This window comes from Brassica napus, chromosome C4 (genome assembly GCF_020379485.1).
Source record: "Brassica napus cultivar Da-Ae chromosome C4, Da-Ae, whole genome shotgun sequence".
NCBI classification, from domain to species: domain Eukaryota; kingdom Viridiplantae; phylum Streptophyta; class Magnoliopsida; order Brassicales; family Brassicaceae; genus Brassica; species Brassica napus.
Genome location: NC_063447.1, coordinates 43984258 through 44052085, shown reverse-complemented (window position 1 = coordinate 44052085; position 67828 = coordinate 43984258). Strand labels below are relative to the sequence as shown.

The following is a 67828-nucleotide window of genomic DNA, read 5'->3' as shown; positions in this document are numbered from 1 at the left end:
TGTATATTCCGATCGATCGATGGATATATGTCCAAAAACGTTCGATCGATGTATGAACTTCCGAGGGAATATCCCGACAAAAGTTCTCCCTCGGTATATCCGAGGGACATTTCCGACAAACGAGGGATTTGATCCTCGGAATTTCCGAGGGTAATCCTCGGTTAAATGTTTCGTCGGCATTCCGCGGAAAATTCCGAGGGGATTTCCGACAAAAGACGAAGGGAAAAGAAGAAGGAAATTCCGAGGAGAGAGAATTTCCGAGGAATTATTTTCGAGGACTTGTTTCGTCGGTATGTCGTCGGAATATCAATATTCCGACGAAATTCCGACGATTTTTTCCCTCAGTATCCTTACTGTTTTCTTGTAGTGTCAGATTTTACGCTAACCATTTCGAGTTTTCCAAATAACGTCGGCCAGTATGGCTTCTCATTGAGATTTGCCTTCATCTTCAATTTCGATTTCTTAGGATACTTACCACATGGAAGCCCTGTAACTATTGCAAACTCTCGCAACGAGAATCTTATGGGACTATCAGCAAACCGGAACCACACTTCATGCTTCTTATTAACTTTCAATTGTCGAGATAGTAAACCTTGTAAATCTGCCCGAGAACGCAGGTTTTTCAGCTATTTCCACAAGCTTCCCAAACGCCGAAGCCCGAATAGCCTCAACCTCATCTTCATGAAGAGCATTCAGAATGAAGTTTATGGCTCTAGAAGATTGGTAAGTTAGAACCCTAACCCCGAGGGGTTCTTCTCCCTGCGCGAACATCATGTCAGGAATCGCCAAATCATCGCCGGTTTCAGATGAATCACGTAAGTCGAAGATCTTGGAAGCCACCATTTTCTGAAAACAATCAGATCTGAAATTTCTGATCTGAAAATTCTTTGGAGTTTTAGTCTTTTCCTGTTCACGGAAGAGAGAAGGTTTTACTGGAAACTTTGGTTTCTTGCAATCTTCCAGGGTATTAAAACAATTTTTATTCTTACATGCAAACCTTTAATTATTGGCTTTGGCGCGTATACGTGATACATTCATATATCTGTCAGTCGTAATCTTTTCATATTTTAAGGAGCATCGGTGGAATTAAGGAATTTGTAACAGTAGTTTTCCATATACCTAATAGTATATGTTTCTATAGTCATCTGATGCAAATTTCCAGTTTTTATTCAATTCTTTTTCTATAAGTTTGTAAATCAAGTTGAATAATAAAATTGAGTTTAAGTTTTGGACCTACTGGTTTACCATATCCAAAATATAAATTTACTGAAGCGGTGATTAAATAAGAAAACGTCATATAAAGCGGTTTATATCATTTAATGATTCTGTGGTCCTCTCTAATTGATTTTCAACTAAGGATGTTATCAAGATAGCGTTCACATGTTCTCTTTATTTTAGCTTCTTTTGTTTTCATCTCACGCGAAAATGTGTTTTTTATGCAAAGGTAGTGGGCAAAAGATTCACGAAATTTCGGCTTTGATTCGAAAATCTCAGCTTTCTTTAAATAAGCATATACATATCTTCCAGCTTATGCCATTCAACGTCATGCATAACCATATTCCAAAAAAACAAAAACTAAAATATAGGGATTTAGTTTGTTTGTTTCTTTCCTTTTTACCAAGTGACTATTGCTTTAGCCTTTATTCGATTTGTGATAGATTCCTCAGCCTATACTACCAAAGAAAAATAAATTGATTCTGAGTTAGATGTTAGAACTTAGACCTAGCACGGAAAGTGTATGGCGCTGTTGGAGCAATATCAAAATTAGGTTTAGGTCAGAAAATATTTTAATGGAAAAACCTAACGTATTTTGTGCTAAACTTTTTTTTTTTTTGTAAAAAGGCTATTTTGTGCTAAACTTGAATAGAAACTATGGAATTTTATTTTACCACTCATGTCTCTATCGCAGTGGCGGAGCAACCTTAGAGGGAGGGGGGTCACCTGACCCCTATTAAATCTATAAAACTTAAATTTAAAACTTATATCTCAAGTTATATTATTGTGGTGTGTTGGTTAAAGATTCATTTTTCGACGTCTATGTCTTGTGTTCAATACTCATATATGCATTTTATCTATAATAAATTAGTTTATAGTTTATGACCTCTATAAAATCAAAGGCTAACTCCGCCACTGTCTATCGTTCAAAGTATTTTTCACCAAGATTTTTACTATTGAGGTTATTTCAAAAGAAATCTATTCATTCTCATAAGTCATAATCTATCTTATTAATTTAAAGTCCTAATTTTATCTACCGATAAAAAGTTGTCATTTAAATTTGAAATAAACCAATCTATTATAGGATATATATTTAAAATGCTGAATCATTGTATTTCAAACATGTAATCTAATAAATAATTGAATACTAGCAAAACACTTAAATCATTTATTTTTCGATTCTAACCAAATGGTCACCTGGGCCATTCTTTTTAGAAGTTAATTAGATCACATTATTACATACAAGTCATTTTGCTTTGTTAAACTACCACATTATTCGATTCACTATTTTTACCTGATCAAATAAATAACAATATATACTTGGTCATCCATTTTAACTATATTAGACATTATATATATATATATATATCATTTTTTTGGACGTCATATATATTTCATTTTATAAGAATAAAATTTGTTGTTTGTATATTATATCTGATCATATCAAAATATGTAAATCAATTAAGATAACAAGAAATGGATGATATAATATATTTTACGAAAATTGCCTACCAATCACAATTGATTATAAAAATATATACAATATATCCTATTTATAATTTTTAATATTATTTACAATATAGTTAATGAATATCCTATGTTAAATAATATTCATCCTAGATTTGGGTAACAACCTATTTTATAATAAATCTAAGTAATGATTCAATAAACAACCACTTTTGTAAATATTAATAGAAACAGATAACAGTTTCTTAAAATATATACACACACACACATATATATATATATATATATATATATATCCAAGACCAAATTATTGTTTATCATAGAAGAATACTGAGAAAATCTCACAATTTATAGAATATACGTTGAAATATTCAAATATTTTTAGAGTATTATATATAGCTAACTGTAACGATAAATTCTTATATTAAATCTGAAAAGTAATTTACAGATCAAAAAGTTTGATAAATGTTTCGTAAATTACAAATTGAATATAATTTATGGTTACGTATAAAGAGAAGATTAATGACCTAGAAACATGAAAACAAACGGTAAGCAACCCAGAACTCAATATTTTAAGATATATCAATTTATAAAAATTTCATGCAAAAAAACCATCTAATTTATTATTTATTTATTTTAAAAAATTCAAATAAACAATACACAAAGTCCATTTACATATTAAAAGTTTTAGTCTCTTTCTCCTATTAAATGTTTATTTAGATAAACATATAAAAAATATTATCCGCGTTTTTATGCTGGTTTTATCCTAGTTTTCTTTATAACAGTTTAATTATTTTTAATCTATTGAGAACGGATAAAACTTTGTGTTGCATGGATTATTCAACATATTTGAATCATAATTTTGTTTCCTATATATAGACATTGCTTAGGGCTATGTATAACGTCCATATAAAACTAGTCACACATATACAAAAATAAATATATACTCGAACCTAGGTTAAAATCTTTTAATTCTTTCTTACATATTTTAGGTACGGTGAAACCACTAGTAAAAAATAGGGCAATGTCCACAAAATTGCCACACAAATTTTGTGGCTAAATCAAAGAAGCCATGAACTTGCCATGAAAAGTAAAACATGGCAAAACGTATCCATTTCATAGCAAATTTTCCAAAACGTACCCCAAAAATTTGCTATGAAAGTAAACGTGGAAAAAAAATAGCCACAAAATTTCTACGAAAAAATCGTGGTTAGCTTGCTTCAAAAAAATCATAGCAATTCGTGTTAACAACTAGCTACAATTTACTATGATTTAGCCGTGGCAAATGATATTTAAAATAAAATAATGTTATACAAACGAAAAAACAAGGTTGCCACGAAATATAATCGTAGCAACATTTAAGAACCCTAAAACCAAATTATCTATTTCAATGAGATCTTACCCAAACAAATCTTGATTATTTCAGAAAACACAGTGAGTTAGTATGAGATTTGTTTTTGGTTGGACATGTTGGTGTTGATGAAAAAAAAGAGAGGAAGATAATCACTAATGTAAAAGGTAATAGAGAAAATGACTAGGATACCACTAAAAAGGTTTTGTCACAAATATAGTCTTTAAAAATAAAAATGATCAAAATAGCAATTAATGTTTTATCAAAAGAGATGAATATACACTTATACCCCAATGGTAAATTAATTTAGACATTAGGGTTTAGAGTTAAGCGGTGGAGTTTATGATTTAGAGTTTAGGGTTTAGGGTTTAGGGTTTAGAGTTTAGGGGTGGGGTTTAGGGTTTAGGTTTAGAATTAATGGGTGGGGTTTAGAATTTTGGGTTTAGGGTTTAGGATTTAAGGTTTAGAGTTTAGAGTTTAGGTTTTATGGTTTAAAGTTGGAGAGTGGGGTTTTGGGATAAGATTTCAAATTTTGAAAAATAAAAAAAAAATTAAAATTTTCAAAAGATAAAATGCTATTTTGGTCATTTTAGTTTTTGAGGATTATTTTTGTAACATAAACTTAGAAATGTGCTATTTTGGAGATGTGCCCAATGTAATATTGTTTTCCTTTGCATACATAAGTAAAGTTATTATACTAGCACAAGTGGTTAATCATAGCACAAGTGGTTAATCATGTACTCCCTCCGTTTCATTTTACTTGTCGTTCTAGACTTCGACACACAGATTAATAAAACATTTAAGTTTATCTATTTACTAGATAAAAACATCATTACCAATACACCTAACCAGATTTCAATCAATAGAAAAAATAGATTAGAATAAAAAGTCAATAAATTTTGCATTGAAATCATAAAACGACACTTATTTTGAAACGAAAATTTTGCTCTAAAACGACATCTAATTCGAAACGGAGGGAGTATTAGTTACTCTCGAGCGATTCGGGTTTGATACTAGACAAGCGCATTTTATTCACTGATTAAAACGAAGTCGTTTATTCCACATCAGCAATCAGCATATCACAGATAAAGATTACCGTTTATTTGACACCGTTGTCGGTCGTAGGCACTTAAAAGCCTTTTATTTCTAATTTAGGTACTAAATTCAAATTTCCTATTAGTTTACGTATCAGATTGCACATGCAAATAGTTTATGTATCGATTAGACGATATGACCTTAGTTCAAGCACTAATCTGCCGTTTTCCCCTTCTTGGTAAGTAATCTCTTTAAACAAATCTTTAATGTCACCCATTTAGTTGGTGTAAAACTTTATTAATAACATATTTATGTGTGTTTACTAATCATCAGTGTTGTTTATTATCACCTAAATTTGGCAAGAATCTCAAAATAAAAAAAACTTAAAAATAGTTTGATGTATGAGGTAATTAGGTAATTTCCAGTTAGGTGCACAAGAAAGATAAATCACAACCTTACTATATATGTAAATCACAACCATTTAATAATAGAAAACCATTGTACATAATCGCGCGTATATAGTTTTCTTATAAGTAACTTCCATGAAATTGAAAAAAACAACAACTTCCACGAAACCGGAGCACTATATATAATCATGATGAGTAATAGTTATGTACGAGCCACATTTAAATTTGAAGATCTAAACATTTATGATAAAACATGGTGGGCCATTTCTTTTCAAGTCTACTTATATGAGTTATATCCCTTATGATAAAACATAAAATAAAACAAAATTTACAACATTATATCTTGGTGTATGTATGTATTATAAATTTATAATCAAGACCGGTTTTGAACATTATTCCATAAAATATTAGTTTTAGTTTTCAAATTGTAAAAAAGTAATATGTATAGTTTCTATAGTTTTTCAAGTTTTTCAAAACAAATATTAAAATATATAGTAAAATGTTTATATCTTAAACTCTCAGAAACAGCCTTGATTATAAATCAGTACTATATAATTCTGTATGTTTTGTTATTTATTTTGTAGTTCAAAATATATTCTCATTTCTAAACATGATATTTTCCTTTGATAAAGAACAGAATAAAATGCTGAGAAGAAAAAAAGTGAAAAGGTTTTCCTTCTCATTTTTGTTTCACAAAAAGTGAAAAGGTTAGAATTATTATTTTTATGGATAATTATATCGTTTTGTTTTGATAATGTGTATTGATGGCTAAATTGTTACGTTACGAAAATAAAATATAATTAATAGGCGGTGCACATGGTATATGGCAGTTAGGGCCATAACCTCAGCTTCTGTAAAGTTTTGACCCTACAAACAATACGGAAAGATATATGTGACTTGACAAAAAATATTAAAATATTAACATAATAAATACTATAAATATTAGTTTAATTGCTTAAATTAATCTCAATTATAGTGTTTTTTTAATCGTGAAAGCCGACATTTCAATACTAATCCCTACGTTTCCTCAAATGGAAAGTTATTCTTAAACTATTCAATCTACTCAATGATTAGTGTGAGTGCCACGCCTTAGACCCTATTTAGATATTGTAAAGTTATAAGCATATATTTTACTTATTAAGTAGTTGGTGAGAGCCACACTAACCTAATTATAGAATATTACACGCTACGATGTGATAAAATAATAGTCGTCTAATTTTAGTATAAATTGTATTAAACTCTAAGAAAAAGTTATGTCAAACCTAAAGCATAATTAAAACTAAAGCATATACTAAAAAAGGGTTATCAGGAAGAATCCATGAGAAGGACATAATTAAAGAGGAAACTGATGGTAACAAAAAAAAAATGTTAATCAAAATGATGGATATTCATTTGAATCGAATAATAAATGGCGTATCATATAACCTTATAATATAAAAATAAATTGGACCTAAGATTAGAAAGAAATAGTACACATACATTGTAGTTAGGTTACAAATAAAATTTAGAAAATTCTCTTGAAGTTAAAGATAAGAAACCAAATGAATATTAGTAATTAAATTATCGATCTGACTATCTATGTGTTTCTTCATTAGAAACAAGATAATTTATTGGAACTTAAATCACATTTAATGGTTCGTTTATTGAAAGCAAGATTTAGTTAGAATTAATTCGCAATGCTATTATTCCTCATCAAGCGAGACAACGTCGTGGTAAAGTAAATTTAATTAAAACTAAAAATTAAACTACAAACCAAACACAGCTTAAGGTTTTTAATTAAAATTAATAGAAGTTATTAAGGATGATAATACGAGTGGCTTAGTCTAAAGCTACAAAGCTTAAGCTTCTTTATTGAATCTGACTCTGATCTTTACTTCACGACGACGACGACCCGTTTACGTTACCGCCGTGAGCTCCTCCACCGCCACCACTATCACTATCAAACCCTCCTCCGCCGTTACTAACACTGTGGTGAAGCTCGTTGCCTCCGTTATTGTTAGTTTCACCGGCGGGAATCGGAGCGAGGATTCCTCCACCGCCGTTATCTGTTTTGTGGATCTCGGTGGCTCCGGCGGCGACGGAGAATTGGATATCGCGGCGGTTGAAGTTGTTTTTGTTGTTGTGCATCCAGACTTTGAGAACGCTTTTGTCAACTCCGATCTGACGGCAGAATTCTCGGACATCGTCTTCGTCGCGTTTCTGCATCTTCCACCCGACTCGGTCGGCGAACTCGTGCATCTTCTCTTTCTGAAACTGGCTGAACTTCGTTCGGAACCGCTTACGAGATCCGGTTTGGTGGTGGTGGTTGTTTCCGGAGAAAGCTAAGTTGTTGTTGTTAGTCCCGGAGAGAGATAAGAGCATGTAAGATGAGGAAATCGGCGGCGGAGAAGAGGAGTTAGGGCTGCGAGGAGGAGGATGAGGAGGTAATTGTGGTGGTGGTGGATGGTGACGGTGGTGAGGCTGATACTCAATTGTGGCGGCGACTGAGGAAGGAGGCGGAGGGATTGAGGAGTCGTTGCCTTGTTCACGGCGGTGGAAGTTACGGTGGCAACCACAAGCTGCGCATTTGAGAGAAGTTGGATCGGTGGAGACTAACGACGGAGACGGCATGAATTCGCCGCAACCGTCTAGCGCGTGGCTACCTAAAGCCGCGGCGTGGTTTTTGAGACATTCTTTGTAAGTAAAGAGGAGAGTAGGATGGTGGTGGCGTTTGATGATGCCGTTGCTGAAGGAAATGGGTTTGGCCGGTTGGATCCGGGTCGGAGTTTCGGGTTCTGGTTCAGGTGATTTAGGAGGAGATGTTATTGTTGTATGAGTCGTCATATCCATAACAGCTCAAAACATCAATAATGTTCCACGAAAATGAGAAAAAAAAGAAAGAAATTTAGATTTTAAGCTGGAGACCCTGAGAGTCTATGGAGTATGGAATATGAGTTCTAGAGAGAGTGGAGAAGAAAAGATGAGTAAAAAAAAAAAAAAAAGGCTCTTGAGCTTTTGGAGATTTATTATTATATTATAATTTTTACTCAGCTTTATTCGTTTTTTAATATAAAATCTTGCAGGAAAATAAGAAAATGACATGAAGAGAGTGACGAATGTTGCTGAAGCAAATAAAGAAATTAAAAAGGACAAATAATAAACTAATGAATTTTATTTTCTCTTACGACGTATCCCTTAAAGGCTCAATGGAAAGGCTGATGTTTTAACCATGGTTAGGTTAGCTGTGGACGTTTAAGAGGTGGTGGGGGACCACGAGGAGAGTGCGTGTTAGATTTTGCAGTGAAAAGCGTAATAAATGTATCTACTGAGTTGTCTTAAACCTAAAGACAGTCTCATGGAAAAAGTCAGAATCAAAAATATAACAGTCTTATGGTAAAATGGTAATGCTTGCTATATTTTCTCTCATACATTGCGAGATTTTTTTTTGTTTTAGAAAAAGCATTTGCGACATTAACTCCTTTCTTTTTATTTTACCTTTTCTATTTATATTTTATAAATATTTGATATTGTTATATAACGATGACTATATCATATTATATTCAGTTTAAAAGATGAATTGCCATTGTTTTATTTTATCAGAATATGTTGTGTTTGTGGATGACTTTTCATTTGACATCAGTTAGGAGGTTAATTTTTTTTAAAGGTTAGGAGGTTGTATTAAGCTATTGATGATGCAGATAAGTTGGACTGCAATTTCCTTTTTTTCATACTTGTAAAATATTTTGTGGACACTTCTTTAGTAAGTTACGACTTACACAACACATGCAAACAACATAAAATGTGGATGACGACTTTCGTGGTTGGCCAAAGTGAAGGTTGCCACTGAAAGTCTAAATAACTTCAGATTAACTGGATTTGAGGTCTTGGATCGGGTCAGTTTACAAAAGGGAGAAAGACATAGTTTGGATCGGGTCAGTTTCTAAGCCCACACAAAAGGATGTTTAAGAGAGAAGTGTAATACACTTCGATAAAAACGGCCCAATGATGTTGCATCACTATTAACATATGAAAAACCAGTGGACTGTTTACCATATTTATTTTCTCGTTCTGCCTTCCTTTTTCTTTTTTGGACAATTTCTCATTCTATCTTCTTATTCGCTATTTAATCGTGTATTGATAATATTTAGAGAGGATTCTCACCGTGTATTCAACCGAGAGTTTTAGACAATTTATATTAAAATAACAAATATACTGTTATTAAAATATAAAATTTTAAAATTTATTAATTTTTTATATTTATTTTAATATATCATAAATACTATGAAATCTACTATAATTGAAAATATTCTAAGTTATAAATTATAGAGATTTTCTAATGAATTTAAAATGTAAGGATAGAGTTCGTAGTTAGAAAAAATACACAAATCTTATGATTTCAAATGAGATTCTAAAATGGTTTAACAAAAATCATATGAATTTTAGCAATTCATCTAAAATCATCTAAAAACTCAATGAAAAACAATTTTTTAGATTTGTGTAAACTTTTTGCGAATTTACTATCGTCCTGTTTGAGAATCTTTGACCGCATGATACGACTTTTTTGTAGAGAATAACTTACTACATTGGTTGGTGTTCTTGACGGGAAATTGAGTTGATTCATCATTTCAGTTTCCTCTACATAAGCATCTTGAAATTCGGAGTTTCAGAGATTTACAATCTAACATGGAGTAGTTTTGCCGTGATTTATGAATGTTGTTATAAAGAAAAAGAGATTTAAAAAAGAGATTTACAATTAAAAACAAAAACCAAAATCAGTCTCACAGAAGAAATGATTACTTTGGCTTTATATAGTTTTTAACACTATTGACCAATGCAAACGAATTTTCTTTTGTTTAACTCAATAACCAATTAAACCGGTTAAATTATGTGAGTAATCATTTTCTGAGCCCACTACCAATGTTGACAGGGCTAAAACGATTAGGCGTGAGCCTCAGCCCTCAGGGTGAGGTAGTGTCTAATCATACATAACGAGCTTGAGTTTGAATACCAAAATTGTGAATACCATCCACACCCTGCATGGGATAAATATTATGTACATAAATTATTTTTATATATTTTTATTTATTTTAGTTTTGAATATATTATAAAGTAATTAAAAAAATATATATATACATATATTAAATAATTTAAAATTCATTAACTATTATATATATAATTAGGTTGGCGGGCATAAATCAAAATAGTCTCTCTTGCCTCTTTACAACAATTTTATGATAAATAAATCCAAATAATATTTTTATCTATTTTATGTAGTATAATAAATTTAAATAATATTAATATATATATATATATATATATCTATAATTTTTTAATATAGTTATCTATCAAATAATGCATCATATGATTTTATGATCATTTGTATCTTTTAAAAAACCATTGATAACAAAAATTTCAGTGTGTGACTTCTAACAGTTTTAGTAATTTAAAATCATTTTTAAAATTTAATTAAATTTTTGAAGTTAAAATTTGAAGTTTTCAATACTTTTTCATTGCAAATTTCGAAATTAAAATATTATATATTATATATGGTATATAATTTAATCAAACGATATTAAAATACATATATATATATATATATATATATGTTTAATCTGAAAATATATTAAATGAAATTTGATATCCATATGGTTTTATGATCATTTATATCTTGTAATAACAAAATATTTAAATCAATTATCATAATTTTTAATGTGAGATTTTTTAACAATTTTAGTAATTTATAGTTTTTTAAAAAATTCAAACTATAACATATACAAAAAGGATCAGTTAATTTATTTTAATAATATAAAATTAAATAAAAATGTTAGAGGATATATAAATTATTATCAAATTTTTATTATTCTAAATCATTATTGTCATATATATTTTGATCACGTTAGTTAATTTCATAGATTCTATTTAAGGAAGAATGAAGTTATTTTTGTACATTAATAATTAACTTTATGGTTAATTTCGTGAGAACTGTATTATATGTTTAGATGAACCAATCTATTTTTCCAAAGAATCTAAAAATCTGATGGCTCGTATCATAACTCAAACGTTATAATATTTCTCAAATAATATATAAGGGATATGCAAATGTTTGTTTATCGTTTTATGGATCAAATTTAAAATTTATTAATGGTGTTAATTTTTTATATCAATATTAAATATTCAAACAAACAAAATGATATGATATATAACATTATTATTTCATAATTTTCTTAAAATGATTATAAATTACACAAAAAATATACCACCACATAGTCGTATATCTAGATAAAACTAATGAATTAAACCGTTCTTCTTGTGTAAATGATTTTATGTATATATCATCTATAAGCATAAGAGTTGTATAGTTTGGGATATGTGATATCTCCTTAAATTTTAATGGTTAGCAACTATTTCCTCCGTTTGGTTTTATAAGTAAGGTTCTTTCCATACATATTAAGAAAAGTATTAAATTTTCTATTATATCCCTAATTATTATACTATTTTATTTGTTTTTATTAATTAATAAGCTGAAAGATAAGGATAAAAATGGAAAAAATATCATACATTTGCATCTAGCCTTAAGAATTCTAGGACCGGCTCTATAACCATCTAATCTTTAAAGTAATGAATGTATCAGGGTCTTGAGCAAAGTAAATTTAATTTCATTCATCCAATTAGAAAATAAAACTGATAAAGGTTCTTCAGTTGTATAATTGTATGTCCCGTAAATTTTTCGCAATTGGAAGAAAACACATCATACGACGCACCAGTATTTATACATATATTAACATAAATTGTGTGCACTGTAAGGTTGTCATGTGGCATTTTGTCAAAATTCACTTAAATCTTAATGACAAAAATATTTAAACACTATTAATGAAATACTAGGTGTTCTGTCCGCATATGCGTGCATAATATTTTTACGAATATTTATAAATTTATGTTTCATTAATTTAAAAATAAGCATGATAAGTTAATATTTATGTTTTCACAAAGTTTAATCAAACATCAAATTATTTATATATGAAAATTTATTAAAATATATAGGTTTATTATTGTGTTAAAATTTAAAAACACTTACAAATTAGAAATATTTAAGAAAATATATTTATACAAATTTATTACTTGATTAGTATTTAACTATAATTTTTTATATCTTAATTTTATAATAGAAAATATTATTTTAAGATAACACCATAATATTTAACAACTATTAATATTTAATTATAAATTGTTTAGATTTAATTTAAATTTTATATTAGAAACTATTATTTAAAGATAACAACATAATATGTAAGAATTTTTTTTTTAAACTTATATTATTAATATAAACTTGTTTTTAATTATATATAAAATTTCATTAAGGGTATCATCGACTTTGACCCCTCTAACTTTATCGTGTTCAAAAAATTTACTTTACAAATAATAGTATAGATAGATTCCAGTTTTTATGATAGATTTAAATTCAGCGATTTGTACTTCTCTTGTGATAAATTAGAATTAGATATACATGATTTAAAATACTATCCTTTTTTTGTCGACTGTATTATTAATCCTTTTAGGCAAATAATTCTAAACAATGAGAATTAGCAAAAAAAATATAGAAAATAGATACACTAATAGATATCCAAAGTAAACTAACACAAATCTATCTTGCGTGTGGATGACCAAAGATTTTTTATATAAAAGCTTCATATTTGCTTTTGGAATATTTGAATCTCAATGGAGATAATCTTCATATTAATCCAAAAACACCACGTTTCAAACTGAATTGGGAACGATTGCCACTCTCTTTTTAATACTCCAGCAGGAGTCACCGAGACGAGACAACTCTTTATATTGCTTTATTGAAAATAATAGAATCAAAAAGATTACCATTCCATAGAATTTCATGCTGCCTTTCGAAATAACCATTGTTTGCAATAAGAACTCCATCACCATCAAATGAAGAACCATCAACAATTGAAGCCGGTAAGATCCGCCGCCACCATCCGCAGTAGATCTATCAATTACCTTTTCTAAACGGTTCAATTGAACCAAAGTTTTTATCTTACCAAATCCATTGGAAGAAAATACAAAAATTGGAAGAAAATACAAAAGAACAGTAAAAAAACGTTGCCAGATTTAAAATAAATTGACAATCAAACAAACCAAGTGATAGAAAGTAAAACAAATCAAAGGAAAAGAAGCAAAACGAATCAGACAAGCCGATGTCGGAGCTATAGAAACCTCCGGCCATCGGCTTGAAACTAAAAAAAAATTCTCTCTTTTTCTCTTGACGGCTAGAGTTTTTCCAAGTTTAGCTTAATAAGTTTTTTAACGACAGAGGAAGTTAAATATTTATTTAAAATACTATCCATACACGCTTGTTTCAATACTATCCATACACACTTGTTTCATGTATTTTTTTTTTGTCATCTGAACTTTCATTCACCAAGTATCGTAATTCTACAATCATCACAGATTTACAAACCCAACTACAAGGACACTAGCCAAAGAAACTAACATACACAGATAATTTACCCCAACCAACCATATATCAAACCAAAAAATTCCCCAAGTTAAACCATCCAATGTCAAGGAGAGGCTAAGCGTTTCTCATTCTCAAAGATACCCTTCAGCCAAAAGGGATAACCTGCAGCAACATAGGATTGAAATCTTCCACCTATAGTCACACTTTGAGCAATTAGAAAAGCACTTATGTTCCTTCTTTTATCTTCCTTTAAAAACCTCCACCATTCAATTTTCCTGAGCCTGATTGAGAAGTCAAAACTCATAGTTTTGAAAGATGGCCAAGCCATAGGTCTTGTGATCGCTCCAACAATCATTTCATCATCAAAAGCAAAGATCACCCTATTTATCTTATGGCTCACCATACTATCAATCGCCCACAAACACACATGAACCTTCAGTTCATTTAAGTTATTGAGACCAGTAAAAGCTCTCCTACTATGCAATAGCACCTTGCCTTCAGAATCTCTTAGAACCCACGCTGCTCCCCCCATGCAATGTCTTTTATCCAATGTACTCCAATATTGCATTTAACCCAAGAGTATTGGGGAGGCTCCCATTTCACTAATACTGACATCTTTAGCCTCTTTTCTTCCTCTACTCTTTTCACTTGAAATTCATCTGCAATAAACTAAGAATCAGCTTCATGACTGATTGTCTGAACTATCTCAAGGGAATTGAATCTCTTTCCTTCAAACCCGAAGATATTGCGATTCTTCCACAAATGCCATATAAACCAAGGAAACCTTCTTCTTGCCTCCAGCGTAGAATTTGAATTGTTCAACCCAAACATCAAGAAATGGATGTTAGAGTAAAACGAATTCTCATCAAACCCATTATGGGGAAGAGGGATGAGCGACAGAGCCCAAACTTGACGCGCCAAGGGGCAGGTAAAAAGAAGATGGTTAACAGATTCATCCTCAAATCCGCAAAGCTGACAACACGGATCCAATTTGACTCCTCTCTTGATCAATAATTCTCCAACTGGAATGACATTGGAAATATCTTCCACAAAAAGGTTTTAATTTTGGGCGTTGTTCTCACTTTCCAAATAGAATCTTTCAAGAGGTTAAGAGACGGGAGGGCTTCAGCTTCTCGAATCATAGCAGAGTGCTTCTCATTATTCATCATCCAATAACCAGATTTCACCGAGTACACTCCATTTCTATTGTGGCACCAAGTCCAAAAGTCTTCTTCATCTACTGCTGGCTTCATCTTCATAATGTTTGCTATATCTTCAGGGTAAAAAGCTCAGCCAGCACAGACGACTTCCATGTCCTGGAATCTTGATCAATAAGATGACTAACCTTAATATCCAAATTGACAATGGGGTTCATCATGAGAGGTCTTCGCATAGTCTCTCCCCTACAATCCAAGAATCCATCCAGACATTCATAGAATTTCCATTACCAACCTGTTTTCTAAGTCCCCGAACAAGCAGCTCTTTCCCAAATTGAATACTTCTCCACCCGTATGAGGGTCTGCCACCCAGTCGAGCATTTAAAAAGACGTCATTAGGAAAATACCGGCTTTTATAGATTCTTGCAAATAGAGAATCAGGCTGGTAAAGTAACCTTCATGCCTACTTAGCGAGAATGGCTTTATTGAAGGTCTGAATGTCCTTAAAGGCTAACCCACCTTGTTGTTTTGAAAGACACATTTTCTCCCACTTCATCCAATGGATCTTGCGTTTATGTTCCAAAGAATCCCACCAAAAAGCAGCCATAGCTTGAGTCAGATTTTCACAGGAACTTTTAGGTAACTTAAAGCATGACATAGCATAGAGAGGCATAACCATTGCCACCGCTTTAAGTAACACTTCTTTGCCATCCTGAGAAAGAAGCCTAGCAAAATACCCTGAGAGCCTGTCTTTTAATCTATCATAAATATATGCAAGCAACTCAGATTTAGAGCTACTGAAGCACTCAGGAAGACCAAGGTACGTTCCTGTTCCTCCTTCCTTCTCAATACACGTGATTCTTTTGATACTAACCTGGTTCTGAATCAAAACCTTCCTCCCAAAAGTGATAGCAGACTTCTCCCGATTAATTCTTTGACCCGTGGCTCTTCCATAAGTATTCAATATCTCCATCAACACTTTAGCTTGTTCATCACTGGCTTTACATACAAATAAGCTGTCATCTGCAAATAAAAGGTGATGAATCATCGGTCCTTTTTCATCAAACTGAATGCCTTCAAGTTTTCCTTCCTTCTCTGCCTTCTTAATAAGATGAATTAACCCCTCAGTACAAAGAACAAAAAGGAATGGAGACAAAGGGTCAGCTTGTCTGAGTCCTCTACCCGGCTTAATATTTCCGAAAGGCTGATCATTAATTAGAACTGCAAACGAGACCGAAGATACACATTCCATAACTCTGTCAACCCAAGCCCCATTAAATCCCATTGCCTTCAACAGTCCTTGAAGATAAGCCCATTCAACCCGATCATAAGCCTTCGACATATCAGATTTGATTGCCATGAACTTATCTGAAATCTTGTCATTGGTGCGTAAGTTAGGAATCAACTCATGGGCAATTGTCATTGGTGCGTAAGTTAGGAATCAACTCATGGGCAATAAGAATGTTATCGGAGATTAACCTTTCTTCAACAAAGGCAGACTGAGTAGAGGAAACAATGTTCGGGAGTAAAGGCTTTAATCTCCAAACCAGGATTTTGGAAATTATCTTATAAAGGACCGAACATAAACTGATAGGCCTCAGATCAACCATTCTTTGGGGATCAGTGATCTTCGGAATTATGCATAAGTGGGTAAAATTCCAATCTTTTGGGAGAGAGCCATGCATAAAGAACCTCCGAACCTCCTCTGTTACTTGTGCACCAACAATATCCCAATTACTTTGAAAAAACATCCCTGTCATCCCATCAGGTCCGGGTGCACTAGCAGCATTTATAGCAAAAACAGCATCTCTCACTTCAGCTTTAGAGACCTCCTTAATAAGATGCTCATTCATTCTTGGTGAGACCGAAGGTATAAACCCATCAAAGAGATCCTTGAAATCAGTCGGATTAGTTGATTTGAAAAGGTCAGTAAAGTAATTTGAAGCAACCTCCCCTTTGGCTGACTCCGAGAAGTGAGAGACCCCCTGATAATCTACCAGTTTCAGAACTCTTTTTTTTTGCTCTGTTGGCTTTCACTGAAGCATGATAGAACTTGGTGCTTCTGTCACCACATATGGCCCATTTATCTCTGCATTTCTGGCGCCAAAACTCTTCTTCCTCCTTGTAAGCATGCATCAAAAGTCTGTTAAGGTAGATTAGTCTCTGAGAAGATGGAAAAGATGAGGACTGTTCTTTTTCCAACTCCATCTGACACTGAATAAGCTTGTCTCTAGCATTCAAATTCTGAGATTTTTTCCAAATGCTGAGATTTCTCCTCACTTGATGAATCTTCTCCGATACCACAGAATTATCCTTCCAATGAGAACTCATCCATGCTTTTTTAATTTCCCCTTTAACCTGGTCGTTATTCAAAAACTGACTGTCATATCTGAACCTGCAAAGATGATGAGTCTCTCTCGCAAATAACTTGACCAAAACAGGTCTATGATCGGATCCCCTCTTCTCTAGGAAAGTTTGAGATGAATGAGGAAACATTGAAAATCAGTTTTTGTTCCCAAAAGCCCTATCAAGCTTGCATTGGATCCATAAATCTCCTCTTTTACCTCCCCAGGAGAATTCATTACCATAATAAGGGAGTTCAGAAAGCTCCGCAGCATGAATCATATCATTAAAAGGTTGAAAATAGGCTTCATTTCTTCGAGGACCCTCTAGCTTCTCATCATTATTTCTTATGGCATTGAAATCTCCAAGCACATACCATGGTATTTTTCGATTAACCCCAATTCTTGAAAGTCTTTCCCAAACTCTAGGCCTTTCTTTAAATACAGGATGGCCATAAACACAAGAAACAAAATATTTACCATTATTTGACTGTACAGAAAAGTCAACAAGGTTCTTATCAACAAACTTGAACTCCAAACGAACCGAGTTCTTCCAAAAAAGCGCCAGGCCTCCGCTATACCCAATAGGATTAACAGTGAGAATCCTATCGTAACCCAGCCACTCCTGAAGGTCAACCAAAACATCTCTACCATTCTTAGTTTCCATCAAGAACAAAACCTCGGGAGAATGTTCTTTACGCATCTCCCGTAATCTTGGAATCACCAAGTCGTGTGCACGGCCCAATCCTCGGCAATTCCAACTGACCATAGTCATATCAGATCTTGGGCGGTCCCTCAATTGGGACCACCACTGGTTTCTTAGACCTTGGCGAGTATTGAGATGTCTCCACATCAATCGAACTTTTTCTTTTATCTGGGACAGCATGAACATTATCTTTCTTCTTCCCCTCATTAGGACCAACAAATTTAACAACTTTCCCTTGAGACTTTCTTACAAAAGAGCCCGGCCTCCTTCTTGGCATAGCACTCCTCCCTTTGGTCCCGGAAGAACAAGCATCAGAGATGCCAATGTTATAACCCGTAGAACCGCCAGGATTCCAACTACCACTTGCCGACTCCGAAAAAGCAACGTCTTCAGAAGCTAAACCCAAAAGTCTTGGCTCCATAGATAACGCATTTCCTACTCTAAAGGCAGAGGCCATCAGTTTGCTTCCTCCAGGAGAGTTCATACTTCTGAGATTTTCATTTTGCTTCTGGAAATCAAAAACAAAACCCTTGCCTTTGTTCAGATCAGCTGTGAAGGTAGGAGGAGGCTCCAATCTTAACATTGTCTTCTGAGCAATGGGATCATGCTCTATCTCCTTTAAGGACCATTTGATTCTTTCTTTTCTCGCCAATTTCTCAGCCCCTTCAGCTTCCAACAAATAATGCCTCATTCCTTCTAGCACTTCATCCGCAATTTTTGGACGTCCATTTAAAGGGTTGATCCCAACTTGGGAATCAAGCACCACTCCAAAAAGGGGATCATCCTCTTTAATTACTCTCTCCGCAAGCTGACTTTGAAAATTCTCTATAGCTTTTCCTTTCACCTCCGCATGCGCATAAGCCGCTTGAAAGAAAGGACATTGGGACTGTTCATGAGTTAGCCTTTGACAAGAGTAACATCTTTTTTGCAGTCTCTCATAATCATACAAAATTTTCACCACCTCTCCTCCAGGAACAGTAACTGTTTTGAAGCGCCTAAGAGGTTTAGAAAGATTAAACTTAACCTTGACTCTTATATAGTCTTTGAGTTGAGGTTTATCTGGATCAAACTCTACTTCAATGACTTGGCCAGCAAAATCTCTTAGCGACGTTAAAGCCGCCTTCGTATAATGGTTCACTGGAATATTACGCATCTGAACCCAAACCTCAATAAACTGCAAATAGTCCGGAGGTGGTATCTCCACCCACCTTTCCATTGCTAGTGTCCACTGATTACTAGTGTGAACACCTTTGTTCAAAACATCTAACAAGTCATGCTCATGCTTGAAGATAAACTGGAACCTGTCTCTAGAAAGGGCCACACCTCTAACCCTATCATAAAGCCTCCACTTCCTAGGCATCTCCAGAATAACCTCCGAAATATTTTGACACTGGGGGTTAAGCAATCTCCCCACCAAACTTACAGCGTTCCGCTCTATAGAGTAATACTCCGGCAAATCCGGAATAACGAACGGCTCTTCACCCTCTTCTAAAGTCATACCAAGCAACGCCTTATCCAAAGAAGGATCCATATCCTTGATACTCTTGAGGCGTAGACACCAGAAACACCTTCGACACTCTTCTAAGATCCCAACAAGTAAAAGCCCTCTTTAAACCCGAAGTCTTGAATTTGCAAACGAAAGAAAAGTTGCTATCACCAGGAACCAACAATTAACCACTCCACCCACAGATTCAATTGAAGGATACAACTCAATATAATCGAAAAGGAATGAATAAAGATTATATTGAGAAGACAAAGCCCAAAAAAGGGAAGCACGAAGTTTATCGCTTTTCTTATCGCCTTATCGTCTTGGTTCTTGAGCCGCTACGTACGCTTGTTTTTATCGATGCCGGACTTTTCACTTGTTTCATATATATTAATTATTATTGGTTAGTTCAATTATATTTAATCAATACACACTTATCTATATATATAAAGTTGGTTTATCTGCCTTCTTAGACCGCCACATCAGCAAGTAGGGTGGGGGATTTTGTGCCACGTGTCAGACTCTTCTTCACTCATTTCACGTTTTTTTGTCTCCCTGAATTTTGTTGAGCGGACCAGATTTGGTTTTGGAGAAATTTATTAGGCTTTATACTGTTTTTGTGCAAACAGGCCCAATGATAGATGGAGAACAGAAGCGCCATGCCTTTTCAGATCACACCGTCTGCTAAGAAGCTTGTGTAACGGCTGCAATTATCATTTAGTAATCTTCTTGACTGTTATTTAACTATGAACTTTTTCAACGTTTCAGATTTTACTATATATTAATCCTCCCATGTATTGATGATTTCTCTTCAGTCTTCACGAATCTCACAAAAACTTGCCTTCCCACAATCCTATTTGGAAACAACTTTCGCTTCCATGTTTAGAAGGGCATTTATGTTTCGAAGCCATGGCTGGAAGATCTACAGGTATTGCTTATGTTTTTCTCTCTAGGTTCTGTTCGGTTTCAGTCAGAAATAACTTATTCCCTGGTTTTCTAAATCAACGTCCTCGATGCAATTTTAGATTTATCGGACAAGCTATTGAAGGATACGATGGACAGGAGGATGGAATCAAATTTTTGGGTTCGTGGAAATCTGACCGAAGATGCTTTAGATTGAATCAATGATATTTGTTTGTTTCCATGAATGCCTCCGATGAATCCAAGTCAGGTCTTTTGTTCTGGAAGGAAAACAAATTCGCCGTTCTTGCTTAAGAATACGTATCTTCTGAGAAAATTGTCCAGATCGCCAAATGTTCGATCCAATGAAACCAATTGAAGGGAACAATATGGTATTTGCTCATATATGTTTGCTTCATCATTTGTTTTTATGTAGAGAAATTTTATCTTGAGCAGTTTGTATTTTGGACTCAGGTGCATATGCTCTAAAACAATTTGATCTTGGGAGGATATTTTCTGCGACAAGTGTTCTAATAAGCTCCAACGTGGAGACTTGAGAATCTTCTTTCACATGCGAAAAATGTTGTCACGTACACGTTGCTGATGTTTTCAGGTAACCCTTAACCATTTCTACTTTTACCTCGCTTTAACCTGGTAACAAGTGCTGTCAGCGAACTAACCATGTCTCTGGAATTTCATACTTGAACTGCCTGCGTGTACGGTTTGGAGATAGCTGTCTCCGATGGAACAGTCTCCACAGTGTTTGGATTCGATGCTGAGATGACACGGCTTAAAAATATCTGGGCCGTAGAGTTTGGACTAACACATATGATTCAAACGTAGCGTCAAGGTGTGCAAGACCCCTGACTTACCAACATCGCAGCAACTTAGAGAGCGCGTCCACCTATGCAAATAGTTTCGGTGAACCGGCTGAGAAAAGATGCTGTCCCATGCGGGTTTAGGTCATGTTCCTTGCTTCCCAACAATTGCCCATAAGTTCCAGCCTCTGCCTTATGTTCAGTCCAAACCTAACAAGTATTCGCCACAGTTACCGTTACGGTTTGACCACTGACACAATGTCATTCATCATGTATCAATTTATGAACTGGTGGACCATATTTCTGTAAGTTAAGGTGAGAAAGCTTCTTGCAGCATGTTTTGAAAAGGCCAACAATGTCTTAGACACTCTTCACTTTTAAATCAGTCCAAAACTTAACCACCGTTTCGTTCAAACTCACTTACAACCAAACCCACAAATGTATCCGCCCACTTACATCCTTACAGACCTTCGTGCCAACACTTCTTTGGAAACAAGACAATAAGACCAAAACACTAAAATGTTCACGTTATATGGCTTTCCAAAACGGCAATAAAATTGGCAGGAAACTCAACTCCCACTTACCCATAATACTCAAACGTAATAAGAACAATAAAGTCAATTCAATCCAGCAACGAGAGAGCAATGCGAATGACATTTCGAAATCAACCGTGTATATATGAATACACTAAAGATAATAACACTGTCACAAATTCACCAATCAAAAAACACTCATGTGTCAGCACAAACAACTATCTCACTTAGAATCTCTACCCCAAACTCTTCTTGACAATATTTATGCAGAGTTGCACTCAGATCTCGGGAAACAAAACGAGAATGCATACAAATTTTTGTTGGAGAAAATATTTCCCATGGGAAAGATAATGAGAGCATCCACTGCATTGAAGGGAAGAATAACATGCTACCATGTTACTAAATTAATTATACAAATACAAAATAACAATTATATGTCACTACTAAGAGCAACTTTATTGATAAAAACTTTTATGAATATCTAAAAAAATATTATTTTAAGATAATTTAATTTTCAGTTAGTTTTAACATTTTTAGAAAGTTAAACCACTAAAAATGACACAAGTGTCATTTGAGGTTTTTAATATCTTAAACGTTCCTAAATGAAAACTTTTACATTAGATAATTTTGATTATTTTGATTGTAAAATATTTACATTAGATACTATTAATGGAGATGCTCTAATCCACAACTACTACTACAAAACAGATGAGGGAGTTTGTATGATTGAAGCAAAAACTGTAAAACTTCCTAAATTCAAATATATTATTTATAAAATAATGATGAATTTATAACAAATAAAATTATTTGTTTGAAAGTTTTCTCACCTTGCAAACCCAGCCCACATAGCTACCCAACAATAATTAGATTTCGACATGCATCGTGTCGATGATAATTATGGCACCTAGAACATAACATACGCCACAGCTCAATACTTCAAACACATAAAAACAACCACCACTCAAAGAAACGCATAAACGGCATGGTGCGAATAAACAACCACACAAGGGTCGCTACTCAATATAATTACATCATACACTACAAGAAAACATCAAGGATTCTGAGGGAAAAAATCGTAGGAATTTCGTCGGAATATCATTATTCCGACGACATACCGACGAAACACGTCGTCAGAAATAATTCCTCGGAATTTATTTTTTCCTCGGAAATCCCTCGGAATTTTCCGTCGGAATTCCAAGGAAATAAATTTCCGAGGAAATTCCGAGGATCACTAGTTTGTCGGAAATGTCCTCGGAATATACCGAGGGAGAACTTCGTCGGTATAATTCCTCGGAAGTTCATCGATCGATGCGTTTTTGGACATATATACATCGATCGATAGGAGTATACCGACGGACATATTTTCCTCGGTTTATTCCGAGGAACTTTTCCCTCGGTATATACCGAGGGACCAGTTCCTCGGAATTTTCCGAGGGACGGCTCCCTCGGAATTTTCCGAGGGATATGTCCCTCGGAATATACCGAGGGAAAAGTTCCTCAGAATAAACAGAGGAACCTGTCCCTCGGTATAGCCCGAACGTTTTTTAAAAAACGCATCGATCGATCAAGTGAAAAATATAATTAATTTTCTCGGAATGTAAAAAATATTAATTTTTTAAAAAAGATAAAATTTCTGAAATTTAAATTCGAAAATATGAAATTAAAAGTAAAATTGAAATCATATTAATTAATATTCAAAGTTTCACAAATAAAAATAAAACATTCCGAGTTTGTGGAAAAAAAAAAACTACGGGTCTGGCACGTCCGGGAACACCTCGTTCGGGTACATCCTCTGCATCATCTCCATCATTTGCTGGTTCAGCCTCCTCTGTGCCTCATAGCCCGCCTGTTGAGCCGCCATCTGGGTCTCTAACAAAGATATACGATCATCTTTGTCCTTCAACTGGGCCGTAAGTACTTCTGGATCAACGAAGGGCGGTGGTGCAGAAGAAGGGGGAACCGACCGGGTGCGACGACCCAAACCGACCAAACGTCCCTTCTTCTTTGGAACCGACTGAATAGAAAAAAGCCAAATTTAGAAATTTAAACCAAGAAATAAATGAATTGAACTTTTAAAAACAAAGAACTTACGGATTCAACGATTTCGTTGATTCGAAACCGGGACAAGTTGGTCGAAGCCGTCGAAGCGTCATCCTCGGTTTGAAGCTGAGACACTTCGTCTACCACCTGAGTTTGGACCAGGTCGACCACGTCCCTCACAAGACCGTCATCAATCTGGCCGGTCTTCTTGTTGGTATACGCCCTCCTCATTAGGGCGAGATCATCAACCGGCTCGCCATCATTTTCTTCCGCCTTGAAAAAAAACATAAATTAAAGAAACATTAGAAATTAGAAGAAATGCACAATAAATTTAAATTCTGAAACTCAAATAATTGAAGAAAAAGCGGTTGAACTTACCATGCGATCTCCGAGAGTGGCAATAGATTGAGCACCCAAGTTATGCTTGTAGATGCCCTTCCCTTTACGGTCGCTCTTGCGGTTGGTGGAGTTGGTGGAAGAAGTTTCTTTCGTCTCTTCCTTATCCCAATGCGCACACAACTCCTTCCAGACCGTGTCGTTCATCGACTTTGGGACCTTTTAATAAAAAAAAAAGAAAAATTTAATAAATTAAAAAATAGTTTAATAAATTAAAAAATGGTTTAATAAATTAAATCGAACCTTATTGATTTCCCACTTCTTCTTCCACTCGTGGATCTGCTTCCCATAGTTGTCCATTACTTTATGGACGAAGTGGTGATAGATAAAGAGCGTCTCATCGGAATTCCAGTTGAACTCTTGCTGAAAAAAAACACAATTAGTAGAAAATTTATATTAAAGATTAAAAATATAAGTAAAAAATTAGAATACTTACCGCAAACTGACGAAACCACAGAACCTGCTTGTCGGTTGGGAAGTGAGTGAAAGTCGGATGTCCACTGTCGAGGGCCGAGTACATCATACGGTTGATCCATGCGCTGATCCCGTTCCCGGATCGGTTGAACCTTAGTAAAAGAACAAACGGTTAATAATGAATCCAAATTTAAAGAAAAAAAAATGTTTAATTACCATGTTTGACCCCGTCCATGTGGATACGGAGTGAGATACGGAAGATGGTCACGACCGGGCTGTTGAACCAACTCCGCAACACGCATCACTTCCGGAGGACCCGGATGAACAGGAGCGGATGCAGCAGCGGGAGCGAGAGGAGCAGGAGCGGGTGCAGCAGAGAGAGATGTATGGTTGGAGCTGTGAGGCGAAGGGGAATCCTGAAAATGACTGGAATCCCGAGACTGGCTCCCCGTACCACCACGACCACGACGCTGTCGAGGCCGGGTCTGATCATCATGAGACCTGTAAATTTAAAAAATATATTTAATAAATACAGAAATATATAAATTAATTTTTTTAAAAAAAATTCCCAAATAATTTAATCACAAAAAAAGATTTATATATATTTAAAATTTTTAATAAATATATAAAAATAGTTCTAATAAACAAAAAATAGTTGTAATAAATAAAAATAGTTTAATAATTACAAAAAAATAGTTTTAATAATATATATATATTAAAAATATTTTTAAATCCCAAATAATAGTTTTTAATCACAAAAAAAGTTTTATAGATATTTAAAATGTTTTGTAAAATCCAAAAAATTGAATTTATATAGAAATTTTTTTTTGTAAAGTCCAAAAAATCGAATTTATATAGAAAAATCGTTTTGTAAAATACAAAAATCGATTTTATATACAAAAATCGATTTTATAAATAGAAAAAAAAAATTATACAAAAATTCTAAATCAATTCAACAAAACAAATCATTCAACCAAATCACAATTCTAAACCTATTATACAACCAAATCACAATCCTAACCAATCACCCTAAAAAAATCTATCAAAACCACAAAAAACCTAACAAATAGAACCTAAGAGAGTGGGATAGGGTCCTTACATGATTTGTGTAAGAGAAGAGGGAGATCGCCGGAGATATCGTCGGATTTCAGGGGGAAATCGCCGGAGAGAAGAGAGGATTTGCGCAGAGGAAGAAGAAAGAAATGGGGAAGAAGAAGTGGCTCGGGTTATAAAACCTAGGGTCCGACGGATATTATCCGTCGGAATTCCGTCGGAATTCTAATTTCAATTTTCGCGAAATATTTGCCCGGTAAAATGAAAATATTCCGAGGAAATTCCGACGGATAGTAAAATATCCGTCGGAATTTCCTCGGAATATTCCGAGGAAATACCGAGGAACTAGTGTTTGGGGTTTCAAAACATCAATTTTTTTTGCCGTATTTCATTTCTTATACAATTGTAATGCATACCATTGAGGATTCTTTGTATAGATGAGCATAAACCATGAAATAAAAAATTTCAAAACTAATTGAAAGTATTCCCTTTACCGTTCATTAAAAGGTATAAGTGTTTGTCTTATGTTGCGAGATTTCGTTCATACAATCGGAAAAGTGTTAATTATACGGTAAGGAACAAATTTTTGTCTTCATAATGAACGTAAGACACTTAATAAGGGTTATATAGGTGTTATTCAAACGGCAAAACGTTGTTTTCAGTTTAAAAACCCTATTTCCTCGGATTATTCCGAGGGAACTCCGAGGAAACCCTCTTCTTCCTCGGAATATCCTCGGAATATTCCGAGGAAATTCCGAGGAACTAGTGTTTGGGGTTTCAAAACGTAATTTTTTTTAAATAAACGCATCGATCGATGCGTTTTTGAACAAAAACAAATCGATCGATTACAAAGATGGACCAGGCCGTAAGATTGTGATCGATCGATGAGAGAATCCCATCGATCGATCGAGAATCTCAATTGTTCCTCGGAATGTCCTCGGAAAATCTTGTATGTTTTTTTAAAAACGCATCGATCGATGCGTTTTTGAACAAAAACAAATCGATCGATTACAAAGATGGACCGGGCCGTAAGATTGTGATCGATCGATGAGAGTATCCCATCGATCGATCGAGAATCTCAATTGTTCCTCGGAATGTCCTCGGAAAATCTTGTATGTTTTTTTAAAAACGCATCGATCGATGCGTTTTTGAACAAAAACAAATCGATCGATTACAAAGATGGACCGGGCCGTAAGATTGTGATCGATCGATGAGAGTATCCCATCGATCGATCGAGAATCTCAATTGTTCCTCGGAATGTCCTCGGAAAATCTTGTATGTTTTTTTAAAAATGCATCGATCGATGCGTTTCTGAACAAAAACAAATCGATCGATTACAAAGATGGACCGGGCCGTAAGATTGTGATCGATCGATGAGAGTATCCCATCGATCGATCGAGAATCTCAATTTTTCCTCGGAATGTCCTCGGAAAATCTTGTATGTTTTTTTAAAAACGCATCGATCGATGCGTTTCTGAACAAAAACAAATCGATCGATTACAAAGATGGACCGGGCCGTAAGATTGTGATCGATCGATGCGTTATAGAACAAAAACGCATCGATCGATGTGTGTTCGGAAAACAGAATTATAAGGCAAAACCCGACCTTTTCTGGATCTAAACCTTAGAACTCTCATCCCCTCCGATTTCCCCTATAATTCGCCCCCCCTTTCTCTCTCTATAATCATCCGATTTGAACAATTTTGGGCTCCATTCCACTTGATTTTTCGAGCTCTACCTGATTCCTACACTCGTCTTCACCCTAAGACAGGTATACTCCGCGAATCTCCACATTCTGAAATCGTGTTCTTGAGCAATTTTTTGGGTTTTGTGAATTTCTTATTTCCGTGTTGATTCCTTGATCAAATATGCATGAAACAGATGTTTAAACATGGAATAGAACACAATTGTCTGTGATCAACGAGTTTGGAACAGGATTTGAGATGATTTAGGGATTGAGAATTTTTTTCAATTTGGTTTTTTTTTTATCACAACTCGATTTCGCTTTTCATTTTCATGTTGCTTTGAGTTCTTAATTGATTATAACCATGTTGAGAGCAATGATTCTATTTTGTAGAGAATGAAGCGCACGAAAATGTCAGCAAAGAAGAACACACAAGAAGAGGGTTCGTCTCAGCGAGAGAAGCAAAGGCCAAAGAAGTGGGATAAGTCTGATACCACCCACTACAACAACATGAAGAAGGTAGCCGTTCCGGCTACACAACTAGCATGTCCTGAGACGATGACAATATTGGGAATCCAAGCAGACATTGAAGGACTGTTCCAGAACATGGGTCTAGGCCAACTATGCAACCTCAACGAACCCACTTATCCGGAGTTGGTACGCCAGTTCATAGCATCCGCATACGTCACCCGTCCCGATGATAGCCATCAGGAAGGTTTTCTGGCATTCGTAGTGCAGAAAGTATACTATGAGGTATCTTTCACAGACCTCTGCAGACTATTTGGATTGAGTGCAGGGGAGAGGACATCTGGTCTTTATTGGACTTCAGAGCTGTTGAACTTCTGGGAAACGATTGGCACAGGGGTTTATAGATCTTCTCAGGCAAAGGAGTCACTTATCCGGAGCCCAGTACTGAGATATGCCACACGCCTCATTGGCTCATTGCTATACGGGACAACCACAGCCGCATCAGTCACGCAATGGGAGTTGTGCCTCCTGTACCAAGGTGTGAGGCATTTGCTACCGGCATTTGGAAACTCTACATTCCCACCTGCTACTGCCTTCAACATGGGAGCGGTGCTGGCCGCAAACTTAGCAGGATACAAGGGGAAAGTAACCAAAAAAAAGAGCAATGCATGTGGATTTGGTGCAGTGATTACTCGGATCCTTAGACATGTGGGTGTAGACTGCAAGAACCAGAGGTAGCACTGGACAGATCGAACAACATTGCTTGGAACTACCTGGATGTCATTTCTCTAGTAAGTAAGGAGTTCATAGCTGGTCCCCACTCGAGGATCCATCGGGATGGTCCTTACGTCTACGTATTCCAGGACCGAGCGAAGAAAACACTCTACTGCCACCTACCTCAGATCGGTCTCACTTCTCTACTTTCAGAGGCTGCAGTTGAGTTCCTACCCCCTGCTACCGCACTAGTAGACAAGCCATCCTTCTTCACGCCAAAATATCAGACCAAAGGCAAGGGCGTGGTTGATGAAGAAGGAGAAGATGAGGCTGCACAAGCCATTCCAGATGATTCACAACCCCATCAGCTACTCCCATCAGACTCCAGCCAGTACAAGCTGCAAGAGCTTCCACCGAACGCCACTTCGCGCCAGCAACAACATTGGAGAGATCAGAGCATAAAGACAAACAACGACATGCTACACAAGATCTGGGCTGCCATTTCACGTATCAGGCCGTGTCGTTGCCAAAAGGATGATGTAGTTCATCGGGACAACTCTCCATCCACCTCTGGTTCGGGTTCGAGTGGTACACACAGGGTAAGAAAGAGGTCCAAGAGACCCAACGATGCAGGAACATCTGGAGCAGGAGACGAGGAGTAGGAGCTATCACCGGCTATTTTATTTTCTTTTCTATTCTAACGTTTTATGGTCTTATTTTCTGTTAATTTTGAACTGAGTTTTTTTTGGGTTTCTTAATTATGAGTTCGTATTTCTTTTACATGGTTTCTTCGTTTTATTTGGTTGTGTTCTGAGTAGTTTTTAATTCGTATTCAGCTTTGCCTTGCTAGATAAACCAAATAACTATTATCCGAGGAAAGAGGTTATATCAAGTGTTCCTCGGAATTTCCTCGGTATTTCTTAAAAAAAAAAATAAATAAGTTCAATGGTAGTCTGTTTCCGAGTCATCATCACCAGATGAATCTGAATCTGGATCTTCGTGAAACTCTCCAATCACTGGTTCATCCTCTACGTGAACGACGGCTTCCTCTCCAAAGTCGGTTAAATCGACTACAAGGCCAACTCCAGCTAAATCTTCTGCTGCACTTAAGTTGCCGGATGTGCTTGGTTGTAGTGGGTCTTCCAGCTCAGAACTTCCCTGAACTCGGCCTCTCGGGTTGAGTCTTGTAACAGTAACCCATGGATCATCTCTGTTCCTTACCCGGGGGTACTTGATATAACAAACCTGTAACATTTAGAAAAATTATAAATTAATACACATGATGATGAATCATTCTGAATAATTAACATTTAATTACCTGATCGGCCTGAGAAGCAAGAATGAAAGGATCATAATATTGCAGCTTTCGCCTCGAATTTACTGATGTAACACCAAATGCATCTGTTCTCACACCTCGATCTGGGGTGTTGTCGTGCCAATCACAATAGAAAACAGTACAGCGCAATCCAACCATGCCCAAATACTTAATTTCCAAAATCTCATGTATGTGTCCGTAGTATACATCATCTCCTGATGCAGAACAAACGCCAGCATCATAAGTCGTACTCGAACGTCTCCTCTTCTGAGTTGTGAATGCATATCCTCGAGTACAAAATCTCGGATATGACTTCACAACAAAGTTTGGTCCAACGACCATCTCACGTATCCAATCGTCAAATGTTTCACCTCTGGCCAAACCAGCAGACACCTATTAATAGCACATATATATATATTATATCAATAAATGTGAATTAGTATAAATATGTGATAAAATATATTTTAATTTGTTTAAAGCACTCACATAAGTAAACATCCATCCACTAAATTCTCTCTGCTTCATTTCTTCTAGTTCGTCCTCTGTGGCGTATCTATACTCGAACCGCTTTTCTGCCATGAAAATCCTGTATATGATGACAATAATGTAATTAATTAAGATTTAAATTTCAACTTGTTAAAATAAAAATTTGTAAGCTCATTTATTTACCTCTCATATTGAAGAACGTCTTCGCAGTTGGTGAGCAAATATGTTTGCAAATGACTGCGCTCCTGCTCAGTAAGTCGACGGTCCTTTGGTTTTCCGCTAAGTCGTCCAACATCTGTGAAAATGTCTGGAACCGTAACATGATATGTTGCCCGTTCGCCTCTATCATCATGCCGAGCAGGTCTTCTGTTTTTGGTCTGAACTTCTGCTGGAAAGTAGTACTCGGCAAAGTTTGAAGTTTCTTCATTGATCATCTGTGCGACTATAGAACCTTCCACCCTACTTAAATTTTTCACCATCTTCTTCAAATGGAACATATACCGCTCATACAGATACATCCATCTATACTGCACAGGACCACCAAGTTCCAATTCTCTTGCCAGGTGAATAACAAGATGCTCCATAACATCAAAAAATGAGGGAGGAAATATCTTCTCAAGGTTGCACTGAATCACGGCTATGTTAGTCTTCAAATTTTCAATACCTTCAAGAGTCACTGATCTCGTGCATAAATCGCGGAAGAAACCACTTATCCCTGCAATTGCTTCATGAACATTTCGTGGTAATAGTTCCTTGAAGGCGAACGGAAGGAGGCGCTGCATCATTACATGGCAATCGTGGCTTTTCAAGCCAGTAAACTTTCCTTCCTTTCTGTCGATACAGTTACGCAAATTTGATGCGTAACCGTCTGGAAATTCCACATCGTTTGAAATCCAATCAAAGAACGCATCTTTTCCCGCTGCATCAAGTCGGTATATGGGAAAAGGAGCCCTACCATTTCATCAACATGAAGTTCTGAACGAGCACATATATCGACTAAATCCAGTCTTGACTTCAAATTATCCTTTGTTTTACCTTGAACATTAAGGATCGTGTTCATGAGATTGTCAAAAAAGTTCTTCTCAATATGCATGACATCTAAATTATGCCTTAGCAGATGATCCTCCCAGTATGGCAGATCCCAGAAAATACTTTTTTTGTGCCAGTTATGTAGTTCTCCAACAGCATCTACCGGAAAACGCTCATGTCCACCGACTTCTGGCGTCCTTTCTGCACCAAAATCTCTTAGTTGTATCTTCAAATCTTTCCCACAAATTTCCGGAGGTGGACTGTCAAACACCCTCTTGTTCTTCGTAAACAAATTCCTACTCCTACGATATGGATGATCAGGTGGTAGGAATCTCCTGTGACAGTCAAACCAACACGTTTTCCTTCCGTGTTTTAGTTGGAAAGCATCAGTGTTATCTTGACAATATGGACATGATAGCCTTCCATGCGTTGTCCATCCAGACAACATACCATATGCTGGAAAATCACTTATTGTCCACATTAGTACTGCCCGCATTTGAAAGTTTTCTTTACACGAAACATCGTATGTTTCAGCACCTTGAGCCCATAGTTGTTGCAACTCATATATTAGTGGCTGAAGAAACACATCAAGTGATCTCTTAGGATGCTCTGGTCCGGGAACGAGAATCGAGAGAAACAAAAACTCTCGTCGCAAGCACAAGTTTGGGGGGAGGTTGTATGGTGTAAGAATGACGGGCCATAGAGAATACTGTCTTCCACTCTTGCCAAACGGACTAAAACCATCAGTACATAATCCAAGGTAGACATTTCTTCTCTCATACGCAAAGTCGGGATACTTTGATTGGAAATGCTTCCACGCTTTTGCATCTGAAGGATGTCTGATCTCACCATCTGTTGAGTGCTCCGCATGCCATCTCATTGGTTGCGCTGTGCGTTCAGACAGATACAACCTCTGCAACCTTTCCGTCAAAGGTAAATACCACATCCTTTTATATGGCACTGGAACTCTTCCACTCGTATCTTTATAACGAGGCTTTCCACAAAATTTGCATGTAACCCGCTGTTCATCCGCCCTCCAATAAATCATGCAGTTGTCGCTGCATACATCTATTACCTGATACGATAAACCAAGACCAGCTACGAGTTTCTGAACCTCGTAGTATGAACCAGGAGCTACATTATCCTCGGGTAGAATACCTTTTACAAAATCAGCAATCGCATCCACACAGTCTTCAGCCAAATTATAATCTGTTTTAATGCCCATCAATCTTGTAGCAGATGATAAAGCTGAATGACCATCTCTGCAACCTTCGTACAATGGTTGCTTTCCAGCATCCAACATATCATAAAATCTCCTAGCTTCTGCATTGGGTAAATCTTCCCCTCTAAAATGATCATTTACCATCTGCTCAGTACCTACACCATAATCTACATCCGTTCTAATTGGTTCTTCTAATCTAACCGCTGGCTGAGGTTCGCTAGTACTACCATGTTCATAATCAGTTTCCCCATGATGATACCAAATTTTGTAACTTCGTGTAAACCCACTCAAATATAGATGAGTCCAAACATCCCACTCTTTAATAACCTTTCTATTTTTACAATTAGAGCAAGGACATCTTAACTTACCTGTTTTTGCTTCCGGTTGTCGGTGAACTAACCCCATGAATTCGGTTATACCTCGTTGGTATTCTTCCGTAAGCAATCTCGTGTTCGGATCCAAATGAGGTCGATCGATCCAAGAACGAAAATAATTTGAAGAAGACATATTTTTTATGAATCAAATTCGTGTGTAAATAGAGTAAGAGGGAGGATGAAGATATGGAGTGAATGAAGAGGAAGAGGAGTGCTTGTTTATATAGATTAAATCCTGCCGACATACCGAGGAAATTCCGACGGAATTCCGACGGAAAAGGCTAGTTCGTCGGAATTTCCTCGGAATTTTGTAAAATCCCCCAACGGCTCTCCAACGGCTATAATATTTCCTCGGAATTCATCGGTTTTTTCAGAGGAACACATTGTTCCTCGGAATTTCCTCGGAATATTCCGACGGACTGAGGTTTCCTCGGAATTCCGTCGGTATATTCCGAGGAAATTCCGAGGAACCCCAATTTTGTGTTTCCTCGGAATTTCCTCGGAAATTCCTCGGTATATTCCGAGGATTTCATTTTCCGTCGGAATGTCCGTGAGAATACCGCTGTTTTCTTGTAGTGATAGACAAGCAAAACTTCTTGGGAATACTGATTTACATAAATAAAAATAATACCAATCTTTAAAATAAAATAAAAAATACAAACAAATGTAAACAATTCCGCGCGAATCGCGGACAAACCACTAGTTTCATATAAACATCAAAGGCATTGGCTTTTAAGGGTATGATTAACCCCGATCTCTTAACCGGAGTTCTTAACTCATGATTTAACATTTTTTTTTGGTTTTTTTTAAACTTTTCGGCAAGAGACATCTCTTATATCTCTTATTTAAGAGACGGTTCTTAACTTTTCTTATTTAAAATCTAAAAAAACTAAGAATCGTCTCTTAACCGGAGTTAAGAACTTCAGTTAAGAGACCGGGGATAATCATGGTCTAAGCCTTTAACCAATAATATCAAAATATTTATAACATAATTCTCCACAGTACCCATTATATCAATACAACCACATAACACAAATCTTACAACAAGACATGATCTCCACGGTACCCATTAATCTCTAGGCTTTATTTAGTTGGAAATTTATAAATTATGTAGAACATAGCCAACATAAAATCCATTCAAGACAACGGAGCATCCCCAAGGTTTTTGTGAAGAATTTGGGTGTAATCTTCTACTCTCTTTCCTGGATGATTCTTATTTATTTCAATGATTTCTTTGATAGTCTCCATGAATTTCGGCATGTGTAGCTGTTTCCATTCCTACCAAAATGAATCAGACACATGAATTGGACCATATTTCTCATTTTTTATGAGTTAACAAAATAAAAGCTATTCAGTACAAACCTCGAAGTCCCATTCTCCATACATATCAGGATCATTTTTGTTAATCCATATATATGTTTTCACTATCATCTTCGCAGAATTTTCCTGTACAAATAGAAAATATATATACTTTTTGGTCAAGTGCAAATAGAAAATATTAAGAATCTAATCTCACCATTAGCACCAAAATGTTCAAATAATCAAATCCTCAAACTTACCTTCCTTACAACTTCAACTGTCACTTTCTCATATTCATTGCCCTCAACAGCATCTAAATTTGATAGTTCTTTATCCGTCAATCCCATTAGCGCCTACATCACCAAAATTTATCAAAATCTACTCTAAAAAACTTTAGTTAAGATCCAAAAACACAATAAGAGAATAAAGTAACTGAGATTTACAAAAATATCAAAAACCAAACCTTTCCATGGACTTCTCCTGCCTCAGACGGCACAATACATGGATACAAACGCCCTTTGAGCCTAAACCTCTTACTGAAAAAAACCACCATCACCATCAACTCTTACATAGTTACATCTACAAAGAGAGACTAATCAATCGAGATATCGAGAGAACGTACAAGCCAGGGAGTGTTACAGAGATGATTTCCGGAGTACGTTCAAGCATTATGTTGACGATATCAGGCTCCTGAAAGCTACCATAGACGAAGACATCGTGAAGCTGAGCATCTGACCTACTCATTTTTCCTCGCTTCTTTGTTTTAACTTTTTTTTGCTTTTATGTTATCTCATTACGAGGATTTGACTTTATAAAGTGAAAATGAGTATCCCGAAGGAACACAAACCGGTCTTTTTTTAACACCGAACACGAACCGGTTAAGCAGGTAAAACTGATTTTTTAGTTTATCCATAATTTCGTTGTGCGAAAAATTAATGGACAGGAAAAAATAAAATAGAAAAAGATAAGATAATCTATATATATATAAAGATGTTGGTGACCCTCCTGTGATGCCACGTGGAAAGTCGTGCATCCTAGGCGCGACACGTGTCATCTTTAACCAAAACGCACAGTTTCATTAAAGGTTAATGTGGGCTGCTACGTTTCAATTACACATTGCGTATGGTTTATTGGGCCTTTTGTTTACAACCAGTATTCAGCTCAGATACAGCGACACCCGCCGCTAGAATTTTAGGGTTTCATGTTCTTCTTCAACAATAATTTTCTTCTTCGATCTCTGATAGATCCCTGGAATTTTGATGTCTTTCTATCCACATCTTCGATCAAGCGTTCTGTTTTTCCATCTCTCTCTCTTCTCTTCTTGGGAGATGCAACAGTTGTAATACGTCGATATTTCTGGATGGGTTTCCTCGAGTCTAAGATCCGAATCAAAGGTATTTGCTTGACCATTTTTTTTTTGGTTTCTCTCAGATTGTTTGCTGATACTTCGTTTTCAAACCTTTTGCTTTATGGGTTTCTAGGATTCAGATCAGAGGCAATGAACTGGATGAAGACAGGAGTTGAATAACACTGTTCTTAGCTCAGGTAATTTACTGTTACTAGCCCACCCAGTTTAATTTCATAGCATTGTAGAACTTGATGTCTGACTTTGATACTAAAAAGGGGTTTATTTCATCCAAATCATTGCCTTCGATATAGTCAATAGAGCTTAGTCTAAGGTAAGAAAAAAAGATTCTCTCTTGAGAAGTGGGATTAACCACATGTTACTTTTAAAACTCTGATTCAGTTCATATTTTTTTTAAAAAAAAATCTGATTCTACGAATCCTTAATAACAATTTTAACAATTTTCCTGTTAAGATCTTTGTCTGATTATTTTGAGTAAGACTATTTATAACAGTTTGTTGATTTTTCTTGATTACGTTATTGGACATTTCCGTCGTGTTGAATCATTTTACCAAGTTCTCCAGATCATTTATTTGTTTGTTCATTGTATCATTTAACCAAATTTTCCAGATTATTAATTTGTTTATTGATTGTTTTATCTAAATCAAATGTTTTCAGGCCACCATGATGCCGGTCACCGTGAATGTCAACCGGCTTGCTGCTGAATCTGAAGGCAGGTTCAATATATTCCCTAATCGGTTTCGATGTGACCGGTGTAATCAGAATTACGGTCTGTCGGACTCCTCTATGTTGATCCGTTTCAGTAACTAAATTTTGATGATTTCCCCAACCGTCTGTTCTGATAGGAGTTTAATCTTTCCGGTTCCGAAATCACAGCGAGATGCTTGGCCTTGCCAACACAAACACTCAGATTCCGGGTAATGATACTCTTATTTGTTCATTTGTCTAGACGGAATATATAGAAGCCATTTTGATTCCTGTTGGTGGAATGTCACACGCTAGACTTGACGTTGTTTGGGATCCACTCAACGAAGTAGGACTAGAGAAGCTCCGGCTTGTGGTAGTGACTATGAGATCAATGTTGGATTTAGTGAAAATGATCAAAGAAAAAGCTAACAAGAAGAAGAAGGACAAGAAAGAAGAGAGTTTAATGAACGAATTAGTTAAACCGTTAGAGAGAAGATGTTTATACCCCAGCTGTTGGAATGCAGTTTGAATCATGTGTTCTGGGAAGATGCTTTATGTCTCTTGCATTTATTTTGGTGACATCGACAATACTTATAATATCCGGAAACTTCTCAGTATATCATGAGCTATATTACATTCTCATACTGTTATTTTCTTCTTCTTTTTCTGTTTGATTTAGTGATTAATGGTGGGAACTATGTGTTCTATCATTGCAGTTTTGTATATCTGCTAGCCATATTATCTTATGAGAGTTGGTAAATTTAGATATTAACAATTACTGGCAGATATACATTGAGTAGTCACAATTTTATGCCATGTGCACTCTCTTTTGTATGATTCATATAATTCACCGGTGCGTCTAGACAAAAACGGATTTGTCCTTCTGCTATGGGAGAATGATACTTCATGTGGCTCTGTAAGCCCTAGCGAATTGCTTTCTTATGTTTCACTTTTCTCTAAAGAGTATCCCATTTAAGGCTTCTCTGATCCAATTCCAATACAAGCTTTCGGTTGCCACAATGTGTGCGGTGATTGTGTTTTTGAGTTTAAGAGATTTCTATTATTTACTTGGCTATCAGATTTTCAAAGCTATTGTTCACAAAATAGTTTTTTTTTTTTGTTATATCAATTTCCAAAGATAAAGGCTGCAGCTAAATATATCTTCTAAAAGAAACACATATAAGGAAGAAACTATCCAAATACAATTATGAAGCTTCTAACTTAATTTAACACAAATAAATGAATCTAGATTTTTTTTTGGAAATAAAAAGATTATGAAAACTGTAATTGATCAAAAATTATCTAGACAATTACTCAAAACCATTAGAAGGTATATGCCTTTTTTAACATTTTTGTTTTTAAAATAATAAATTCTAAAAATATTAATAAAATAAGTAATAAGAGTTTCTGACAGAAATAAGTGAAATATAGTGATATATTTAGTTTAAAACAAACTAAAAATTTGTAAGTTATTTATTATAATTTCATCAAAATTTAAGTTATGTTTATATTGTTTTGTTTATTCGTTTAAAATAAATGATCACGTTAATTTTTTTTTTATCAAAAAATAATCACGTTAATATATTAATACATAAATATACAAATATTTTAATAAGAATAAAAAATACAAAACCCACGTACAATGTTGAAAAAAAATATAAAATAATCAATATTTTGAGTATTAAACCTAACCACAACAATAAAAACTCAAATATACTTACTATATATAAGAAAACTTGAGCAAACATTTAAGAAAATGTATATCATTTCAATCATGTCATGCTAATATAAACTTATAATCTCTAACAAGACTAATAACAATAAAAAAAATAAAAACGTTTAGTTAGACATATGTGAAGATGATATAAAAATGTGTGCTCATTATAAAAAACATAACAAAAAAGAAAGATAATAATAAAATAATATAATGTTAGAAAATGTATTTGAAAACAAATAAAAAAACATAAACAAGTTAGAAAAATAAACAAACATCCAACGTTAAGTAAAATAAATATAATATCCCTCATCATTTGAAATTTTTGAAAAGAAAAAAATCATTATTATACACATTACTAGCAAATGTAAATCTAAAAAACAAACCACAAAATCATACAAAAAATAAAAATCCATATCACAAATAAAGTATATCCCGCCCGTAGGGCGGGCCGACCCTAGTATAGGAAAAAAGAAAGTATGTGTAGGCTCAAAGGCCATGTGCCTTTGTGATTTTCGATAGGTCCAACCAAAATGTGCGTTTTTAATAATGGAGTTTAAGATCCGGAAATTTGGCCTTCTGTGCATAGCACAAAAACAATTAACTCTATGCACATAAGAAGTAATGGGGTACGATATATTATATAATGTAATGTAAAGTGCCAAAAACACCCTTGTATGCACGTGAAAAGTAAAAACGTGTCATTTCTTGTCGTTACCATAGAAATTGAAAAATCAGTATACGTGACGAACAACAATTTGAAGAAATCGATTGTGAGTCGGAGTTAGAGAAGATAAAAAACTGAAATCTACGACAACAGGTTCGTCATATCACCAGAAATTGGATCGTATGACTATACTATTTTACGAACTTTAATAGTATAGTTACCAGGTTTAGATGAAATAGCTCAGTTTGCAAATATAGATCGAGATATAAACTAATCAGTGTGTATCTTTGGGATGGATTGTGTTAATTCTTTGCCGACAACATATGAAAACTGTTAGCCATCTTAATATAACAGAACCAGTGAATGAGCCATGTACTATACCACCTGACATGATAGTATAGTGTGATTTATATACATATGCGCTTCCATGATTGTCTTGGATGGTGTGAAAACTCACTATGCGTCACTTGTAGTTGTAGCGAAGACATACAATTGCAGCCTTCTCGACCTTCACCCCTGACCAACTCCCGTAGTGATATGTTGGATGGAACCCCTCTGTGCTTTCTCTACTCATATGTTACTTATAAGTTTTCGGTTTTACTAAGCTTTGATACTAATATCCCCCATATTTACTGTGGCGAGCATCTCAATTTGTGTATTATTTCGGAAGTTATGTATGGTTAAGTACAACGCTAACGACTTGTTTATCAATTGCCATTCATTTATAACAGTATTTTTATTCCTCTTCCTATTGTGCCTCTAACTTATGCTTTTCAGCAGCCAAACTAGACTTCTACATAAATGTTTTTGTCTCTTTTTCTAATGCTTATTCAGACACCATACCTAATTTCAGGTTTCCTATGTATTATATATCAGCTGTGTCATTTCTATACTATTATCTTTGATAGTATAGAATAACTTTCAACTGCTTACGCAACAACTAGATTATATGTGGACCTGCTATACTAAATTTCACAATTGCGATCCCCTTACGGTTTGAAGTAGTTTCTTGTGTTTCTTCTGTCGACAGATAACACATTCGACCACCCTATATGACAAAATGGCAGCGTCATTTACGTACCCTAGTGAATTAAGTAGGTAGGATGTTTTGTTTATGTTAGTAGATAATATACTATAATACATACATTTATAGTATATTATCGGCTAACCTTCTGTCCAGCCTTGGGTTATTTTATATCCCAGATTGTGCAACATCATATCTAACTCGCTATTTTTTTCTTGTTTTTTTTGTTTTTCTTTTTCATTCACCTCGATCCTATTATTGTCACCATTACTATTACCGATTGTTTCGTCGCCGCCGCCATTTTCTCTTCGACCATTGTCACTACTTGTCATCTCTTCCACCTCCAGTGTAGGTTCTTATCCTCCTCCCACCACATATTCTTCTCTTTTATGTTACGTAGCAACAACAACATCTTTTCATCCGCCGCTCTTATTTATACCTTCACTTTTTCTGCTATCAGTTACAAAATGATCTAAGAAGATAAACTAAATTGTATTTTTTGGTTTAAAAAATATAAATTCTGAGTGTTGGCTTTGCAGTCCTCCTCAAAGTGTTGGAAATTCGTGTGCTGAGGCATTACGTCCATCGCCCAAATTAACGTGTCCGGTTCTGAGTGCAATGAAAATATACGATTTTATTTGTTCCTGAATCTCAACAGTTGCTCGTTTCCTGATCTAACCATCCATACCCAACCATAACCATTGTACGGTGCTTCGACAGTCCATGATCCATCAACCAAACACGTGTTCTGCAAGCTTTGGACTTGTACATTCGTTGTTTGGTGACATGTTTGTCTCTTCCGGTGTCTTTGAATTTGCATTAAACTATGCATGGCATTCACTCTCAGTGTCTCGAATCAACTCAAATGGGTCACATGTTATTCCTCTGAACAGTTTATCGTTACAAGCTTTTCATAACTACCACATAATCCAAAGATAATGGTCTTTATCTAGCTTCAAATCTTCAATTTCGTTCTTTATCCAGAATAAATAATCCATGTTGGTATATACGCTCATTGTTGGGAAAGTACCCGGACACGATGGTGTCGAAGCGAGGGCCCAACTCTGCAAGGCATGTGTGCATTCAAAAATGTCATTGTTGACTGATTCATTGGTTCTCCACATCTAGGACAATGGCTATCGTAACGCATATGGCGTCGCGTTAAACTCCCTGTTACTACTACATATCCTGACACCAACTGCCATATAAGATGATATATTTGATGTGGAACATTAATTTTCCAGGCAAAGACTTTTAACTTAGAGGTTTATTATTTGTAGTTTTTGAAGTAGTTTTTAGCTTTTGTTTTTCTAAAGACCATTTCTTAGACAATCAAGATTTTAGAGAAATCGATTTCCTATAATCTAGGGAAACTAGTTTTTTCAAATAACTGTTTTTTACAAAGAAAAACCAAAATTCAAACTTTTATGTTTTCTTTGAAATCCAACACAGTTTTTCAATTGTTTGCTCAACATCCCAAATTTTTGGAGTCCCATGAATTAATTCGCGAATGGTGGTCAGCAATCCAGCCTCCCCTCTCCTCCTCCATAGTCCAGTCTCCTCTCTGCTCCTCTGCATTTCAGTCTCTTCTCTGCTCCTCCGCAGTCCATGCTCCTCTCTGGTTTTCAGTGGCAGCTACATCTGATTCTTCTCATCATTCCTGCATAAACATCTTCAATTTTCTTGTTGTCTTTAGATTTCACTTCTTAGTTTTAACTTTTTGTTTGTGTATAGGAAGTTTGACATCGACATATTGTTATGTTTAGGAATTTCAGATTTCTTCTTGTAGTACTATAATCTTGTACAACTATTTCTGGTCTTATTTGTATTGTTAACAATATATTCAACCTTTATAAATTGTTTTGTTATGACACTAACCAAAGCTTTGTCTGTTGCTGTATTGGAATCCGAGATTTGATAATCAGACCCGTAGCTATATATTTGCTATAACTTTGCTAAGGATAGATTGTAGTTAAATACTGTGGCTATTAGATACAGAAAGTCTTTCGTTAAAAACGTTGCCAATGAGCAACGGACAATGTGGTGGCCATGCCGTCGCTATTAGCTATGACCATTGTTCTCGCGAATCTGTTGCAAGCTAGCTATGAATTGTCAACGGCTTACATTTAGCGTGGACGCTGAGGCCACCGCTTCCATCCGTTACCATCCGTAGCTTTTTATTTTCTTGCTACGGATTGTCCCTCCTAGCTACATAAAATTCTGTAACTATATCATTGATTTCTTGTAGTGTCGCTCACTGTCACCCGAGGATCTACCACCAGGTGGATTGATTTAGCAGGTCTAGCAGGGATAGTGAGAATCCAAGGATCTTCCCAAACATTTATCTTGTATTCTGAGTGCACTTTATGATTGATCCATAATCGTAATAGAGATCTAGCAGCCATCAAACTTGTCCAAACATAAGATGAAGAGTTTTTAACTACCTGTCGCAAATGCGAGCTTGGCGATAATACCTTCCTCACAAAACTCTCGTAAGGAGATATTCTAGAAATTGGATTAATCTCCACAGTTATTTTTCTAATAATGCCCTATTAAACTCGTGAATCAGTCTGAAAACCGATAGTTCCTTCAATTTTTGGACTACATAGTTTGGTGAATTGGAATTCCACCAGAATCGTGCAGTAGCGCTTATCATTTTTTATAAATCTCCAAAGGGAAAAGAAAGGTAGACATTACATACGAAGGAAATGCTAATGCTATAGCTTTTATCAGGATTAATTTTCCACCTTGTGACAGCCATTAGGACTACCAACCATTGATTCTATGATAAGTATATCTTTATATAGAGAATAAACTTTATATGTGTTTTTCGTATTGATTTTACATTTAAAGTATTAAATTATTTTATATATTAATTACATTTTCAGTTTGTTATTTTTAAGGTTGTATAAAATTTTGGTTATTGAAACATTTTATTTGTTGTCTTTCTGAGAGAATACATATATTATTTATAAAATATTTCTAAATTCAATTTGGTTAAATGCAGTTAAACCTTGTCAAACCATATTGACCCATGACCTAAAATCTTTTAGGTTTGGTTACAGGTCCTCCGGTTTTAAAAACAGTGCAAATCTTCCACTGACTTGTCTGATTCAGTTGGTTTTGAAATTGTATAAAGATCGACTTAGCAAATCTTCCATTAACTTCTTCTCCACAATTCCGACGAAGAAAACAAAACTTTAATAATTATTTTTTGCGAACCAACAAAAGCGTTAGAGATAAAAAAAGCTATAGACCAGAATACTGACAAAGGAAGAAATAGACAAGGCCTAATACTGCCATGAGAACTGGGAACTGGGTCATGTCGTGAAGAAAATTTTCCATACGCAATTGTAAGCCGAAATATTCTTTTTTTCTTCACCAGTAGTCAAGAGTTATGGTTCTTAATGGGATGAGAGTAACAGTGAAAATGACGTCGAATCCTTCGGTCTCCCTTAGTGTCATTCACATCCCTTCTCTGTAGTGAAAAGAACGAGTGAATCATTTCCTTCTTGATGTTTTTCTTAGAACACTTCTCTTGTGAACTCTTTTTTTTTTTTGGTCAAACCTCTCTTGTGAACTCTTTTCTGCAGAGTTACTATGGAACTATTAAGAGTTTTTAAAGAAGAATAAAAGCGAATTTTCACAACTGTGAATTTTCGTTGAATATTTGATATCCGAGTCTAGCCAATTTCCAGACTTTACACTGTATCACATGTGGTGTGGGAAGACAACATATTCTAGTTTAGTTTTTACTATTTGTTGTTGTGATTCGTTTTACTCATGAAGCCACATGTAGATTCAGGTATAGTTGTGGTTAAGATACCGTTCTTATGTTTAGGTAAAGATGTGTAATATACTCAAGAAAGGTCTTTCAAAAGCTTAACATAATGCTTGCTGAAAAAAATAAATGAAAACCAATCTATCAGTCAGTACACATGACTTTTCAAATCTATCACTTGTGGACTGGACAGTGCTACTATTTCAGATTTTATTCTTTTAGCAGATCAGTACAATGATCTACTACTCTCTTTAATTAGTTACTTATAAAGAGAAACCATAAGCATTGGCTGATCAAAACCATACACAATATAAATGCCAAAATCTATGGAAGAAAAATGATTCATAGAACATACAAAATAACATATAGCATTACTATACTTTCACTGATCTCCACAATACCTATCACTTTTCTAGGTTTTATTATACTCGGAATCTGGAGAAAAATGAAACATAGAACATACTCTTAACACAAATTCAACTCAAGCCGATGGAGCATCGCGCAGGACATGGTTGAAGTCGTCCCTTCCCTTTCCTTGAGGATTCCTCTTCCATTCCATGATTTCTTTGAACGTCTCTATGAATTTCTTCATGTGTAGTCGTTTCCATTCCTAAACCAAAATTACAAAAATCCAAAACACACCACGATAACGTGATCGAACCTCGATTATGAGAAAAACAAAAAAAGGTTCAAACCTCGAAATCCCATTCTCCATCGATATCAGGATCATCTTTATTGATCCATATATATGTTTTCACAGTCATCTTCTCAGAATTGTCCTGTACATGCAAACAAAACAAAACACCAAGAATCAATCACATCGAAAATGTTGTTTCATGGAGATGATAATCTTCAGACTCACCTCTCTTACAACACCAACTGTCACTCTCTCATATTCATTACCCTCAACAGCATCTACATTCTCAAGTTCTTCATCCGTTAATCCCATTAGTAACTGCACCAAAATATCACCAAGTAATTTCTCAAAATCTAAACCCTTAAACATCATCAATTACGATCTAAACAAACACAAAAAGAAAAACCCACAATAATATAGCAGCTGAATTTCACAAAAATGATTTTTAAAAATCTAACCTTTCCATGAACTTCTCCATCTTCAGACGGTATAACACATGGATACAAACGCCCTTTAAGCCTAAACCTCTTACTGAATTTAAAAATAAATCCAAAATCACCATCAAGTCTTAGATCTATACAGAGAGAAAAATCAATCGAGAGATTAAGACAATACGTACAAGCCAGGGAGTGTTACAGAGATGATTTCAGGACTACGATCAAGCATGACCTTGACGACCTCAGGCTCCTGAAAGCTACCATAGACGAAAACATTGTGAAGCTGCGCACCGGAGCCACTCATATTTTTTTTTCTTGCTTTTGTTGTTTCTTTATCCGTGGTTTGATTTATAACGTGAAGATAAAAGAATCTTGACAAGGACCACCGACCACGATGCCCGGAATCACGTGTTAGGATTCTCTGCCGACAATCAAATCAATTACCATTTATCAAAATAAATGGGATCACCTCGTAATATCCGAACCCGAACGGAGATATCCAAACTTAAGTATACTTAACCTTATATTTCTTGTTTATTTATCTTATTTTATTCAAAATATTTATATTAATGATGTTTATTGCTCAAAATTAGATAATATACATGTAATTATGGACAAAATCATTTGCTACTCATTTAAAATACATATGAAGCTCGTGTTTCTTGCATTAACAAAAGTTGCATCTAAAATTTCAAACAACAACTAAATTAGTGTCTTTTTATTTTTAAATTTTTATCTCCAAACCTATTAATATTTTAATCTTTTAAAAATTAGAAAACCAATTAAGTTAAAAAATATTTTAAATACAAAAAACTTAAACAATGAATAATTCATTTATTTTTCTTCAAAATTTAAATATCCGAACTCGGCCCAAAATATCCTAACCCGAACATAAGATACCTGAACCCGACTTGAAGTGTAGAAATACCCGAACGGCTTCTATAGCTTTATATTAAAATATCCGATACGAATCCGAACGTTTATCCGAATGTCCACCCCTACGATATATGATCATTTGTAGCTTGCTTGAACAAAAAAAAGTTAAACCATTGATCACAAAAATTTTAATGTGAGATTTTTATCCTTTTTAGTAATTTATAGTCGTTTTAAAAAATTTATAATTAAAAAAAGTTAGATTTTTTCTTATATGCTTAATGTGATTGTTTAATATCTTTTAATTGTATAAAATTAAACAAAAAAAAGAGGGGTTAGAAAAATTGTTATCAAATATGTATTATTCATAATCATTATTGTCATATATATGTCAACCATATTAGGTAATTCCGTAGCTTTTATTTATTTATTTATTTTTTACTTCGATTTCGTAACTTTTATTTAAGGAAAAATATATATTATTTTGTACACTACTAATTAATTTGATAGCTGGTTTAATAAAAAAAAATAGTATATGTTTATATGAACCAATTTATTTTTCTAACAATTCTAAAAATCATTCTCGTGATGACACGTGGCTACGAAAACATATTGTAATACTCCATGATTAATATATAGGGATAACACTTCTTTAAATTTATACCCTGAGCATTATGAGTTAAATCAAATAAAGCTGATCAAGAAAGAAGACAATAGGGAAACCTTGTTAAACTATGGATCGTCAAAGATATCTCTGGATCTTATGGAGTAAAAGGTTGATTTTTGATCTCTTTTTCTTCCTCTGCAGCTAAAGTAGAAGTATAGACCTTTTATAGTTTGTTTTTGATTAATGGGAGTTTCTCTGCGGTTTGTTTAACAATTGGATATAAAAGCATAAGAAAGCAAACGATCATGTATAAAGAAGAGGGATCATGTACAATGTTGTGGGTTTCAATAATTATATTGTTTTCTTTAAAAAAGAATTATCTTGCTTAAATTTCTTTTTTATTTTTGTAAATATTTATTATGTTGCCAAATATATTGCCTAGGGATTTTTTGGCGTACCGGTCTTTCAAATATTTTTTGAAATGATCATTTAAATACATAGTTTTACTGTTAATATGTTTCTTAAGCGAGTTTTATAAATTTAGGATATTTTCTATGACTTTTTAAAAATGAATTTATAATTATAGTAATTTTGTTTCACACATCATCGATTTGAGATTATCAAAAATAAAAAAAATCAAATTTATACATGAAAATATATTAGTTTTTTACACAGAAATATAACATAACTTGTATTATCATTTTTCTTTTCTTTAGAAAAACTTTGAAATAATACTATATTATTTTACATTTTGGAAGGGGATACATAGATATTGTATAGTTACATTGAATATTTACTACACATTAAACTACAAAATTGGTTGCTCAGGAGTAGTTTCATTAAATATTATAGTAGATATTTTTTAGTTGCAAAAGTTTAATTATATATTTTATATAGAATCTTATTTATGTGAAATGAATTTTAGGAGCTCCTACTTAAAATTGTTGCAATTAGGTAAACTACGTGATAGATGATTTTATTTTTTGGTTTTCATGAAATATGTGCCATTTGTTTGCTTGTTATAGATAAATACAAAATCACAAAAGAATAACCATTGTACAAAATGAATCACTTTGATGGAAAGAAAGAATATAACTAAAGTACTTAATAAAAGACACAATTTACTGCATCATATAATTTTACTATTTACTTTATGCTTTATATAACTTTGAAGTGAAATCTATTTAAAAATTACTTCTAAATAGATCGACATTTTTTTCCTCCAAAAAATATTAGAATAGATAAGTGTTTTTTTTGTGAGAGTAGATAAGTCTAAAGCATCCTTCTTTGTTGTAAGGCTTTTGGGTTAAGAGGTTTTTTTTTTGTTGTAATGATTATTTTATAATTTAAATCTTATTTCGGGGGTGAAGACGAATGATTTATCAATCGCTAATCATACAGCCCATATGAAACTTTTAAAATTATTATTATTATTATTTTAACTTTTAAAATTATATAAGAGAAATATTTTAATAGATTGATGTTCTTGGGTTGTCATCAAAGATATGAACATGAAACTTTATTTCAAACATTGCTTCTATGTTTCACACTTAATTCTTGATTTTTCTTTTGTTGTTACCAAAAATCTGAAATTTCCATGGAGTTTTCATTTTGGCCACAGAAAATTTTCTTCCAATAAAAACATAACTCACAGAGGAATGGAATTTACTTGGATCATTAATAAATAGGTACCTGCGATAGAGAGATAAATAGACATAAATATGGAAGATGTACACAATAGGTAAACTAAAAAAAAAACCCACACATCGTATCTCAACATATGCTTGCAAACCCTTCAGCTCGCTTTCTTGCTACGATATCTCATCCACTTCACTGTCTGCTTCTCCATCTCCACCAGGACCACCACCTCCTACTCGTACCCAACCTTCCTCTCCACCAGCTCCAATGCCTTCCTCCTCATCTACTCCTTCCACGCACTCTGGTCCGGATCATCCAACATACACGCCGTTTCTTCTCTCATCAGCTTTAACTCCGCCGATAATTCTTGCTGGTCTCCTCCATACGACTCCAATCCTCCGCCATATCAGACTCATGCTCTTCCGCACTCTCCACAATTCTTAACCTTTCCGCGTAAGACAGCTCTGCTGCCCCGGACGATGCTGACTCGGTCGGTGGAGGTGTGATAAGCACACATATCCTTGAAGAAGAGATGATTATATTTAGGAAGCTTAAGATCGAAAAGATTAAAATGATGAATTTTACAGGTCTAGAAAATAACTTTTATAACTGAAGATTCTGAGAAAGGAAGTAAAGGAGATGCATTCAAAATGGTTGATGAGAGCCTTGAAGATGACGCTTCGACTCTACCAATCTCCATAACGTATTCAGATTTTTTTTCCACCAAATTATTAACAGTAGCAGAACTTAGGGTTTGAGAAGGTGTGGTGGGGACGGTGGAGTTTCTCAATAGGAAGAAATGATAAAGGCCACAGATGTAGAGTCCATTGACTTTTGATTCAGGCCCAAACATAAAAACCAAGCAGCCCACGAAAAATAGCTTCATAACTGAAAAGGACCATGTCGGCTTTATAGAGTGCGACTTTGTGACATGGAGACCTAAGTGGCAGCACCGGGAGGAAGAAAACATATTTTTTATATATATTAGGGTCGGTCCGGGCTACGTCTGGTTTTTTTGTTTAAATTTTAATTTTAATTATATATTTTGTATATTTATTTAATATATATAGTATAACCTATTATAAAAATATAATTTGATATATAATTATAAAATTATTTATAATTATTCATTTTTTTGTCTTACGAATTTCAAATTTTAATATCCAATTTTTTAATATTTTTGTAATTGAAAAATTTATATAAGGTGATGAGAAAAACGAACAAAAATTAATTAAATTTTAATTATGGTGTTTGATTGGTTGGACTATAGATATGTTTCATTTCACGTACACATTTTTATATCTTTTGTTTCCAATTAGTCTCTAAGTAATTTAATTGACCATCCTCCTTGATATCTACATTCTTACTTAATGTTCTTTTTTAAAAAATCAGCCGTTAAAACGTTATTATATTTTGTACATAAAAAATTCACAATTACATCACTAAAAAATTACAGACTAAGTTATTTTAACAAATTTTCTGCATTTATAATCAACTAATCGGACCCATAATCTTAATATTCTTTTTATCTTACTTAAATAAGTTTTTCGGTTAAATATTGTTAAATGGGGACAACCAAATAAAATTTTATTTAAGTTTTAGAACCATTGAATTCATAACTTTCACAGCTGTTTGAAAATTTGTCTTTCCAATTTTTTTGTTCCACTGCATCATGCATCTATTTTGATGTAATTGCACCATCTATGTTTATATATATATATATAAAGTAGATATATATAATCAATTTTGAACGATGACGATAATCGCATTATTATCTCAAAATTGGCTGATGACCAAAACAGTCGTTACGAAAGTATAACAAATTTTGCGTTGTTTTTTTATTTATATTATAGCAGTGATGTCACATGATAATGTACAGATATGTGAAAATACACGTTTCTCCTATTTAAACAAAAAATATAGACTGCCAAACTAAGCTATTAAACTATATATTGACCTGTGAAACTCATGTTTTTCCGCTTTTGGGGTTTATGCTTGTTCCAAGAAGCAGTAAAGTAATTCACAGTTAACAAAAACCAGATGATGATGATAAAATTACCTCTTCTACTTCTCTCTCTAAAAAAAAAAAAAAAAAACCCTAGTTGCAGATCTCGTTGGGTGGTCGGCGGCCTCCTCGGCTCCGGTCCGCCCCCTCCCGTTGCTGCTCTCTTCTTTCTCGCCTCTCCTCTCCTCTCCCTCCCTCTTCTTGCTTCCTTTCTCAGTGTTCTGGGGGCTTGCGCCACCGCGGTTCCAGATCTGGTGCTGTCTCTCTCGGAACTCCGTAGAAGCGTGGAGGAGGAGTGGATGTGAGGTTCCTTCGGTCGGGTGTGGTCGTGGAAGTCTCGATCTGGCGTCAGATCTGGATTCCGGAAGTAGATCCGTCTCCATCCTCTGCTTCCTCTACCTTCCGTTCTCGGCGTGGGTGAGAAGACTCGCTTGGTTGAAGGCGCTTCTCGGTTTCTCCAGGCGGTGGCATTGCGGTGTTTCTCTGCGTGTCTTGGTGTTCTCCGCAGGTGTTCCTTGTTAGACCGGTCAGTCTATCTCGCGGGGGCTTCCAGGGGTTGATTTCGGTTCGAAATCGTGAAGGTCCGTTACGGGTTCTCCGTCGCGGTGCCTGTGCGAGGTGGAGAGTCGTCGGCCTTGTCAACCACGGCTTCTTCCTTTGGTGGAGGCACGTTCAGAGCCCGCTTGCTCGTTCTGTTTTCTTGATGTAGGTCCGATAATCTGTGGAGGCTCTTGGTGGTTTCTTCTCCAAATAAAGCTCGACTTGGTGTGAGCGGGTGCACTCGGTTGCGAAGGATGCTGTTTGTTCGTGGAGGCTGCGGATTAGGCGGGCTGCACGAGCTGTTCTTGACAACCTGGATCTTTAAGGACTGATCATCGGGATCGCCATACTCTACCGGGTTCAGTCCTCGTTATAACTGCAGGTTTGATTTTGCGGCAAGCATAGGTTCCAACTCTGGTGCATCTTTTCTAATTAGCTGCTCCTCTTGTAGTCGATTCGTTCTATTGTCCAAGTCTGAGTTTGTGTTTAGTTTTATTTCTGTTAATCTGTTCTTGGTGTCTATGTTGTTCTGCAAAAAACTTAAAACTTGGTAATGAATCTTAAAATTTTTACCAAAAAAAAAAAACCAGATGATACATGACAGAGCACCTCCAACAATCTTGGGGGTTTACGCTTGTTGCAACAACTATTAGATCAACACAGAAGCCTTCCAGGTGCTTGTGAAACGATAGAGCTTGAGAGTTGCGAGTGGAACAAACTCAAAGTCAGAGAAACATCACTGACAGATGGAAAATCAGAGAAAGATCTGGTCAGACGTTTTGTTTTCTTTTCCTTAAAACGGGTTATACAATTATGAAGGTGAGAAGGACCACAATATGAATCAGATAGTTACCTATCGATTTTAATTGTTGCCAAAACATGACTGAGCACCTCCAACAATCTTGAGGTTTATGCTTCTTGCAACATCATCATAACTGGGAGCAGCTGGAGACCTCCGGTCATGACACGATGTTTTCCTTGTGTAGGGTCACTCACAATACTCTTCACAGCTGTGAGCTCGCAGATAAGGTGTGTGTTCTTGTTGGCCAGCCTAAGTACCTCACTGTGATTACGGAACTTGAGCGTTCTTTAGGAATTGGTAGAACTGTATCTCTTCAAATTCGGTTGAACCGCTGAACCGTATCAGTAGAGGTGAGTTAGAGAGCATGTAATTCTGATTGCAGCGAGTTACATCAAATCCGCCTTAAAAAGATGCCGGTAAGCCGTGAGACGGTGGCGGTATGAGGGTTGCTTGAAACATTAAAGAAAATAATTAATCAATAAAGGGATTCACCACCATCAATCAGAAAGGATTAATATATTGTTGATAAGAGTATAAATGCTGTCCAGAACCGAGGATGATAATAAGTTTAGAAATCGGACCTCCTTTAGAGTCGAGGATAAGCATGTCCAAGCCCATTAGCTCGACGCCTCCTTTCACGTTTCTCGCTTCCCAGAAGCTGAAGTCACACCACCACAGTGGAAGAACACCGATGGCCTTCAAATCAGTGAGCATGAAAGGCTAAGCTATGAAATCGAAGAAGATGAGGTTTTGCTGATATTAGCAACCGGGAGGGTGATTTTCATAAAGGTGCAGTCTCCCCTTTTTATAAGTGAAGATCCACCGCCTGCAAGGAAGATAAGAAGCATTCAATGATCAGCCGTGGTTGGCGTGGTCCAAGGATTGAAGAACGCTGTTATGATGATCAATCACTTAACTGCGTAACAGATCATAGGAGGTCAAAAGCAAGCGTAACGACGGGAACTGTGAACGACACAAAAGTTGATTATGAAGATCTGACTCGAGGTTCCTTCCAGAACATCCATGCTTGTTTGACATGGTCGGATCTGGGGGAGATGACGAACCCCTAGCTTCCTCTGTCGATGTTCTCGATGAAGGCGCAAGAGTAGAGACGAACTCCATTTTTGCGTAATCAAACTTAGGGTTTTCGATTACGGGCCGTCGGGCCGCTTAAACCAGAAGAACATATCAGCCCAATCTTTTTTCACGGTCAAAGCCCATCGGATTAAATGAAGTGATGCGTTTTGCTTGTCTGGGACACGTGTCACGTCCACATAACTCGATTCTGACCTGTCTGTTGAGGTGGCATCACTAGAAGGGGGAAAACATCTTTTTATATATAGAGATAAATAGATTTATTCTAATAACAATCCCACGTCCACGTTATTGACTGACCGGTGCATCTTTGTTTGAAGACATTTTATGTACTTGTTAGTCAAAAATATAACATAAGATAGAGACTTCATTGACAAAACAAACGCAAACCTTCGTCTAGAAACTAAAGGGTCTTATTGGATCAATTGAGAGAATTTTGTTTCTCTTTCAAATCCCATCTTATTGTATCAAACATATATAAATTCCATATAAAAGTTTATTGGATTAGTCATCTGTATAAGTTTTCTCAAATTCCAGCATATTGGAAAATATGGATTTTGTCAATAAAATCTATTAAATGGGATTTAGTGGGGGTTAGATGTTATTTTATAGTAGAAAAACAATGAATTGAAAATACCACCTCTTATGATGGTATTTGAAACTTTTTTAAAAAATAAAAAAAATTTTACTTTACGTTTTTTTAAAATAAAATCAAACTATTTGAAAAGTAAATAATAATAAAAAATTATTTGAATAATCAATTTTAAAACCTTTTATATATTTTATATTTTTTTCATAAAATGATAAAAATATCAAATTATAGTGATTTAAAAATAAAAATATCATTTAAAATAAATATTTAAAATTTTAAAGTTTTTTTCCAAAAACTCTAAAATTTCTTCAAAAAACCTTAAAACTTGTAACAAATCTCTCTAAGATTTACTCAAATCTCGGATTTTCTTGGATTTACTCAAATCCTTGATTCAATAAGCCCCACTAAGAAATTATGTGTTCTTTCTTAACTTTGTTTTTTTTTTAATTTATCCGAAAAACACTACATGAAGCTCAATACATAAAGAAAAACCTGGGCTCATGTTTATAGCCCACAAATAATTATGGAGCCAGCACACCAGAAAGAACCGGCAAAGTATTTAGTTTACATGAAGAAGTTCGAGCAGGAGTGTCAGGGTCTCGGCACCGATATAGTTACCTTCAACTGTTGAAAGGGAACCGATTCCATTGAAAACGAATAAATTTAACACTAATCTTTAAGATGAAGAATCAGACAATGCATAGAATCGAGGAAGATAAACAATAATTTTGTATAATATGTTCTATTCTATTTTATAATCATAATATAGTATTTACAATTTCCTCCTCCTCCTCCTCGCCAGATTTTATATCTTTCGCCTCCTACTTTTTCTCCTTCACTATTCTGTCAGTTCCACCGTCTTTTCCTTCATAAGTGTTGCCACTCATCACCACCCAAAATGAGATGTTGGGTTGCACTGGAGAAGGATGATGCTCTTTGTTAATAGTTATATTCTATAATGTTATAACAAATAGAATAAAGTGCAGATTCATGACAGTATTAAAAGTTGTATGCCACTGAAATGAAACGTCTGTTTAGAGTTTTCTAATGATAAAAATATCTAATGCAAACACAATTTATTTACATGAAAAAGTACATTTTGCTGAATAATCTACCATTTTCACCATTGTCTCCTTTCCACTACCGTCTCCACGGTGGAGACTCCACCGTTTTCTTTCTCACCACCGATTTTCTCCACGGTGGAGACTCCACCGTTTTCTTTCTCACCACCGATTTTCTCCACCGTTTTCTCTTCTACCAAAACCACCACCACTCGTTGTCACTTTACTTGTTCCCATGACCTCGTCTTTGCTTCCATCCTATGTGTTCGTTTCTTCTTCTCATCAACTCCAACCACTCAAACAGTTTTTCCGTTTATAATATCTCTTCTTTTGCCTAATGATTCTTCTTCTTCTGCAATGTAATATTTATTTTGTTCTATTCTATCTAGCAATCATAGAATAGAAATGTGACTTTATAGTAAGGGACATGTGTTATATTTTGTTGGTGTATCATTCTTATAAACAAATTGGTTTATATTTATTGATCTATACTGAGCAGTTATAAGCAACAACATACCAATACTATATTGTCAATATGAATAGGAATGAGTAGGAAATAAATGAATAGGAACAAAATAAAAAGAATGAAAATGAATATTTATTCCTTTTGTTCCATATCAATTTTGATAAGGAATGTTTTTCTTTTATAGTTCTTTAAAATTCAAAGAATGACAAATAATCAAACGCAGCGAAAATTCTTCATAAATGGTGTAATTTTTTAAGGAATGAGTAGGAATTGACTATTCACTTAATTCCCTATGTCACCATTTGGACCAAAAAAATAACAAAAGTCAAGAAGGTGTCAAACATTGAGAACCAGTAACACAAAAACTATACCATTTGGATAGAAAATGTGGTATAGTATAGGATATGGTATTAAGTTTTAAAGTTTTTTTCTCTTCCTCCTCTTCATCCCACACCGCCGCCTCTTCATCCTCCTCTCCCTCCGGCCATGCCTTCTCCTCCTCCGCCTCCTCATTTGCCTCCTCCTCTGCGTCCCTCTCATTTTCTCTTCATTCCTCCTCAGATTTCTCGTCCTCTTCTCCCTCTTCATATTCCTCAAAAAGTGTTGTTTCTATGTATTGATTATTTTGTACTATATATTTGATAAGTATAGTATAGGATACTATCAAACATTGTATTGACGAACTGTCACGCTCGGAAAAAGATAAACTCATCCATTTTCATACGAAATTGTCACACATTTCAATGCATGGCTATATTCTTAAGTCTTTTTCTATTATGTATATCTCACAAATTCACTTATACATAAATCCCAGCTAGAAAAAGAACCTATAGAAGAAGATGACAAAGCATGCAGCATGTTGAACGCTATGCGCAGAAGGGACATTTGCCACTCGAAGAAGCCACCCAACTTCACTGTCTAACATTTCATTCTCAGAAACCTTATCTACGTTCCACCGGACACAAGGATCCTCAAAAAACCTACAGTCCGAGAACATAAAACATTTAGTTCTCAGACAAAATTTGGAAAAGCAAACAATAAGAAAGGAATGCAAGGAAATGGACCACCAGTATGTAGCAATAACGTGAATCTCCCCTCACCAGCAGGGAGTCTGAAAATGACGAGCATGAAAAAAGCTAAGTGGAGGAAGCCTTCTTCAGTATCATACTCTGTATCCACGAGGGGCCTCTAACGGCAACATAAGACTGGAAGCGATGATCTTTGTAACACTTGACTATTAAATAAAGTGAAGTACAAAATAATACTTGCCTATTTTTAAGTGGTTCTTACGATTCATGGTTAGGATTTGGGTTTGAAATTTAGGATTTGGTGTTTTATAGTCTAAAGTTCTGGCGTGGAATTTAGATTTATTGGTTACCGTTTAGGGTTTAGGGATTGGATTTTAGGGTTCTGGTTAATTTCACAGTTCAAACATTTTTATTGATAAAAACTATGGATTTGATTGGTTATCCTTTGTTCCTCTTTTTTGCACTTGTCATGCATTGTATGATTGGGCGAAAAAGAAAAACCCCAAACGTTGTAACCTTCACTGGAGTGCATCATGGGTACAAAGACTATGTCTCCAATCGGTAAACACTGTTTAATCGCGAAATAGTGGAAAAAATAGTTAAGCTGTGGAAAAAATTAATTAAGTTGCAGAAAAATTTAAAAATTGTGGAATTGCGGAATGCATATTATATTAATTAAAATGTATTGTATGATATTCACTTTATTATAATGAAAAACAAACACCAAAATTAAATTAATTATTTAAAATGTGAAAATAACAAAAATTTATTAAAATACTTTAATTCTTATTATAAATATATTTAGTTTATTTTTTAATAGTCTTTTAATAATAGATTGACATCTCTTATAATATTATTAAACAAATTATAATATAATATTTATTATTGAAAATTAAGCTAATTTTTTCATATCTCATATATATATATATATATATATATATATAGTTATGTTTATATATATAAATAGTTAAGTAATACTTTGTAGTATTTTTTCTTTTGAAGTTATTTACAACATGACCATTTTAAAACATTTATTGCTATTTATTTAAAATTTTAAAATGATATTATCATATAATTTAATAATGTGAAAGTGTTGATTTTGTAAATAGTCTACTAAAACACACTTTTCCACTTAATAAATTTTTTATTTGTATTTTTGTCAGCGAAAATGCAAACTTGTTTTTTACATTTTTTTTATCACGCAACTTTTGTTGATTGGCAAAAACCTCGCGGAATCGCTTTAAAATGTTGTTCGCAAGGTTACCTATCATAGCCGACTTTTTCTTCCATACATATATAGAATAGTTTTATAAGGATATGTAATCATAATGAATATATTAATTATATATGGTATATGTCTTATATACTAATGTGCATAATTATATATGGAATGATGATTTGCAGATATCAAGAATAGTTGGAGTCCTAATCAGAGATTATGTAACCATAATTGCCTTTGACTGGTTTATCATTTATGTCAAGTTCTAATAATAATCATTTATTTGCTAAAACATTAAAAATATCTACATGTACAGATAATTATAAATTAATTCTGGAAGAGTAAAATATATATATGTATGCTAACATGCATGTTATACAACACATAAAAAATATAGGACTTTGACATAAAAGAAGAGAGGACGATGAAGAGAGGACGCGAAGAGAAGAACCATGAAACCTCACTTTCACCCTCACGACTTTGTCACCGTATAATATCCAACAGAAATTTCAACATCCCTATCGATCTAACGGTGGAAATACTAAAAAAACTACCGGTGAAATCTCTAGTGAGGTTCAAATGCGTCTCAAAGTGTTGGTCATCAATTATCAGCAGCCGTAAAGACTTCATCGAGTCGATCGTGACTCGGTCCTTGACTCAGCCTCCGCGTGATGCCCATCTTATTAAGGATCCCGACAACGGGACTGAATGTTTGTTAGTCATCTCATCTCCTTGCCCTCAACTGACTCACAAAGAATCTGTATCGATCCTTAGTACAGCTCACGAATATGCCCGCGGTTTGTTCCTTTGTTGGTCAAATGAACATCACGAGGGAGCTATATATAACCCTACTACGAGGCAGTCCTTCAACTTACCAAAGATGAAACATTCACATACTGGCGTTTGCTTCTTCGGATATGAACCTCTCGAGGATCAATACAAAGTACTGTTCATACCAGACCAAGCCCACGAGCAGGCTTGTCAAGTTTTCACATTAGGCGATCCCAAGGCGAAGCAGTGGAGGAGTATCCAAAACATTGAACCTCTCTTTCCATCACTACGTTTTTATAGTACAGTTTTCATCAACGGAGCTATATACGTTTTTGATGCTTCTCTATTACATGCTGAAATTTGTAGTTGGATTTGTAAGATTGGTTTAGTTTGCATATGGAGATAGAAATAAAATAATGGATATAGTACATCAAAGAAGCCATAAACTCTATGCTAAATAGAAAGGCAAAACAGAAAGAAGTAAAACATGAAAATCTTCAAACTAATATTTTTACTCAAAAAGCTAATTTAAATAAATAAATGTGAATTTTTATAAACAAATTAAACGAATTTTTATATGTTTGTGATTAGTCGATGACAAGCGTGTTAAAATTTTTTTATGTATACTCATCTCTTTGTGATGAGCGAAAATTATCTTATATAAGTTTTAGTTACGTATATATAACTGAAAATTGGTTTTATTGGTTAACAAAATTATTACGGTGCGTATGCACGGGGTATATACTAGTTAAATAGATAAAGCAATGTTTAGATTGATAGTTTAAAGTAGAACTGGTAACATATACTATGAATAAACACGTCGGTGTTGAGTATTGTTTAATCTGAATTCGGTATAGTACTCACGAATTCGATATGAATTGTTTGAAAGACGTTTATTGAATGATCTTAAGATGATTTGGAAGAGACTGAATGAGTTTTGGTGAGCAAGAACAACCTGGCAAACCAATGAGATTAATATAAACCCTAATCCTTGTGCCGTGTTCTCGTGTGTCAATTGAATGGCCTTCTCAGGATCTATCTCCTCCTCTTATATTCTTAATAGATTTACCATTTATGCCTTCGAGTCGGCGTAAGCCCTAGCCGACTGGGTGTCCGCCTCGGCAGTTCACCGAATCCAAACATTTATGGTTATGAATTAAACCGTAAACCTGATCCGGCTTTAGCGTAGAAAGGTGAACATTTTTTCCTAAAGTTGCAGGAGTCGTGCCACCGCACTAAATTGCAGACCTAGTGATGGCATCCCCTCGTTTACAATTTATAAATATCAAAAAAGCTTCTTTCTTTTATCACTCTCTTTTGTCAATATCTGAAGACATCGTTCTCTTTCTCTTTGAGCTTTCTCTCTCTTTTCCGTGTTCATTCCTTTTAGTTGATCTTGATTCTTCTCTGTAGAAATCTAAATCTATCTGTTCCATGGCTTTGGCCGGGAGATGTCCAAAGAAAGTAAAGGCGATCGCTGTGTATTCCGATCCAGACCCGCAGCATATCTCTGACTTTTCTAGCTCTGACGCCGGTCTGAAAGGAAATCAGTAAGAAGTTCTTAGAGACGTTTTTGATCTGGACCCTGATCAACCTTTACTATTGACTAGCGCCGAGGAGGTTGTTATAATTTGCGGAGTCATAAAAAAGCATCAGTCGCAAATGCTGATGAAGACATCGGCATTACTCCATGGATGCATGTGACCTGCAAAATCTCCCACACTACTTGATCTAATCCGTTTTGTTTTCACCGAAACGATTATTTCTGATATACCTTGGTTTTTACCGGTTTTAACCATGGTATAAGTCCATATTTAGAATCTATTATATATGTTTCAAGTCGTTTCAGGGCCTTTTCAGGTTCATTTACGTTTTAGGAAACTTTAGAGATTTTAGAGCTATTTGAGATGAAAAACTATGCAGTCACATCAGAAGTTTAGCAACGAGTAAAAGACTTCCCATGATCTGGTGAAGCTCATATTTTTACACAAGAGATAGAATTGAGTTAGATTTCTAATGCCACCGGTTGGAGGTCGATGAGACGGTTGGATCAAAGTGTGATCGACATTCCTTCTGATTTGCTCCCGACGAGTTTTTATCAGTTTCTAAGAATTGCGGTTTGGCCCAGAAGTTTTCCCTATTTACAAAAGAGCCTAGAACGTGTTTAAACGTATATTATCTGTTTCTAAACCATTGTTGACGGCTAAGCTTTATCTTTAGATTTATAGAGATAAATTAGAACTACTTTAGAGATTGATCTTGAACTCTTGTTGTTTATTATTTATACATTTTAATTAGTCTACTATTATGTCTCAGTAGTTTTCTTGTTAGATTTAAGGTTCTTCAAAAGTTATTGAATGAATTAGACTTGATAAGATTGTTTGGGTAATCCTTTGGTTCTTAAATTGTTTATAAAGCTAGTTTCTCGATTAATCACTCTGAATCCAGATCTTAGGATAATTATGACACACGATAGTATCTATTTCTGGAACTGAACTTAGATGAGTTAAATGTTTATTCACACCAAGAATTGTTTTAAGGATTTAGTGAACTAATCAAACCTGAGTTCATTGCTTATCTGAAATAATTTAATTCCCAACAAGAGTTGAAACCTTCTAAACTTACATTCTGAAACCCTAATTACATAGCATCTTTTCTAACCCGAAGCCTCTTCTTTTTTATCTCAACTTTTTGATGATGGTGGTGGAGGAGATATTTCTGATGGTGGAAGTGATGGTGGTGAAATGGAAGGTTGATCATGTTGTGGATGGGGAGGGGGGAAAGATCTCAAGGTCATGGTGGTGGTAGGATAAACGGCTAGGCAGGTGATGTGGGAGTAGGGGGAGGAGATATTTCTGGTTGCAGCTTATCAGGTGATAAAAGAGTAGGAGGAGGAGCTCCGATGGTGGAGGTGGTGAGGAAAAAGGTTCTGGTGGTGATGGAGTCGCCAGAGGAGGAGTGACCGTGGTGGAGGTTTTGGGATCGCCGGTGAATTTTTGTCAGTGGGCTCTTTCGTTGGAGATATAGCATTACCATCGGAAGACAAAGGTTATGTAGAGAATATGTATTTGCATATCTTAACAGTACAACGCAATTGCCTATATATACATGAATAGAGAGGAGGTCTCTAGGTTAACGTATTAACTATGTTGCCATAACAGAAGGGATTAGTATCCCGAGTATCTCTCTATAGTATCTCTAACACACCCCCTCAAGATGGAGGGAGAGGTCTCACTCCAATCTTGTCCCGAAAGTCCAAGAACCGAGCGCGAGAGAGTGGCTTTGTGAGGGCGTCAGCGTATTGATCTCTCGTATTGACTTGGGAAACGCGCAAGGCTCCCATTTGAACTTGGCCACGAACAAAGTGATAGTCTATCGCAATGTGTTTCATGCGCGAGTGAAAGACTGGATTAGCACAGAGAAATGTAGCTCCAACGTTGTCACAGAAAACTATCGGTGGTGAAGGTATGGCGACCCCAAGTTCAGTGAGGAGACTGCATATCCAGCTTAGCTCAGCGGCAGTGTTAGCCACAGCTCAATATTCAGCCTCCGTCGAAGAGCGAGCAACTCCGGTTTGTTTCTTAGCTGACCAAGATATAGGATGACTGCCAAGATAAACAATGTAGGAGTTGGTGGAGACATAATCATCAGCATCCCCAGCCCAATCAGCATCAGAGTAGGCATGGAGAATCAGTTTGTTGTTTGTGCTGAAGTAAATCCCATGCGATGGTGTGCCGGCAAGGTAGCGAAGAATGCGTTTTGCAGCCTGCCAGTGATCATCAGTAGGCTTGTGCATGAATTGAGATAAGCGGTTCACAGCATACGCAACATCCAATCGTGTGAACTGAAGGTACTGCAAGCTTCCGACCAGTCTTCTGTATTTGGAGGGATCAGATAGAGATGTACCAGAATTTAATGTGAGTTTCGGAGACGAAGCCATCGGGGTGGAGACTGGTTTAGCATTCATCATGTCATACTTGTGAAGCAAGTCAAGTATATATTTGCGCTGAGAGAGATGCATGCCTTGACATGTGCGATGAGCTTCTAGGCCAAGGAAATAGTTAAGCTCCTCCGGGTCTTTCATAGAGAACCGCTCAGCAAGTAATCTTAGGATGGTGGCGATGGCTGGTTTGGAGTTCCCGGTCACCAAAATATCATCAACATATATGAGAAGGTACACCAGTTCCTTTCCGCGTTTGAGAACAAAGAGAGATGTGTCCGCAAGAGAGTTTGCGAAGCCAAGACTGAGAAGGAAAGATTGAAGTTCAGTGTTCCACGCCCGAAGTGCTTGTTTGAGACCATAGATTGCTTTCCTTAGACGGCATACATGATCCGGTTTATCACTGTCAACGAAGCCTGGTGGTTGCTCCATATAAACTTCCTCCGTTAGAGTTCCTTGGAGGAAAGCATTGTTGACGTCAAGCTGTTGGATGGGCCATGAATTACTCACTGCAATATCAAGAACAAGACGGAGAGTTGTAGCTTTAATTACTGGTGAGAAAGTGTCAGTATAATCATAACCATGTTGCTGGTTATAGCCCTTTGCTACGAGTCTGCCTTTGCAAGATTTGTGAGAGCCGTTGGGATTGTATTTGTTCTTGTATATCCATCGGCATCCAACTACATTTTGATCAGGTGTTCGGGGAACCAGATCATATGTATGGTTACGAGCAAAAGCGTCCATCTCAGAGGACATTGCACCTCTCCACCTCTTGTCTTTTAACGCTTGAAGCAGAGTGTTTGGTTCTGCTGGAACTCCACGAACAAGAGACGCCGAGTAGTTGTATTTGGGATTTGGCTTGGTGATGTGATTCCTGCGACGTGTGAGCATGGGGTGAAGAGGCGGAGGTGGAGCTGCTTGAGGCGGTTGTGCAGGTGGTGGTGATGATGATGATGATGTTCTAGTAGCTTGCGTTGTCGAACTTGGCGACTGTTGTGGTGGTGTCGTAGTGGGTGAAGTCGGAGCAAGTGACGTTGGCGTCGTGGCTGGAGACGATGAAGTCTCGGTGGGAGTTTGTTGCTGTACCTGCAGGTTAGAATCGGAGCTCGAAGATCCCGTCGGTGGCACTACGAGTGGCGGGGAAGGTGGTTTGAGGTTTATTTTGGTGACTGGTGGTAGGGAGCTGGGCTCGTTTTGAGGTGGTTGTGAGGTAGGATTGGGAGGGATTGGTGAGGAGAAGGGGAACACATTCTCAGCAAAACGGACATGACGAGAGATGTAGATCCTGCCATAGTGAAGACATAGTGAAGAGAAAGATGAGAGGAAGAATAAGAAGAGCGGCGCCTGTAAAAAAAAAAAAAAATTAGGATAACCGATATGGTTCTGATACCATATAGAAAATATGTATTTGCATATCTTAACAGTACAAGGCAATTGCCTATATATACATGAATAGAGAGGAGGTCTCTAGGTTAACGTATTAACTATGTTGCCATAACAGAAGGGATTAGTATCCCGAGTATCTCTCTATAGTATCTCTAACAGGTTAATCGGTTTTCTCGATCAACTCGGATTTAGCTATTGAATCGTGATGTCAGTCTATTGTCTTGTATGTGTAGTGTGGTTCAATTAATATGACAGTCTCGGATTCAGAATCAATGTGTGAAACCCAATTTTGTGACTTTCCGTGCACTCTTGAGGAAGAGAGACGTATTTTGATGGAGTTGAGGAGCGAAGCAGAGGAGCTCATCAATTGAAAGAGGAGAACTTATACTTCGTGATCTTAAACATTTAATGAATGATCTCTTATGCATTGACATCTCTCGATGAAATACTATTTACTTTCACTTTACCACTTTCATGGACTCATGATTTCTGAGTTTATCACTTCAAGGTTGGATTTATCAATAAGAAGCTCGATATTGACTTCATGCGGCGAAAAATGGTGTTTATGAAACTTGTGGAGATTCATGGAAGAGTTTTCTCCAGGTGGATTTCTTGAACCTGATTCGATCTTGCCTTTCTGGGTTTTCAATTTGATTTCAAAGTTGCAAATTTGTGGAATTTAGAGTTCTGATTCGATGAATAAAGTTGGCTGTTTCAGAGAAGGTGTTTGTGTGAGATACTGATTAGATTCTAGAATCTCTAAGTTTTTACCTTAAACTTGAACCTATTATTAATACACTTGACTATTCATTGGAAAAAGTTGTTGGATTTGTAGATTGGTTGGAAGCTTAAGAACATGATGGTAAGGAACTGTTTGCAACCTTATGTGGTTAAATTTTAACACTCTCATCCATGGGTTTTGTATAGGTAAGAAGTTACAAGAGGCTAGTAACCACACTTCATTTATTCATGTTCCCTAAACACCAAATTTGTTAATACTAGCCATCTCGACCACACCTTCTCTGACCACAACTCTTACAAATTCAGCACACCAACAGCTACCCTGTCCACCAATCTCCAACACATAGCTCACAAATCCACAACTCGTAAGTCCACGACTTCACTAACCATATCTTCCATGTCTACATTAGTATGAGCGGTATTTTTTAGTCCAAAAAATAACAACAACATAAGCTAAAGTACACCTCAAATTCAAAGTAACCCATTTTGTTAAAAGACTCTTCCAAAGTACTTAAATGTGCTAACCACTCTTTGTATATTGAATAAAACACGAATGTACATAAATTTATTGATATAATTTAATTTTGGGGTTTGTTTCAAGAAGGAAACAAGATAATTGAAAAAAACTCAGCAATGGGAATTGATCAACATATCGAAAGATCAAGACAACTGGTTACCCAGTAACGGATTCTAGAGAAACCAAATGGTGGTATTCGGTTTTTTATATGTCTTATCAATTGATCATGTCAATCCCGGTAAACATGTATTTAGTGCTATAAAGTGACTTCTTAATTCTGAAAGGCTACCACACTGATTATATCTGAGGGGATTGTCGAATCACCTTTAACCATACTACAAAGTAAACTAATTGGACCAAAATCTAAGTTGAAACTTCCCAAACTGATATGTGTTTAAACGGAGACTCGAATCACCTTTAGCACATTTCCAGGTTTTGGCAAAACTGTTTTGCTTATCAATTGACCACAGTCATACAAGCAATGGTGGTATTCTGCCTTCCTCGACTATGGCCATTGTGAATGCTGCTGCTTTTGGTTTTCCCTTCGCCATTTCACAACTTAGATGGTACACATTTTAGTTACAAATCCCCGTTCTCCCATTTTTTGCATATGTCTTTCAATTGTTCGGGTGTTAGTAGTATGTTGTGTTTAAACTTTGGTATATATGAACACGTCCTTGTTAATAGGGGCAATGCTTTCATCATGGGTGATGACATTTTACACATTGTGGCAACTTGTGTAGATCCATGAGGCCGTGCTGGGAAGACAGTTTAAACGTTACCGGAGCTTGGTGTGTACGGATTTGGCCAAACCTAGGTTATTGGTTGGTAGTGCCACAAAATATATTATGCAGCTGTTTCTTTCAAACTCTTTCTATGAAATCAACTGATCTTTAAGTTCTTGGTGACAACTCATAGTTTCTTCTTTTCTTTTACTTTTATTTGGGCGCGCACACATATATATATATAAAGCTGTCACGAGCTATTTGGTTTTCTAGCTACTTTTATCTAGACAAAGCTCTTTAGAGCATAATTTTTATTCTTATTGAATCTGCTACCATGATGAAGAATTTCAACTTCACTCCAACATTTCTTCGTATTATGCCCTTTCTCAAAAAAAAAAAAACATTTCTTGGTATTGTAGTGGGTAGTTCAAACGTCGGTATGTAACTAACTATTCACAATTACAATTAATTAATCAAAAACGTTACTATACGATAATTGTACTTTTTTGACAATTTTCCTTTTTATACTTCAGCGTCGGTAGAATTTATAGCAATATGTGTTCCATTTTTTGGAGCGCTACAAGGGTTTATTGAAAGTCTATACCCAAAATGGATCTCTTCAATATTCTTAATTTCACAGTTTAGGCATTTTTATTGATATCCTTTGTTCCTTTTTTTTGCACTTGTCATCGTTGTATGATTGGTCAAGCTAGCTGCCCACCATGAATTTTATAAATTGGTGCATTTATGTACTGATTTTTTTCGATGTCCCTGTTGATAGATCAAATTTATAAAAGTATTACATCATATTGAATAATTCTGTCCACTACAAGAAAACAGCGACATACTGAGGGAAAAAATCGTCGGTATGTCGTCGGAATAACGTTATTCCGACGACATACCGACGAAACAAGTCCTCGGAAATAACTCCTCGAAAATTTTTTTTTCCTCGGAAATCCCTCGGAATTTTCCGACGGAATTCCGAGGAAACAAATTTCCGAGGAAACTCCGAGGACAACCAGTTCGTCGGAAAGCTCCTCGGAATATACCGAGGGAGAACTTCCTCGGAATTTACCTCGGAGGTTCCGACGAAATGTTCCTCGGAATTTTCATCGGGAATTTCCGAGGAAGTGAACCCTCGGAAAATTCCGAGGAACAAGTCCCTCGGTATATTCCGAGGAACAAGTCCCTCGGTATATTCCGAGGAACATGTCTCTCGGTATATTCCGAGGGTTCATGTCCTCGGAATTTAAAAAAAATTATTATTTTTTAAAAAAATAAAATTTTTGAAATTTAAATTCGAAAATATAAAATTAAAATTAAAATTGAGATCATATTAGTTAATATTCAAAGTTGTACAAATAAAGATAAAACATTCCGAGTTTTTGAAAAGAAAAAAAACTACGGGTCTGGCACGTCCGGGAACACCTCGTTCGGGTACATCCTCTGCATCATCTCCATCATTTGCTGGTTCAACCTCCTATGTGCCTCATAGCCCACCTGTTGAGCCGCCATCTGGGTCTCCAACAAAGATATGCGATCATCTTTGTCCTTCAACTGAGCCGTAAGTACTTCTGGATCAACAAAGGGCGGTGGTGCAGAAGAAGGAGGAACCGACCGGGTGCGACGACCCAAACCGACCAAACGTCCCTTCTTCTTTGGAACGACTGAAATAGAAAATAGCCAAATTTAAATCAAGAAATAAATGAATTGAACTTTAAAAAAAAAGAACTTACGGATTCAACGATTTCGTTGATTCGAAACCGGGACAAGTTGGTCGAAGCCGTCAAAGCGTCATCCTCGGTTTGAAGCTGAGACACTTCATCTTGCACCTGAGTTTGGACCAGGGTGACCACTTCCCTCACAAGACCGTCATCAATCTGGCCGGTCTTCTTGTTGGTATACGCCCTCTTCATTAGGGCGAGATCATCAACCGGCTCGCCATCATTTTCTTCCGCCTTGAAAAAAACATAAATTAAAGAAACATTAGAAATTAGAAGAAGTGCACAAAAAATAAAATTTCAAAACTTAAATAATTGAAGAAAAAGCGACTGAACTTACCATGCGATCTCCCAGAGAGGCAATAGATTGAGCACCCAAGTTATGCTTGAAGACGCCCTTCCCTTTACGGTCGCTCCTGCGGTTGGTGGAGTTGGTGGAAGAAGTTTCTTTCGTCTCTTCCTTATCCCAATGCGCACACAACTCCGTCCAGACCGTGTTGTTTATCGACTTTGGGACCTTTTAATAAAAAAAAAATAGTTTAATAAATTAAAAAATAGTTTAATAAATTAAAAAATTGTTTAATAAATTAAAAAATAGTTTAATAAATTAAAAACAAACCTTGTTGATTTCCCACTTCTTCTTCCACTCGTGGATCTGCTTCCCATAGTTGTCCATAACTTTATGGACGAAGTGGTGATAGATAAAGAGCGTCTCATCGGAATTCCAGTTGAATTCTTGCTGGAAAAAAACACAATTAGTAGAAAATTTATATTAAAAATTAAAAATATAAGTAAGAAATTAGAATACTTACCGCAAACTGACGAAACCACAGATTCTGCTTGTCTGTAGGGAAGTCAGTGAAAGTCGGATGTCCCTTGTCGAGGGCCGAGTACATCATACGGTTGATCCATACGCTGATCCCGTTCCCGGATCGGTTGAATTTAATAAAAAGAACAAACGGTTAATAATGAATCAAATTTTAATGAAAAAAATATGTTTAATTACCATGTTTTGACCCCGTCCATGTGGATACGGAGTGAGATAGGGAAGATGGTCACGACCGGGCTGTCGAACCAACTCCGCAACACTCATCACTCCCGGAGGACCCGGAGGACCCGGAGGAGCAGGAGCGGGTGCAGCAGCGGGAGCGAGAGGAGCAGGAGCGGGTGCAGCAGCGGGAGCGAGAGGAGCAGGAGCGGGTGCAGCAGCGGGAGCGAGAGGAGCAGGAGCGGGTGCAGCAGAGGGAGATGTATGGTAGGAGCTGTGGGGCGAAGGGGAATCCTGAAAATGGCTGGAATCCCGAGACTGGCTCCCCGTACCGCCACGACCACGACGCTGTCGAGGCCGGGTCTGATCATCATGAGACCTGTAAATTAAAAAAAAATATTTAATAAATATAGAAATATAAAAATTAATTTTTTAAAAAAAAA

At 35.6% G+C, this 67828-nt stretch overlaps 5 protein-coding genes, 3 long non-coding RNA genes and 1 pseudogene across 9 annotated transcripts; 3 read left to right on the top strand and 6 right to left on the bottom strand.

Annotated features, from left to right (window-relative positions):
- Positions 1-7182: 7182 nt before the first annotated feature.
- Positions 7183-8570, bottom strand: LOC106446032 (zinc-finger homeodomain protein 10). Its single transcript, XM_013887701.3, has one exon. The coding sequence runs from the start codon at positions 8302-8304 to the stop codon at positions 7351-7353; it is 954 nt and encodes a 317-aa protein (XP_013743155.2). The 5' UTR covers positions 8305-8570; the 3' UTR covers positions 7183-7350.
- A 4838-nt stretch (positions 8571-13408) lies between these two features.
- Positions 13409-20324, bottom strand: LOC106350342 (annotated as a pseudogene).
- On the bottom strand, positions 18373-19657 carry LOC106384172. Its single transcript, XM_048755908.1, has 2 exons — positions 18494-19657; positions 18373-18414 (listed from the first exon to the last, which is right to left on the bottom strand). Exons 1-2 carry the CDS (start codon positions 19655-19657, stop codon positions 18373-18375), a joined length of 1206 nt encoding a protein of 401 aa, XP_048611865.1.
- Positions 20325-20327: 3 nt separating the features above from the next.
- On the top strand, positions 20328-21666 carry LOC125585536. Its single transcript, XR_007322518.1, has 3 exons — positions 20328-20540; positions 20638-20904; positions 20987-21666. It is a non-coding gene; the product is annotated as an uncharacterized LOC125585536 (long non-coding RNA).
- Positions 21667-34025: 12359 nt separating this feature from the next.
- LOC106432302 (AIG2-like protein A) lies at positions 34026-35234 on the bottom strand. The gene is made up of 5 exons (XM_013873141.3): positions 34980-35234; positions 34821-34893; positions 34618-34710; positions 34421-34504; positions 34026-34336 (listed from the first exon to the last, which is right to left on the bottom strand). The coding sequence occupies exons 1-5, from the start codon at positions 35099-35101 to the stop codon at positions 34196-34198; spliced, it is 513 nt and encodes a 170-aa protein (XP_013728595.1). The 5' UTR covers positions 35102-35234; the 3' UTR covers positions 34026-34195.
- A 253-nt stretch (positions 35235-35487) lies between these two features.
- On the top strand, positions 35488-37226 carry LOC125585535. 2 transcript variants are annotated; one of them, XR_007322516.1, is made up of 4 exons: positions 35488-35751; positions 35839-35902; positions 36381-36640; positions 36726-37226. It is a non-coding gene; the product is annotated as an uncharacterized LOC125585535 (long non-coding RNA). The 2 variants fall into 2 exon arrangements; XR_007322515.1 differs by having other exon boundaries at positions 35490-35751; positions 36381-37226.
- A 6679-nt stretch (positions 37227-43905) lies between these two features.
- Positions 43906-45132, bottom strand: LOC106432325 (AIG2-like protein A). The gene is made up of 5 exons (XM_013873163.3): positions 44853-45132; positions 44692-44764; positions 44459-44551; positions 44292-44375; positions 43906-44206 (listed from the first exon to the last, which is right to left on the bottom strand). Exons 1-5 carry the CDS (start codon positions 44972-44974, stop codon positions 44078-44080), a joined length of 501 nt encoding a protein of 166 aa, XP_013728617.1. The 5' UTR covers positions 44975-45132; the 3' UTR covers positions 43906-44077.
- Positions 45133-49598: 4466 nt separating this feature from the next.
- LOC106432326 lies at positions 49599-52347 on the bottom strand. The gene is made up of 5 exons (XR_002655118.2): positions 52053-52347; positions 51717-51961; positions 51187-51584; positions 50943-51072; positions 49599-50862 (listed from the first exon to the last, which is right to left on the bottom strand). It is a non-coding gene; the product is annotated as an uncharacterized LOC106432326 (long non-coding RNA).
- A 4060-nt stretch (positions 52348-56407) lies between these two features.
- Positions 56408-58043, top strand: LOC125585534 (putative F-box protein At1g32420). The gene has a single exon (XM_048754798.1). It carries the CDS (start codon positions 57021-57023, stop codon positions 57771-57773), a length of 753 nt encoding a protein of 250 aa, XP_048610755.1. The 5' UTR covers positions 56408-57020; the 3' UTR covers positions 57774-58043.
- Positions 58044-67828: the final 9785 nt, after the last annotated feature.

Coding starts and splice junctions, on each gene's coding strand:
- LOC106446032 (XM_013887701.3), bottom strand. CDS start 8,304: ATGGATATGACGACTCATACAACAATAACATCTCCTCCTAAATCACCT.
- LOC106384172 (XM_048755908.1), bottom strand. CDS start 19,657: ATGGATCCTTCTTTGGATAAGGCGTTGCTTGGTATGACTTTAGAAGAG. Junction 18,415..18,493: donor ACGTTGCTTTTTCGGAGTCG/GCAAGTGGTAGT, acceptor CCGGGACCAAAG/GGAGGAGTGCTATGCCAAGA.
- LOC106432302 (XM_013873141.3), bottom strand. CDS start 35,101: ATGAGTAGGTCAGATGCTCAGCTTCACGATGTCTTCGTCTATGGTAGC. Junction 34,711..34,820: donor CAGGAGAAGTCCATGGAAAG/GTTTGGTTTTTG, acceptor TTGGTGATGTAG/GCGCTAATGGGATTGACGGA. Junction 34,337..34,420: donor ATGGAGAATGGGACTTCGAG/GTTTGTACTGAA, acceptor TCATTTTGGTAG/GAATGGAAACAGCTACACAT.
- LOC106432325 (XM_013873163.3), bottom strand. CDS start 44,974: ATGAGTGGCTCCGGTGCGCAGCTTCACAATGTTTTCGTCTATGGTAGC. Junction 44,376..44,458: donor CAGTTGGTGTTGTAAGAGAG/GTGAGTCTGAAG, acceptor TTGCATGTACAG/GACAATTCTGAGAAGATGAC. Junction 44,207..44,291: donor ATGGAGAATGGGATTTCGAG/GTTTGAACCTTT, acceptor ATTTTGGTTTAG/GAATGGAAACGACTACACAT.
- LOC125585534 (XM_048754798.1), top strand. CDS start 57,021: ATGAAGAGAGGACGCGAAGAGAAGAACCATGAAACCTCACTTTCACCC.